This window comes from Pocillopora damicornis, chromosome 5, assembly GCF_964200805.1.
Source record: "Pocillopora damicornis chromosome 5, jaPocDami1.2, whole genome shotgun sequence".
NCBI lineage: Eukaryota > Metazoa > Cnidaria > Anthozoa > Scleractinia > Pocilloporidae > Pocillopora > Pocillopora damicornis.
In genome coordinates, this window is record NC_142674.1 from 20,701,232 (window position 1) to 20,773,320 (window position 72,089).

The following is a 72,089-nucleotide window of genomic DNA, read 5'->3' on the forward strand; positions in this document are numbered from 1 at the left end:
CTTTCCCTCCCCCTACAGGGGGATAAAGGACGACCAGTCTCTTAGAGCCAATTTTTGTTTTTAAGAAGTCAAGAGAGTAAGTCAACAGTTTATATTCTCTTGAGAGGAGGAAATGCGTACGGGTCGTCGGCTGGTTCCACGAAAAAAATTTTTCTTTCTCCTTTCCCTTTCTTTTCTTTGATAATGTTTTCCAACCTTAAATCCAGCTTATTTATGGCTGTTTTTGCGAGATCGTACAGAACTCCCCCCTCCGTAGAAGCAATGACAAAGAAACCAACGAAATTTTCTTTTGTCTCACCATTGATAGCGTACCTGAGGCACAAGGATACCTCTTCGGTTCTACTGATGTCTGAAGTTTCATCCATGATGATTCCAAAGAAACCGCACTTCCTTACTTCTCTGGTGATTCTCTCAAGCACAAGGTCTGACACTATTGCAAGTAGCTCATTTTGGATGGTGGGTGATGTCCACTGCTGAGCATGCAACTGGAGCTGCGCCTGGAGTTTTGTCTGCAGCCATGGCAAGTCTTTGCATCCTAAATGGAGTAATTCGAGAAAGTTTCCTCTGTTTATATCTGACACTTCCCAGATATCGTTTCGACTTTCTTCATGGCCTCTGACAGCAATATTTTGCATAGCAGTGAAAATCAACCACTTGATTATTACTTGTTAATATTTCCTGTTAAATTTGACCTGCTCTTTATGTGCATTGCTTAGTTGCCGCAGAAAATTGCTATTCTTTCTTTCCATTGCTTTGAACTGCAGCCACTTAGTCATGCAACTTACATGATCCTCACTTAGCTGTGTTTTGTTAACTTTGATGGCTTCTTCCAATTCTTGAAAACAAAAGATGCATCCTTTCCAAACTCTATGCAGGCAAAACATACAGAAAAGTCTTTTTCGACATCGTAGCTAAGCCATGGATACTTTTTATACCAGTCAGGCTGGAATCGTCTAGTGAAAGACTCACTGCTTAGGGTTAGAGTTATGCTTAGGGTACTTTGAACTTGGTGCCCGGATATTCGGGTAAAACAGGTTGTTTTGGTACAATTGTCGTCAACGTAGGTGATGTGGAGGACTCTGGCTCTAATTCAGCAATCCCTCCGAGATCTGATTGAATGCCTTTATCTATCGGGGTACTGGGCTCGCTAGGTTCCTGGACGTCTCTCATTGATGCATCAGGCTTAAGTGAATCTTGGTCGATTGATTCAGGATCTGGCTGGATATTTGCAACAGATTCGTATGTTGATGAGAAAATACGTTGTTCACCCTCTGGACTACATCCAACAGGCGGTGCCTCCTGTATCTGACCTGGAGATTCGACTGCTGCACTGCTTTTAGAGAAGAAACCACTTAATTTCAGCTGTGACGATTCTACCACTGGCAGATATTTCACTTTTCGGCCGCTGCGAACAATTCGGGAATGAGCTCCTACATAGTCGGAATCGAATTCTTTCTCGCATTCTTCACATTTCACACGGTAACGATATGATCTTTCACGAGACTTCGACAAAGACATACTTCAATCCACCAGTTTCCACGCATATGCACTCGAGAACTGACATTAATCAACATGGCCGTCAACTCATACGCAGTTCCAGTCCCAGCGCGGTCTCGATTATCACTCCCAGTCCCTCGGCAGAACTCAATGTTCTAACTCCGAGTAATAACAGCCATCCCATGAAGTAGTACAGAGGTCACTTAGAGGATTAGGCGAGTTGTGGGATGAAAACAAATAAATCAAGATATTGAATAATAAAATATTTTTTACTGTGTCTTTGCCCGAACGGTACATCGGTTTTGCCCGAGTAATACTTACTCCCAGTCCCTCGGCAGAACTCAATGTTCTAACTCCGAGTAATAACAGCCATCCCTTGGAGTAGTACAGAGATCAGTTAGAAGATTAGGCGAGTTGTGAGATGAAAACAAATAAATCAAGATATTAAATAATAAAATATTTTTTACTGTGTCTTTGCCCGAACGGTACATCAGTTTTGCCCGAATAATACTTATTTTTTTCGGACATGGGGGGCTGCAGCCCCCCTCCTTCAGCCCCCCCGCCCCGTACGCTGATGCACACGTCTTGCATGACGTTTAAAACGAATATGGAAAACGAGCTCTTAGCCTCAAATGACACGGAACAACCTGTAGGTAACAGCACAAATTAGAACTGACATGATTTCGAGTGAAATTGGTGTTAAAAATCGAGTAAATTTATCAAAGACCAAATATTTCACGAGCCCGTAGCAAATTACGAGTGCAATTTGTAGTCTTTGGAAATTTTTCAAGTGCATTTTTACAAGAAATTGCACGAGAAATCACGATGTCACATAGAAATAATATACATGAAAAAGGTATCTCTCAAAGGCAAGGCCAACGAAATTTTGACAGCGTGCGCGCTATATGTAATTTGTATTCATGTTTCAGCTTTTCATTCATGTTACATGAGAAATGCATTTGGTTTCAGCCAATCAGAAGCGCGTAAATTTTTCGTGTATATTTTTAATATAGGTAACAACATGATTTCTCGTGCAATTTGGTGTTTGCAAGCACAAGTAAATTTTTCAAAGACAACAAAATTGCATTCGTGTTACAACTTTGCACTTGCATTGCATGAAAAATGGACTTGTTTTCAGCCATTCAGAAGTGCGTAGTTTTTTCAGGTATATTATAACACGCAGGTAAAGAGTGAAATTTTGGATCAAGTTACCGACGAATACACACCGACCCGACAAATAGCAAAAGGAAAGGCAAATGAGAGGTTTGTAAGCATGCCAAGCTCCAAAAAGAAAAGAAAGCACTCGACCACCTCTCGTGTTTCCCCCTTTGTGCTCCAGCTGCTTGCTGCTGCTTCACAACAAAACAAAGCTTCTTTAATTGTTAACGTCACTCATTTGATATCAAAAGGGGGCGATTCGCGCTTGAAATTATTGTCGTTTGAAATATTTGTTGTTCTCGGCCAAATAGAGGCTAATTTCCACTATTTCACATCTTATCTGCACTCAGCTGTAGTTTTGAGAAATGAATACATTAGATGACGAAGTAGAAAATATTCCGCTTTTGTTTTCAATTTCTGATTGGTCCATCCTTTTTTGGAACCAATGACTGGCGTCAAATTTATGTGCAGAAGGCGTCTGACAGAACATTCTAGAATGATAAATGTTTGCAGCCTTGAATGCGACGTAACTAAACATTATCTATTGTCCTAAGTAAATTTTGAGAGTTTATGGGAGCGAGGTGGTTTTATAAAACCCTTGTATAAATAATTCTTTTTGCCTAAAACGTTTTTGCTTAAAAATTTTCTCAAACAAGAAATTCAATGAAATTGTGGTTTTGAATCTTCGGCTGGTTCCTCTGCATCCTCACGATGGTTTTAAATAGATACATTGCCGTGGTGAAACCTTTGAAATACTTGACTTTTATGAAGCGCTGTGGAGTCATTCAAATGTTTTTTTCATTTTTGAGAATTCCTTCTCTTTTCTCTCTTACTTTTTCTTTATTGTCGATTGGACTCAATTCATACGAAAATGCGATGACCATCGTCGGCTATTTGTATTTGCTTTTCGAGATAAACTTGTGCGTAATGTTGATCTTTTTTCCTTGCACCCATCAGTTTTTTGTTCAATTTACAATCTGAACTCTAGGGATCGCACTGTAGCCAGGCAACTGAATTTTAATCATCGGATCGTTAAAGTTCAAACTCAGAACAAATCAGCTGTAAAATGGGTGGTTTTGGTAACGTGTGTGTTTCTATTGCGTTATGGAATATTCTTGCGTTGTAGTTTATAATTTTTAACTAGTCATAAATGTGGTAACGATTTTTATTATAAAATAAGTCTGCAAGTTATTAACTCCGGAATAAACCGTAAAGTTTACACTTTCTTCAAGAGAGATATAAAGCAAGAATGCAAAAAGCTTCTCTTCAAAAGGCGTCGTTATTTAACAACAGAGTAGTTCCGACGCAAGAAAAACATTAGCTGATGCATATACGTGAAACTTTCCTAGATTCCGAGGACTTCCGGTTCGGAACAAAAAGCTTCCAATGAAACAAAGACAAGTCTCCTGTTAAAGAGAAGTAGATTTGATAAGACCTCATATTGATTATTTTGAGGCCGTACTTTTCTGGAGAAAATGTTTTTTCTTAAATTAATCATGTAGGCTAGCATGTATCTTGGTCCTAGAAACGTCTGGTTCTTATAGCTGTGAGCTTGCGTTTTATATTTTAAAGATTCAGAGTAAAGAAAATATCATTGTTCTCCTCAATTTTGCTGTGTTTTTTACTGTATGTTCTCTTAAATGTTTTAGAGTATTAAGCTCTTGTTGATGAATTACGTGATAATTTTGAAACGATAAACACTGGAAAAAAAGTGCTGAATTGCCTGACTTTTCGTCAACGACAGTCGATTTGCATTCGTGCAACTTCCCCATCAGCTGTCACGGTTTAATTTCATGAGGAATTGACGATCACCTTAAACAGTCAATGTCCACCAAAGATTCATTGATATATATCCTTTTAATTTCCCTGTTTTCATTTGGAAATTTTTCACATTTGGTGGCACTTTTTATTCTATGAAAACTTATCTCGGAGATGCTCATTAAGGAAGACCTTCGCTCGACTAAAAATGAACTACTTAACAAATATTCAAGTTATGTAATCCATCGGTCGTATGTCAGGAGAGATTGTCAAAAGCGAACGCTTTTATGGAATTTTACAATTACGTTTTCTTGATAAGTCTTTGTGAAATGCTTTTAATTCCTGCTCGTGTGTTTAGCAAACAATTTTTCAAAGAAAAGTGACGCACTTGACCCACAAGTATTTCACATGATGACTTTTAAAACGAGTATGAAAAAGAGTTATTTGGTTGCAACTGATACAAAACAAGCTGTAGATAAATCTATTTTATTAGACGTTTTGGTGTGTAGCATCGCTGAGTATTTTTCCGCTTCCGAAGTGCTTTTCGACTGAACAGTGCTTAAAACGTTTTAAACTTAATAATAAAAGGGGGCGATTAACACTTAACACTAACCGGTAATTTTGAAATTATTGCTATTTGAAATATTTGTTGTTGGCTAAGTTTCATTAATTCGCATCTTATTTGCACTATCATGCTGTACCGATAGTCTAAAAAAAAGACTGCCCGAATTTTACTTTAATTAAAACACACTAGAAGATAAAGTCAAAAATGTCCCGCTTTTGTTATCAATTTCTGATTGCAATTGGTTTATTCTTCTTGAAAACCTATAAACAGACGTCAAACTCCGTACACGAAGCGTCCGACAAGAACGTTGTTAAGTGATGGATGTTTGCAGCCTTGAATATGACTTAATTAAACAGCATATAATTCCCTAATTAACTATTGGTTGGTTGGTTGGGGCCAGATGGTTGAATAAAAACTCTATGTAAACACAATTAAATTTCGTACCGTTAAAACCTTTCAAAACACTCTTGGCTTGACCGAAGAAGGCAACTGAAAAGTCATAGACAGCCATTTCGAAGAAATTCAATGGAAACGTGGTTTTGGGTTCTCGGCTGGTTCCTCAGCATTCTCACGATGGCTGTAAATGGATTTGACATCTTCCTCGTCTGCATTAAACGTCACCTTCGCACCAAAACCAACGCATTTGTCGTGTCTTTAGCAGTGGCTGATCTTGGTGTTGGAATGATTGCTGTTCCTTCACTTTTTTTCTGCAGCCTTGCAACCGAATGCACTCCACGCTCAAAAGAGGGATTAATTGTGACATATGTAAGGGTATTCATTCTTTACATCTCTGGAACAAATTTGTTTAGTTTGGTACTAGAACCTTATGTTGCTGTTGTGAACCCTTTAAAATATTTGACTTTTATGAAGCATCGCCGAGTCATTCAAATGGTTCTAACATCTTGGGGAATTCCTTTTCTTTTCTCTCTTCCTTTAGTGTCGATTAGACCTAGTGGAATCGATCTTGCCAGGACTATGCTCGGCTACTTGGGTTTGCTTTTCGAGATGATCTTATGCGTAATTCTAATTTTTTTTCTTGCATCCATGTTTCATGTTGTATACTCAAGAGATCGCATTTTAGCTAAACAATTACGGTTTAATCATATGGTGGCTAGAGCTAAAACTCAGAACAAGGCGTCAGCGGTAAAATGGGTGGCATTGGTAACGTGTGTGTTTCTATCGTGTTACGGAATAATGATGCGTTGTAGTTTATTATTTTTAACTGGTCAATCATGTAACTATTTTCATTACAAAATACCTCTACAAGTTATTAACTCTGGAATAAACCCTATAGCTTATGCTTTCTTCAAAAGAGATATACAACAAGAATGCAAAAGACTTCTCTTCGAAAAAGCGTCGTTAATAAACAACAGAACAGATCCCACGCAAGAAAAACAGAGTAGTTAAGGACAGCCATTAAAAAGAAATTCAATGGAAACGTGGTTTGGGGTTCTCGGCTGGTTCTTCTGCATCATCACGATGGTTGTAAATGGATTTGTCATCTTCCTTGTCTGCAATCAACGTCAGCTTTGCACCAAAACCAACACATTTGTCGTTTCTTAAGCGGTGGCTGATTCTGGTGTTGGGATGTTCGCTGTTCCTCCTCGCTTTTTCTGCAACCTTACAACTGAATGCACTCCACGCTTTGAAACCTTTGAAATATTTGACTTCAATTTGCAGCAAAATTTATTTTGTGGTATTTTTTTTTCTTTAAACCATTGAAGCTGACTTGTATTTTGATATAGGAAACATCTGGCTCTTAAAAATATGAGCTTGCCTTGCATAATAAAATAAAAAGAGTGAAAACATATCATATTCCTTGTCAATTGATGTGTCCGGTTTCGTAACAGATCGCTTGATCCACGCGTAGTTCAATCCGACGATACCATACAAAATATGGTTAGAATCTTAACGTTGACAAAGAGCTGTGTGCAACATTTCGTTGGCATAGTATCCGTCCATTCCTAGATAGAGGTCGTGCTTCGAGGACTTTCGACCTTTAACAGTCCACTTGAAGCCTTGACCTAAAGCAATTTCTTGCCTAGTTTTACTATTGATCTATGAACGAATATTTTGCAAGGAAGCCTTTCGCAACAATCTTCAAGTTTGTAGTATCGCTTATGACCGGTGTAGCATCTGCATCGTCCAATTTTCTCTCTCCCCCCCCCCCCCCTACAGGGGATAAATGAGACCAGTCCCATGGAGCCAAGTTTTGTTAAAGAGAAGTCAAGAGAGTAATTCAACAGTTGATATTCTCTTGAGAGGTTGAAAGAAATGATCCTCGTGAGGATAAGCGCGAGGTTGTTGGTTGATGTTCGACTGCACGTTTCTTTCTCCTTTCCTTTTCTTTTATCTTTGGCTTTCACCCTCTATTAGAAATTGGAAAAAATACACCTATTACTTCGACTGTAATTTTCTTAGTCGAGGCAGGTGTAGTTTGAAATAAAGGAGAGACCTCTATCGCGAAATTGCAATGGAATCGAAAAAAAAATGAGGCGATTCCAGGAAGATCGAGCACGCTGATAGTTAATAAAATGGAATGGAAATAAATTAGATTATTTGGAATTTAGCAGTGGCTCTTCGAAGGCTAGTGTTCGTGGGCTGTCTAATTTGAATCTGGACAACGATTTTAATAACCGGAGAGTTATCTACATGTAATAGTTGTGGTATTGCTATGGTTGCTGCGATATTTTTACCTCTTTATTAGGGTCTACTAAGTCTTAAAAATAGCCAAGTATTACTTACGATGGCAAAAAACTAACCGGAAAGCTTGTCGTTGGTATTCAGCCCGTTGTTCAAAGTCGGAAAATTCATTTGAGTTACAAATCATTTAAAAAATTAAAATTCATGAATTTACTATCATTCTTGCACGTGGAAAGAGCTTACAAGCTAAAAAAGAAATTCAGCGTCTTTTTCAGCCACTTTGTGGCCAAGAAAGAGGTCATTTCAACCTTATTAACTTGGATATCGTTAGTTCTGCGAAAAGCGGCGATTGTTCCTTTAAATCTGCAGATCAGAGTGTTGCAAATTTCGACGGCGCGAATTGATGGATGATACTCTGTTCCGACTTTTCCCAAGGTGAATAACTTATGTATTAATACACATTGGATTCAAGTACAGTGTTCTTGTTGTTGTTGTTACCGTTGAACATTAAATTACAGAGTGACATGTAGAAGGGGGAACTTATCAGACAGTACAGCACGTGCGCTGTAAGACAAACTTCTGTCTATTCGTAGCCGCCATGACAGTTTTTATTAAAACCAAGTGACTCCTGAGGCAGCAGCAAGAACTCTGTTCGTTCATTATTGCTGTATTGATCGCTTATTTACTTATTCAATTCCTATTTTAATTTTAAACGTATTTATACAATACACACATCGTGCTCAGAGTTTTAGTATTAAGGTAACTGAAGATGGTTTTGGTAATTTTAAGACACAAACCCACTTTTATCATGTTCCCCTGAAAATGGTATCAAAATATTATCAAATTATTCTTAACATTTAAAGGTTTTTTTTTTCATGACATAAATGGTTACCATAGTAAAACTACAGCCTCGCTTTTGCCTTTATTCGCTCGGTGACCCCTATTTTATGTATATAAATGCATAAGCATGCTACGATTCACCTTTCTGGGCGCTTTCTCGTCGGAAGAAAGGTGCTTAATCAAGGGGGTTCTTATTAACTAGCTATTAACCTGTTCTGATTTAGCTGTAGTTGAAGTTTAAAAAGATACAAATAAGTGTCAGTAGCAACAGGTTTTCCTTGTATCCCTGTTATCTAAGAAAGGAAGTGAGGCAAGAGGAGGGTGCTTATTCGACGTTGGAAGGGGGGTGGTTGTTTCATATGTTGGCCAAGGGAGCGGGTGCTTATCCGGGGGAGGGTGCTTATTAGAATGTGGACTCTTATTCGAGGAAATACGATACATGCAGTTCAGAGCCATCTTACTTTACTTCGATGATTTATTAAGGTGGCTCTGTTTTCAAGGAGACAAATGAAAAGTGTGGGAGCCAAGATCCGACAAAAAGAATAAGTGATTAAAAGTATCTATATTTGTTCGTCCATAGAAAATTTGCTCACCATGTTTGAGATTTTGATCAGGATAATAATGATTTGCATTCACAAATAAAGAGTTCTCACCAAACGATAGGCATGCGCACATTAAAAGTTTATTTTTCTTTAGAGGGGCGTCAAGCAAACACGAAAAAATTTGAAAGTAAAGAAGTGAAAGGAAAGAGAAGAAAAGCAAGATTCTTTCTCACCAGGTTAGTTACTTATTACCTTTGTGATAACGAATTAGCTATCCGTGCTTTTATGTTTGGTCTGCATTGAACGCTCGAACCTTGATTAAGTGAATGTGTGCAATTCAAAACTAAGCACAGTCGAAAACGAAAGAAAATCACAAACAAGAAAACAACTTCGATTTCTAGAATTGTTAATGTTTTGGATACCTATCAAAAGATTGTTTTTACAGTCTCCCGTAAGGCTATCTAATTTAGATGGATTTAACTGGAAGTTTAAAACACGGTTTCTGTTAATCAATTGATTCTAAGATTAACTTCAAGGACTATATGCTGGAAAAATCCTCAAAAATTCATTTGAAAGCAAATTTTCATCAATAGCTTGAATTGTAAAATTTTTGAACAGAAATAGGTTAAGAAGAATAAAGAACTCGGAGCCGAATGATAAATATTTTGGCTTTTGAGGAGAAAACCAAATTGAAATAGACCGGTCCCAATTTGATGCTTTTCAAGTTTTCCCTGGAGTCCATTTTTTCAAAAATGTACACACAAGCATAGGTCGGGGAGTGTGTTTATTTCCCCTCTCTTTTTAATTGTTTTGGTAAAAATAAGACCTTTTTGCCGTGCAGCCTGATTATCAACTGGTTAGCTCTTGAGGCTAAACTAAAGTCAAGAAGTATTTTTCAAACACTGGTCTTTCTCTAAGTCTTTTCAAAACTCGTTTCTGTATCCATTATAAGTCTTATACTCTGATGATGTACGTTTTCTAAATTCGAAAGTTTTTAGATAATTTCAACAACAGTCTTGAAGTCTGATTGCTTTTGTTCAGGTTTCTACTTTAGGTTTCCTAATTTATTTGTTATCTTATTTTATTTAAAAAGAAAAAAGCATTTTTTCTTTTGGAGCCTTATTGTCAAATGTATCAGCTTTTGACACAATAACCAAACTCGAAGAGTTTGCCTCAAAAATTGATTCTCTAGAAGTTTTTTTCCCCATAATTCATTTATATATTTTAAAATATGTGAGTTGATCCACTGATACATTTCATTTAAAAAAACGTTTGACGCCTAATTGTCAAGTGTTTTAGCTAACAAGGAGTAAGTCTGTTCCATAGTTCTTTTCTTAAATTCGATTCAGATTTCATTTGCTTTTCAATTTTCTTTTATTCAAAACTAGAACCTCTTTAAAACCCACGACACTTGATTATTTTAGCTTTTGTGATTAATTCAAAAGAAAACTTGGAGTCTAATTGATTTTAAAAATATTCAAACTATTGAGACTAAAACCAAACCCTAGGAGTTTACTCCAAATATTAGTATTCCCCAAATTATTTCACACTTAATATCTATATCTCTCCCCAACCAAATTCAACACACACCCATGAATTGAACTTTCCCTGATATTTACCCAGTGTCATGTTTTCTTTTGTTTTTTTCTCTGATAACAACTTTTCTAAAATAAACCTTTAAACTCCTGGGCCTAGTTTTATAAAGGTCAGAAAACGCCAACAAACAGATAAATTGCTATCCAACAGATAAGTGACAGCAAAAACGTACTGCACTATCCACCAGATAAAGATTTATCCACTGGATAGCGATATACCACCTTCGAACAACCGGTGACTAGGTGGAGAGGGACATTATTCGTTTATACTCTTAGGTGGAGAGGAACAGTATTTATTTATACTCTTGGGTGGAGAGGGACAGAATCCATTCATACCCTTGAGTGGAGAGGGACAGTATCGAATTATACTCTTGGGTGGAGAGGGATAGCATCCATTCATACTCTGGGGTGGAGAGGGACAGTATCCACTTATACTCCTCGGTGGAGAGGGACAGTATCCATTTATACTCCCGGGTAAAGAGGGACAGTATCTATTTATACTCATGGGTGAAGAGACGCAGTGTAAGAATTTTATTGTTTTGCCCAAGCACTCAACATAATGCCCCGGCCAGGCCTTGAACCCAACCCTTAGGATCAACCGCGTTTCCTGTAGAGAGGATGGAAGCTTGCCGTTAGGTTCTCTTTATTAGCGTCGCAGGACGCCCGTTTCTTAGCCCGCCGTAAGATTTGAGAGGAGTCGGGGAAAAGTTTGCCTTGGGCCTGGTTCTAATAATGAGGTCACAAGTGCCAGGCCCCTTTCAGACCTCTGGCAGGCTCGCGTTGCTTAAGGCCTTTTATTTCCCGGCGGCCAAAGAAAAGCCCGCGCCGAAGCGATAACAATGATGGCGTGCTCGCATAACTTTCTCCATTTTTGTTAGATATCCAGAGGTCGGCTGATTTTGTAGATTGAAGTGTCTCGCACTTTTTTACGATACCGTGGTCACGTCGTTTTTGTTTCCAATTTTGGGGCACGAAATGCAAACTTTAGGCATAATTTTAAAGGACACCTAGGTCTGTAAAACCAAACTCTTAACGTTACCTGGTCAGAGTTGCAAGAAGGACTTTTTAAAGTTGGTGGCCTGGGGATGATTTAGCTGCATTCACTTTAGAAAGTAAGTTGAATTATAGAGGTATTATGATTGGTAAAACGTTCGCCTTTTCACGGCGACTCATTTTCTTTTTTTCCAGGAAGGAGATTGCATAGTTTGGAACGTCAACCGCTGTTCACAGCAATTCTTGATTTTCTTTATCCGGGTAAAAGGCCTGGACGACTTACACAACCAACACACGTAGTATACCTCCGAAAAGCCATTTTCCGTTCTCTGCTCAGTTGAAAGGCAACGCCTGTAATCCATTATAAGTGACCTCGGCACGCTTATACTCAAACTGCGTGCGTTTCTTCTGTGCTCTGGCTGCTGCTTGTATTTGTTAACGTCACTCATTTTATATTAATTTCAACCGATTCCCGCTTGGAATTATTGTCATTTGAAACATGTGTTGTTCTTGGCCAAATAGAGGCTAATTGTCACTAAATAAACACGGAATAAACCGTAAAGTTTACGCTTTCTTCAAAAGAGATATATGGCAAGAATGCAAAAGGCTTCTCTTAAAAAAGTGTCGTTAATTAACGACTGAATAATTCCGACGCAAAAAAAACATTAGCTGATGCATATACTCAAAACTTTCCCAGATTCCGCGGACTTCCGGTTCAGAATCTATTCGTGATATATTAATTCTTATCTTTATTGCTGTTCAGTTAAAAAGCTTCCGATGAAACAAAGATAAGTCACTTTTTTAAGGGAAGTAGTGTTAATATTACATACGTCTCTAATATTTAAGACCACATATTAGTAGTAATAGGAAGTCAGTATAGCGCCAACCAATGAGAATCGAGTATATCGCCCATGTGACCAATATAGACCAATCAGGAAGCCGTGTTCAAAAATGACGTCACGAGCTGCCTACAAGCCCTGGTAACGAGTGAAAGGAGCGCGCGCGTGGGTGTGGGTGTGGGTTTGCAAGCGCGAGGAGATAGGAATCTGTGTACGCGTGGGTAAAAAAAGGATTTTTTTTTTAAAGTAAGTAAAAACGTGGCACAAAGAATTCTCTCAACTGTTTTTATTGATTATTAAAACACATGTTTCGGAAACCTCTGCATACAGCGGTATCCCAAGGCGAACGATAATAATCTTTCATAAAGTTAAGAATGGAGTTGAGATAATATTCTTTATCTGAGAGTTGAATAGTGAGCGTGGTTATTTTTTCTTGGTAATGTTTTTCGAGATGAAAGCGGTCATCTCGTAGTTTTTTGATCATTTTTTTTGTTTTTTTATAGTTTTTTCTTGGGTGACTCCTTGTCATGTTTTCACCTCCTTGTTGCCATTTCGGTCCACAATCTTCGGAAGGGGTATATGCCTGATGCGGGAATAGTTCCTTTGGGTTAAATGAGTTGAAATTTCTCGATTTCAGAGCGATGAAACCAAGGTTGTTGTGTCCAGCGTTTCACTGCATCGTCGATAGGCTGAACATTGGGAATGTAATGGATGTCGATGCTAGTATTGTTTTTATCTGTAGGTACGACGAGGAAATAAGTGTGTTGTAGTTCGTTGTTTGTACTGTAGAATTTACAGCGATAAAGTTCAAGATCAATACCAAGATCGTTATCTTCATCATCCGTTCCAACTATGATTGTGTTGTAGTGAAGTATAAACGAGTAGTGAAGTTGCATTTTATAGGTATAGGGAAAGATTGAAAGGTGTCACTCCTCCTCGACAGTTTGGGAGTACATGAATGATGGATAATGAACCTTTTCACCTTTTTTTTGCCACTTGGTCCATAATCTTTTGAAGGGATTTTTGTTTGATACGGGAAGACTGTGTTTGGGTTGAAGTAAATGATATTTTTCAATGATAGAGTGATGGTACCACGGTTGTTGTGTCCAGCGTTTCACTGCTTCATTGTTGAGTTGAACATCAAGATCGTAATGGACATGGATGGTTGTATTGTCTTTATCTGTAGGGACGATGAGGAAATGGGTATGTTTTACGTGAATGTTTTTGTCGTAGAATTTACAGGAGTAAAGTTCGAGGTCAAGTGCATCATCATCATCATGATCTGCGTCGTTCATGATTGTAATAAATTCGAATCGGTTACGAGGCGCATTTATAGCCATATGGGAAAGATCGAAAGGTGTCATGATCAATGACGCGCTTGTCAAACACGAGTTTGTACGTTTTGTCTTGGGGCACTGTTTTGATGGTTTTTGTAGCGGCGCATCTTGTGATCTTGTGAGGATTGTGAAGTGTTAGGGTGCGAGGTTCTTCTTCGTCTTCTTCGTATAAGATTTCGTCCAACACTAAGTCTTTCATACTGTTGAAATTGAGGATTTTTTGTCCACGTACATTTAAGGTGAATCCTCTCACTTTGCAACATTGGTTGTCTTTGAAGGTTTCGTAGGCGTAATTCTTAGGTCCAGCAGCAACGAATTCTGTAATATGATCTCCTTCGTCGAGTTCATTCGTGAATTCGCCGAGATAATTTCCGGTGGGAATGGACGATTCAGCGGGTTTTTTGGTATAGATCACGGAATCTGTGTCAAAATACAGTACTCTTTCTTTCAGGGTGTCAAGAGCATCGTATAGTTTTAGTCTTGCGTAGCTGGTTGTGAAACATGCAATAAAGATGTTGACGTTGGTTTGAATGGGTTTGCATTCATTTTCAAAGGTGTGGTACACTTCTACCATTTGTTCATTCGCTATTTCAATTCTGTGTACGACTTGTCGGTCGTCTGTGATGATGTTGAAGAATTCGGACGGTTTGACACACGTGGTCACTTGGGTTTGGTTAGGGCGTTGTCCGAATTTTCCCCAGAAAGAATTCAGCATTAGTTTAGCGAGGGAGCGTAGACCGGGATTCTTTTCGACTTTGGTGGGATCTAGTTCTATGCCTTGGTGCGCTTTGTAGTCATTGAGATAGGTTTGTCTTTTTTCCTCGGTGTCACATTCGGAAGGCCATCCAGAAGCCTGTTGTTTGAGTTTCATGAACGTTTTTATGTAGGGGGAAAAAAGTTCCTTGGAACGTTGTTGGAAGTTCCAAACTTCGTAAACGTACATGATGACGTACTTCTTTTCGATGGCTTTCTGTAGTTCCAAGGTTGTCCACGTACCTGTGAGGCATCGTTCCTGGGCAGAATGGGGGCACTTGTAGCTTCTTTCCAAGAGGGTTCGTTCTGTGTTTTGTTGCGCGCATGTTCTGCACAATGGGAAGAGGAGTTTTGAGTCGTACCTCCATGGTAGAACTGGATGGTAGAGTTCATAGGGTGGTAGAATTGTGCATTTTATCAATCCGTAGTATCGTGAGATGTCTGTGGTTCCTGGTTGGTCAATGAACTCGGGATGACAGGCGGGGTATTCGCATTCCAAATTTGCACACGGGTACAGTGATATGATGTCTCTGTATTCGATCTTTTCATTCTCGTTGTCGTCAACGGCGTGGTGTAGTTTTATGGCGTTGGTGCGACCGCCAAAGAAGGCGTCTCGTGGATGGAGAGGGGGTACGATGTCTAGGTTTTCGACGAACGCTTTTAGTTGAGGATCGGTTGTTTGCATTTCATTCCATTCGCACTCCCAGATTTCTTTGACGTGGTAACCTAAGGCGGTAAGTTCATTGATTTTAGTTCGTGTTTGTTGACGAACATCACGCATAGTTTTATTCTGATGAATGGGATGTCTCTTGTTACGATTTGGGAAGCAATCTACACAGCCGTGGTGAAAACAGCCTTGGAACTCGTAGACGGTATGTGTTTGCGCGTCGTAGCCGTCTACCAGGTAGGTTTTGGTGCCATTGACTATTCTTCGTTCGCCTTTGTTTCTGGCATGGGCAATGCGAGGCAGATGGTTGGTTTTGTGGAGTTTGGATTCTTCCCAGTAAAGCCATTTTAAAGCAGCATGAGATTGGGTGTGATTCGGTCTCCATCCACGTACGGGTTCGATGGCAATTTTGTTTTTGGGCATCCAATTTTTTCTGTAGGCCATATTACAGGCAGAGGCAATTGTGATGCAATGCACCATGGGGTTGAAACCGCAAATGTCGCGGAACTGGGACTGAAACTTTGTGCACCCCTGTTTCAACAATCTTACGTCGGATTGACAGTACGTCAACAGTTCGTGTTGGAAATTGAAAATGTATCTTTCGGATACTTTCTCGTTGTACCATTTGTGGAATTCTTCTTTTCTTTGAGGGGACATTCCATCGGGATCGTAGTAGGATTTGTCGGGCATGTACCCTTCGTAGATTTGGTTTTGTTGAGTGTTGAAGAAATGTGGGAAGAAGCCTTTCTTCAATTCATTGAGGCCGAATGTTTTAGGGAAGTTGGACAGTGCCATGGGGAAAAAGTTCATGGAGTCGATGAACTTGAGGTTGGGTAATTCCAGACTGAGGATCTTGGCACCACTGACGATTTGTTTTAGATTGGTAGTGTGCTGTTTGTAAAGTTCATCGAGGATGAAGTAACCGTCGTAGCCTTTGAAGTTATGTGCCACTACGATGACTTTCTCCACGTCGTGTTGGTTAGCCAAGGAATGAACCCATTGTATGAAATCAGATACACAGTCTTTACCTTCGAAGGTAAATTGTGTGTCGTTTTGGTCGGTTTCTGCGCACACAAGGTTAGCCACATGATTGCCTGTGTCTTGTTGCGCTTCGATATCGAAGTAAACGAAGATGGTGCGTTTTTTGTTCTTCTTCTTCTTTTCGTGCGTGACGGGTTGCAGGTAACACTTGTGTTGAAGAATGTTGACTTCCTTTCCACAGCTCGGACAGCGCTGTAATCCGCAATGTTTCATGTGTTCTTCTGCATTGGATGTGAAGATGTGGGAACAGATGGAACATTTTCTGTGGGAACGACACACATTCTTTTCTCCGGGTGCTACAGTTTTTCCATTGGCCTTTTGAGTCAGATGATTCGTTTGGCAGGTAACACCATAGAAACGACGGTTACAGTGTTTGCACGGTAGTTCGGGTTTTTCAGTGTGTCTGAGAAGCTCGTAGTCGCGACAATGGTACTGAAAGCAGGCGTGACATTTGGTTCTATGGCATGAGTGATGACTGTAGTCTTCAACCGTGTAAGCTTTTTCGCATCGAAGGCAGTAATAGGTAGTGCCGAAGAATCCGGGAAGTTTGGTGACGACGTCGAAATGCCCATCGTGCATCAGCAGCATGATCTTTTTTGGAGCTTCAGGTCCTTTGTGAACGATAGAATGGCCATGTTCGGCAGATATGACGACGAACTGGTAGTCGCACAATACGATTTCGAAGAGGTTTATTTGATCTAATCCACAAGGACCTAGTGGAACGCGTGATTCTTCTTGTAATTGCTGCGCCAGTTGTTTTTGTAACGGCTTCCGGGAATCTTTGATCGTTTTTACTTGCGGGTGGTCATCCGCGATGGCTTTTGCGACAACAATAGCTCGAGCACAACAAAGTTCATCATCATTCATGATTCGAATAACGGAACGTTTGGCTTTAAGAAAGTCACCGTAATTATCGGTGCCGAAGATATGGCGTTTGCGGTTTCCTTTGGGAAGACCGCTTCCGGGCGGTGGCATGGTGATGTGCGTGACATCTAACTGCAAGGTATCATCCATTTCAAAATTTTCATCGGAATTGAGGAGGTTTGAAATATTACTGAGTACCTGTCTTGATGCACCCATCGGATCGCGCCATTGTTCAACGGATACGTTGGCTGACGTGTGAGAATTACGGAGTCTGTTGCTTCCGATGTAAATTTGAATGCGATCATGATCGGGTAATCCATCGATTAATTCACGGATACTGTTGGCGAGTCCTTCTTCAAAGGCTCTTATGATGTTCTTTTGTCCAACGGGGAAGGTACTCTGGGGGTTTTCCAACTTGAGATGGTAAGACGTACGTTTGATGCCGTAACTCTTCGCCGCCTTCTCTCTGAACAAAACTCGTTTAAAATTGAAAAATCCTTCACTCCCGCCAACACTACCCCCGTGTTGTTGTTGTTGTTGTTGTTGTTGTTCGGTAGTTTCTACCGCTTGCAATAAATCTTCATCCGAGATATAATCTCTTTCTAAAACTTCATCTGGAACATACTCCATGTTTGATCTGAAGTGAACTACTTCGTCTGACAGTACAAAAATTATAGCAACGGTGAAAAAGCATAGCGTCAGTATTGCGCGCTTAGCATAACGCCAGATATTCCTCATTCAGTAATTTTCCGATCACGCGTACGGAAAAAAGCAAGCGCGCGCACTCTTTCGTAAGTACGAACGAAAAAAACAAGAGTTGGAAAAATGATGATTTTATTTCCTCCTTTTTCGTGTGGCAGCTCCTAGCTAGAGCTTTTTTAACACCAAAGGCTGCACCTCCTCCGAGAGCCCCTAATCCAGGGGCTTTTCCACCAGCAATCAGTGCAGGAAGAAGTGCTGCTAAGGGTAAAATTACTCCTTTTTGTCTAGGTCGTCTTCGTCTTCTTCGTCCTCTCCATCGGGTTTTTCTTCGAACCATAATATCTCTGATTTTTTTTGTTCGCGAGTATATCTTGAGTGAATAATAATGAGGAAGGTGGATGCGCGTTGTTTATATAGCGAATCGACACAGAGGCTTATTTACAATTTCAATTTTCTTTTAGCAGCGATAATATGTCTTGATACCTTTTCCAGGAGTGATTTTCTACCGGGAAGTGAATCGATGGCATTCACCATTTTTTGATCCGCTTTCCATTTGTCGCGTATGTTGCTGGCATTGGAATAATCTATATCGTGCTGTTTGGCAATTTGGTCCAAACGATTGATACCAGGATCACCGCGTGCGAGTCTTTTTTTGAGAAATGTTCCAGGGCCCAGGTATTGATATCTCGACCGTTTCGAGAGTGAAAAAGGATGGAATTCAAGTCCTAATTTTGCAATTTTTTTCTGTATGTCAAATGTCCTTCCTCTCTTTCTTCTTTTCGTCGATTCACGCAGATTGTATCGTTTTCTAACCATGATAAACGTGCGACTAATTGTCGAAACGAGAAAGGGTGTCGTTTATATACCGTTCAGGCATCAAGGTCAGCTATTCGTGGACGCGTTTAATGTATATATTTTATTGCTTTGTCAAACTCTTATTGGTACAAAAAGAAATCTTGATACGTTTTAAAAAACATTCGGCGTTACAAATAAGATGTTCAAGTTCCCTCATCACTTTCGCTATCATCAAACGATAATTGTTTGGCAGCGGAACCTAGTTCACGTTTCCGTTTTTTCTTCTTTTTCCCAGAAGGATCCCAACTTGTCCATCCTTCAGCAGGTTTTAACTGTTTCACTTCTCGGGGTGTTTTTTTTTTTTTATTTGTAGTGGTTATTTTTCGCATTTTTCTCAAACTTTTTTGGAGAATATTTTGTACATCTAGTTCAGGTTCGCTTTTAGCAAATGGCAATACATCCCACGGCACGCTTTTGCTCGGGGGTTGCTTCGTGGGTAACTTGAGGGGAATTCTCGGTGTTTTTAGACGAGGTGTTGTCACCGGTTCTCGTTTAGGTGCTCGTTTGGGGGTGACTTCACTCAAAATCCGTTTCAACAATTTCTGCTGTATGGGAGTCACCAAATCTCCTTCTTCGTCTTGTAAGGCTTCGGCCAACTTGTTAGGATCCGCACTGGCCGAAAATGCAGCGGGGAGTTGTCTCAATTTCTTCACGTAGAGTTCTATATCTGGATCGAGCTGCTTGATGCTCTGCTTTTTGAAAGCGGCACTCATATTAGGATTGTTTAAAATTTCCATTTTACGAGTCATAAGTTTAGCCGCTGTATCCAAAGTAGGATCGCTGGTCAATTGTCCTTTGAAAAGATTCACCAACGCCGGGTCTTCGGCAGGAACCATGTACATTTTCTGATACGCCATAGTTTTCTCTGTCTAGGGGCAACACGTCTTGACGACTGTGGTTAAACCATGCCACAATTTTCCGCCTTTCTGTTGAATCAAGGATTGTCTTCTCTTTTTAAGCGATACGGATCGATTTCCAATTTGTCTCAGGACGTGTTTATAAGGTCTCAATCGAGCCATGGTGACGGGTGAGACTGGTACGTTGTTTTTGAGTAAATTCAGCACGATCTCGCTGATGGCATTGATTTGATCTTTGTTGGCGTGTTTGATCAGATCTTTCCTTGCGTTTCTATGAGCCGCTGCCGTAATAGCTTTTAAAAACGGTTTCTGTCTACGTATTCTATCCATGGCTTTTCAATGTGTGGACGGTCTCTTCCTTGTCTTTTTTATATAGCTGTAGTTCGTTTCCTCTTCCGCCGCCTGCCACCGACGCCGCCGCCTATAGCCTTAGCTCGTTTCCTCTTCCGCCGCCTGCCACCGCCGCCGTCGCCGCCCGTCTGCACGCAGACGGATGGGGTGATACCACCTTTGCGATACACGGTCGTATATCCTTTGCCTTTCAAGAGATTGGATTTTAATCGATCCTCATCCGAAGAATTTGGGTGTAGATCAAACAGCAAATACCCGTAGGGTCTTTCTGTAGCATCTCTGTACACACCCATGACCTCTTTCAAATCTTGTGGAAAAGCTTGTTGCGTCAAATGTCGCACAGCCAATTGATCGCGAGGATTCTTGAAAGCTACAATGTAATGCGCATTTCTAGAAATGGTTTTGGCGTGTTTTCCTTTAGGAAACATGTCCTGAGTCATGTACACCACGTTGATACCTTTATGATGCGATTCTCGGGTAAAGAGATCCAAGACTCTAGGATCGTCTGATCCTTCGCGCATAAGATCGTCCAATATTAAAATTCCGCCCCTAGCATTCTTGTACCATGTGTCTAATAATGGGGTATCTGGAATGCCTTCGTGGAAACGGATGCCTTGTTCTTTTTTCATTCTTTCAAATGTCGTGGGTTGGTTAGCACCGTAACAATAGACGACCGGGTTATAAGGAGGTGAAAACAAATGACTACGTTCCTTCATGAGGTTTTCCACAAACACGGTTTTTCCACAACTGGAAGGTCCTACCACCATGATACTACAGGGACTTTGAAACTGGAACGGTGTACACCACATGATGACAAAATACTAGTGAAAAACATCGTTTTAATATTTATATACATAGTCATGTCACACAAAAGTTTTAAATATCCAAGTCACATCTTTTTACATTGTTTTGCGCTTTACGTTTCAGTGTATGGACTCGCCACCCTAACAAAGGTCGGATCATTTCACCTACCAAATGATCGTTGTAGACGTAATCCTTTTTTTTAAATACACTTAAGAAATCCTGCATGCTTTGACCCCTGGCTTTAGCTTTCAAATACATCAATGCATACTGGCCACATGACTGTGAGTTCATTTCTTGTAATGTTGTTGTGTTACTGTGCACGATTGCAAAGTTTTCGAAAATCCAGTTCACTACAGCAGAGGGTCTGTACCACCTTAAGGGTAATCCATAACTGTCCATGACTTCGCAAGTGTGTTTTTTGGTGAAAATAGCCAACCAATGAGATCCGGGTTTATCGCGGGGGTCAGTGTTGACGATGTAAGCTCTTCTTTTCCATAGTTCTGGTAATGACGGTAATGCATCGGCTGCAAAGACGCCTGCGAAAATAGGTGCTAGATAGGGATCTTGTTTGGCGAGATACGATAATTGTTCAGTAGTAAATGGAACGAATTCCATACCCTCTGTTCAACCCCGATTTCTTCCGGCCAGGGTCTGGCTGTAAATGTCGTACTGAGTACTTCCTGTGGGTTTTATTTGCATCATGTTTTCGAATTCCCCGTAGACGATGACAGTGACTAATGAATTGACAGCTCCCTTGGTCAAAGATATTTTGACACGTCCTTCTTGTTTGGGGTTCAATTGCACACTGTCTGCACAGCCAGAAGCTACGTTATCCCACATGTATAAGGTGCTATGGTGACCATCTCCCCAATGTTCTGGTTTGATCATACATCGTCCTCGAAAAGCCGAACAATTGGCACTGATAAGTCTGTGATAGCCTGCCATGTCTAGTTGTCCATTGTCTTCATTCAGTTCTAGGGCTTGATAGGGGTACTCTTCTCCTTCCACAATCTGTTTGATACTAGTGACTTCAAATTTGGGAAAATTGAAAGGGTTGTAGGCGTAAGTGCCAGAGAAAGCCTCTTGATATACCAATCCTACCACCACACGGTCTGGGACTCTTCCACTAAACACGTCTGTAGCTGTAAAGGTTGTGTGATTGTTTTGCAAGGTATAGGTCCTGACTTCCGATCGGACGGTGGGATAGAATACTTCTCTGTTGTTTTTGAGTCTGGCTACAGCGATTTCATTGTAGATGTCTGACCTGACTTTAACCATGCACGCATAGAATTTCATTTTCAAATCACCGGCTTGTAACCGGATGTCTGTGGCCACTGCAGTCAACCCGTTCATGAAAAATTTAGGATCGTTGAGTGTAAACCTCATTTTCAGATCGACTCCAGGTATCAACAATCGTCCTGTATTGAACAAATCCGCATGCGGCATGCCAAACAACTGGATGGTTTTTCCATCGAGGGTTTTGTCTTTCATGTCCAATAGCCCATCGACGGCTTTTTTTCGTTCTACTGTTAACTCCTTGTAGTCGTTATGTGTAATGTCGATTTGATTGGCCGTCAGATCGTGCCCTGGATGGTTTAGAGCTGAGTAATACCCTTGTGGTCTGAGAATCGTCTCTTCATCTTCTGTCCCATAATTGAGGATGGTTTCCAGATAGGCTTTGTAAGCATAAGTGTCTGTTTGCTCGTTGGTGAGAGTCCCGTTCACATAGATGGAAGGTTGTTTGATGATGGTGTGAAAGGCATTGGGAGCTAACCATCGTTGCGAAGCAGTTACCACATTACCTCCGTCGGTTTTTTTCAGAATTAAGTCCATACGGAAATAACTTCGGCTAAAATCAATGTATTCACGACTACCAGGTATGACAAATTCTATCGGGGTGATACTTTCACTGGTCAGGTTGATTTCCACCAGGCGGTATCCATTGTACGTGACGTTGGTAGGCGGCACTGTAAAAAGGTCCAAGGCACTGTCTTTGACTGCCACCGATTGGGCGTGGGCTCTGGTGGCCTCGTTTCCTCCAAACACGACGCTCATCTTTTATGAAATGATGAAGAAGCGTGCGTTAAAAAGCTTTTTATACGTCTCGGATGTGCCCAATGTGAAATCCTGTACAAAAGTAGCCGTTTCTGGTATCTTCACTGCCAAATATTTCCCCATTCCTCATCTACGGTGCTTTTTAATCCATGCATCCACTTTATACTTTTTCATCCAACCAGCAAGTTTGTGTCCCGTTTTCCGCCCATGTTTCCTAGCTGCAAGGAGAGCCAGAACACCACCTCTCTGATTTCTTCGACGCCGACGACGACGATAAGGTCTGGGCATATCGATTAATCTCAGTAGGTACCCTTGATTCTTAAAAGGATTAGAAGCTCTCTGAATAGGAAGTTCATCCATCTCTTGCGTTGTGTATCCCGTGAAACAAATTGTCAAGTCTTTTTATATCCGTTTAGTAGCTAAAAATATCACTCGACCTTTTTTTCCTTGTTTTTTTCCCTTTTGGGTTTGCTTTCTTTTTTTTACATTTTTCTCCTGTCAGAGCCCTTTTCACCATATTCTTAGCTTTCCTCTTTCCATAGTTCAAGAGAGGTTTGGCAATCAATGATTTGACAATTGGTCCCGCATCTCCACGTAGCTCTGCACTGGCCATTTTCCCCATTCCGCGTAATACACCACCCAAACCACGCCCGAGTTGTACTCCTGGTCTATAATATCGTAGTTTTCCTCCTTGCATGTTTTTTCTCGGTAAGGAAAAAATGATTACAAATGATTTCACCACACACATATTTATAGTCAAGAGGGTAAACATTTTATTTTCTTTACAAGAGAGCGGGTCGTTTTTTAAAACATAACGTAACCACGGTTTCATCGTTTGAATTTAAGAACTCGGTTTGAGTACCGTCGGTTTCACTGATACCTATTTCCAACGTATCAAATTTATTCTTACGAATAGGTATAAACTGTAAATGATGAGGTTCAAAAGTACTTTTGGATCCATTGTAGATGACTTCTCTCAGTAAATCCGTTTCTGATCCACCCATGATTTGCGTTTGCACCAGATCAGTGTACACATACAAGGGTCGTTCTTGATAGGACTGACTGGCCTTGACCTGACTTGTATGCTTTTGACACAATCTGTAGAGGAACCAATTGACGGAACACTCTAGACGTAAGAATTTGGATTCGCTAGGATTCCCTTCAGGTTTAAATTGACCCGTTTTGGCATCCACAATTTCCCAGACTTGTTGTACATTGCCGTGATAATTGACTTCACTGATAGGATTTCTAAAATGTTCAAAAGTCAATAGACTGGTCAACTCGTATCCGTTTTGATGCGCCGGTACTCCTTGTTTGGGAACGACCAATTTGAAGGCTTTCGCCACATCCAAATGAATATAGAAGTCGTTTTCAATTCCGGCTATGTAACTTCCCCCAATGCCACCATTGTCTATGCACATCCTGTAGGAACCACACCCGACATCCTCCCAGAAGAATACAGGCCATTTAGGACGTTTCTCCTGGAACGTTCTATCTTCGACGATATAATTCTTCATTTTAAGAGGTAATCGACTGTGCAGTCTGCGATTAAGCAGAGAAAGCATGCTATTCCAGAAATCACCTCCGTGTAGGGGTAGGGCATGTGAAAGTTCATATTTCAGAACGGATCCTCTCAACCAGTGAGACTGACTCCCAATTTCCAAATTGTTTTGGTTTCTCACACCGTCCATTTCGAGTTTCATACCACATAAGAAATCCACGTCTGCTAACTTTTGAAAATCGACATTCTTGTGAACTACCGTATCCGATGTAGACGGGAACGAAATGCTCGATAGAGCCACTTCCCATTCGCTTTCAGGTAGGTAGATTTCTTTGGCTAACTTGACTTTGAATTTACCGGAAGAGTTCTCCGGGTAGATGTGAGAACTAGCCGTACTCGGTAGAGACAGATAGAATATGTCGCTCATGTTTCTCTTCTGGAATCCAAGTGGTGTACACTCGCTTAAATGCGATTACAGAGTGGGTTCTGTGGATCCACGGCCGCTTCTTCTAAAATTGATGGTCAAGATCGTCTGTCCATCTTTGAAATTTACTTGTGATCCATTGGTTTCACTGATTCCCACTTCTACACTGCCAAAGACATTTTTACGCACAGGTAAATACTGTAAATGCAGCGGCTCGAATAAATATTTCCCTTTCTCATTATTGGTGAACGAGACTTCTCTCAATAAATCCGTTTCGGTACCACCCACGATCTGAGTCTGTGTTAAATCTGTGTAGACGAACAAGGTGCGTTTAGGATCGGCATAGGTGTGGTAGATTTTCTCATCCAAGCCCGAAAAATACCAGTTAACAAAAGAATAGAAGCGTACGTAACGCCCCACCACCACATCCCATTGAATATCCACCACTGACCACAGTGTGTCCGGAGATTTCCACATATCCAAATTGGGATCTCTAAAATGCTCTATTCGAACACTGCTGGACAAACACGTGACTTTTGTGCCATCGCTTTTTGTTTTTTCTTCTACCAAATGGAATTTTTTAGCCAACTCCAGTTCAATATCCACGTGAGTACTAGTTAACCATGACTTGGTTAATTCTTCTAACGTACGTTTATCTGCTGCTGGAGGGGGAAGTAGGTAATTAGGGTTGAAGACGTCCATGTAATTTACATGTTCGTTGTTGATCTTTAAATCGTATCTGTCTGCATTCTGTACCCATTCGAAATGAGGAAATTTGCCTTTTCCCGATGCATCTCTCCACCCCTCAAATCTCCTGCCTCTATTATGTAGATAGCCTGAGCCACGGTCATACCAATCCTTCATTTCTTGGTATAGTTGATTCATGACTAAAGTGATAAAACGCGACCAGATCTCATAACCGCTTCGTAAGGTGGTAGGAAATGGTGTACAATCAGTCTTTTGCAGGTCCACCACGGCGTTACAATTAGCATTATGCCAATATTGAGTACCTCCTTTCTTGTCTGTCACTATCTGCCATCTATTATTTATCCATCTTCTCACGGGTATGGGATCTCCTTTTTCGTCGGGCACCTTAGTGAATATGTTCGATCGAACAAGGATAGATACTCGGGCGTCTATGAAATCGTCCACACGTGGTACCATGTCCGGAAAGGATATACTAGCCAAGGCCACCTCCCAATCGTTTTCCGGTAGAAAAATGTTTCTGGGTAATTTGACCTTGTAGTGACCCGGTTTATTTTCTGGATAAAACTGGCTACTGGCATTGCTCGGTAAAGTCAAGTAAAAATTCATGACTGGTGAAACAGAGAATTAACTCTGAAGTGTAAATTAAAGTGCTATTTAAACCCATGAATAACCCACAGGACGTTAGCCCTAATAAAGGGAAACAGGGAACCACACGAGGCAAAGAAAAAATCTTTTGACCTCGGTGGGAATCGAACCCACGACCTCCGGATTAGATCTACCGTTACTCTGCCGACTGAGCTACGAGGTCGCACAGAGAAAGTCGGGGACGATTTAGGATGGTGAATCGCGGCGAAGAGAAAGTAAGGGTACATATGAATGTTGTGCCGCGTAGCACTGGGAACACAAATGGTGAAACAGAGAATTAACTCTGAAGTGTAAATTAAAGTGCTATTTAAACCCATGAATAACCCACAGGGCGTTAGCCCTAATAAAGGGAAACAGGGAACCACACTGTTTCACCATTTGTGTTCCCAGTGCTACGCGGCACAACATTCATATGTAAAAATTCATGACGACGAAGACACAATTAAAAAAGTATAGGTCAAACGGGATTTTATTTATAGTAGACGCTTTCTAAAACATAACGTGACTACCGTACTTTGATGCGAATTTCCTACAAACTCGGTCTGGGTACCATCCGCTTCGCTGATGCCTATTTCAATGGTATCAAAGACGTTTTTTCTAACAGGAATAAACTGTAAATTCTGAGGTTCGTAACTGTTCTTGAGGATATCCCCTTGCGCGGAACCGTCGTATTCCACTTCTCTCAATAAATCTGTTTCAGATCTCCCCATAATCTGCGTCTGCACCAGATCCGTGTACACGTACAACGGGCGTTTTTGATACATGGGACTATAGTAGGCATTCCCCAATTCGTAAAAGTACCAGTTGACGGAACATTCAAATTTCACAAATTTGGAAGAACTGCTATGTCCTTCCGGTTTAAATCCCGATTCTCCGGCATCGATGAGTTCCCATAATTTCGTAGCGTCACGCCACTTCAATGTTTTACTGATGGGATCACGGAAATATTCCACCGCGACATGACTCGTAAGTTCGTACCCTTGATAAAAAGAATCGTGTTTTCCATCTTGTCTGGGCATGATTAAATTAAAGGCTCTGGCAATATCCAGATGAAGGTAAAAGGCATTTTCACGGCCAGACCTGTAGGATCCATCGATCCCGGCATTGTCGATTTTCAAGCGATAGGTACCTCCTACATTTTCCCATGAAAATTCAGGCCACCTATAATGTTTTTTTTCTGTGAGCAAGGATTTATCGCTGGTGATGATACCAGTGGCTCTGATGGGTAATTTGCTGTGTAGCCTGTACGTGAGTGAAGCAATCATGCGATTCCAAAAAACAACTCCGTCTTGAGGAGCAGATAGACCTTTCTTCTTTCTATTCATTTCATATTTCATCTTACTACCACTGATCCAATATTGTTTCAGGTTAATGGGATTTCCCTGATCATCTTTGACATCCTTCAAGTTCAGATTCAATCCGCACATGAAATCTAAATCCACCAAACTTCTGTATTCGTTACCTGTTTTGGGCGTTAAGGTAGAGGGTAAGGATATGTTCGACAAGGCCACTTCCCATTCTTTGCCTGGTAAAGAGATGGTCTTGACAAGTTTAGCTTTGAAACGTCCGGGCGTGTTTTCTCTGTAGATGGTGTCGTACCCATTACTAGGAAGCGTGAGATAAAATGTGTCCTGGTTATCCTGCATGACTCATAAATCAACTATTTCCTTCGCGTCTACCCAGCTGTCGTATTTGGAAGGCCAGCCTTTCCATCTGACCAAAGCTTTCCCGTCTTTTCTCTTTAATACTTTTTCGATCCGAAAAAACGTCTCTTTACCACCCATATCGACCTTTTGCAACTCTTCCTCGTAAAACGTTCCTTTGACGGGTGTCTCATCATATTCTTTGATCTTGTAAGAGGGAACATAGGAATCTACGACTCTATCAACGATGAATATTTCTTCTGTCCAGCCTGGTAAATATCCCTTCTTAAAGGTGCGACGAACCTTGCTCAACATGACTTTATCTCCTACTTTAAAGGTGGGTTTTCTTCTTCTTCCTCTTCCTCTTTTACGAGATGAGCCGAACAATTTTTTACTGTACAATTTCTTCCACACTTTTCCGTCATTATACATGGTGACATCCTTAGGCGCCATACCCGTAGCATTGTGTACAGACGCATTATAACCTTTGACTAATTCGGGTAAAAAATCCACATACTTGAGAGTAGCGTTGGCTGATAATGCACGGTACAATCTCTGTTTGAGTGTCTTGTTAAATCTTTCTACCACAGAAGCTTTTGTATCACTTTTAGTATTAAAATGAGTGATCTTTTGCTGCGCGAGATAGTCTTGAAACGATTTGTTGTAAAATTCGCTCCCTTTATCCGTCTGTAGACGTAACGGTTTTCTTCCTTCTTTCAGAATAGACTCAAACGCACGTTTTTGTTCCGCACCCGTCTTGTTCTTCATAGGAACCACCCATGCGTATTTACTCAAGACATCCACCACCGTCAAGAGATATTTGACTCCTTTGTTGTATTTACTGAGAATTTTCATGTCGGCTAAATCGGCGGCCCATTGATGATCAATACTATTAGCCACCGTCGGATTTCTTGTATAACGTACTCGTACTGGTTTATGCAAAGAGTAAATCAAATTCTTCTGCATGATACTCTTGAGTTTTTTGACGGGTACACCTGTAGCTTTGTGTAACCTTTGCAAACCGCCATAACTACCAGGGTTTGAAAAGTCATAGTACGTCTTCAATACCATTCGTTCCAACCTTTTTTCTTTATTCAACTTTCTTTTCTTTCCCTTGTTCATTCTGACAGAAAAATTTTACCGCAACATCGCGCCACTACGACTAAAACCGCCTTCATTAACTCTTTGAATGACGGTACTTTATCAGGATGGGTATTAAATACCCAGTCTTTATGTTGTTCGTAATCTCGTCCTCTCAGTTGTTCTCTCATTCCCTCCATATGAGCAATGAATACGCCAAAATTCCATTGTCTCTCAGGGTTAGGATCACTGATCAAAAAAATAAATAATTCATCTGCGTTTTCTTTGGTTTGCACCTTTTCTAGTTCTTCTCGAGGAATAAGCGACACACGGCCATTCAATTCATTTTGATAAATACGTCGCCATAACCACTCTTTTCCTATCCGATCCATCTTGCAAACTGATTGAAAAAGATCGCGACAACGCTATTTATATATAAATTGAAACTGCATTCTCAAATTTTTTCATTCTTTCCCTATGTGCCATCCCGAAAACATGACCGTCAATACTGTAACCAAACAGACCGAGTCCTTTAAACGGGAACGGCAGAAATTCAAAGAAGAGATATCCAAGCATGACTGGAAAAAATTCTGGGTGATAGCCATCTTGAAAACCGTTCATAAAAAGAAAGGACTGGAACCATCTGTTCAACCCTTTTATTCTATTCAACGGTTGCAATATCTCGACGAAATGAGTTACAAACTCGAACGTGGCATGGACCAAGTCAAGTTTAATGACATCTATGATGAATGGACCAAAATCCTGAAAGAACGAGGTGTGTATCATCTTCTCTGGAATCAAGAAGACATGGAGTTTGTCACAAACACGATCTCCGGTGACACTGTAATAAGTAGGTTGTTATTGGAGGACATCCTGTCATTCCGAACAGAAGGATTGGCATTTTCGTACGAATGTGTGGGGTTCACGTATCAAGATGTCGACATCATTTTTGATTGGATGAGAATCACACCTGACGAACGGTTCATGACTGGATTGGACGAAGTGGATGATGTCGTGGTCGAAAAAACAACATAAAAGAAAAGACATTTCTTATCTTATTCCTTTGTTATTTAACATGGCCACTTGCATACTAGATTATTCACCCATCGACTCTTTACAAAAAATGGTAGATACTATACCTGTGAACAATGTCAAAAGCAGTGGAAGTGAGGAAAAAAAGAAAAAAAAGCCCAAAAAACAAAAGAAAAAACCTATAGCACCACCATCGCTGCCACCGCCTTCAACTTTTCCACAGTTACAAACGACTTCTGATTTCAGACCTAACGAATTGCTGAAAGAAATGGGGTTTGATATTTCTCCGACCAATTCTTCTCCTTCAGCCGTGTCACCCACCACGACCGCCATTATGGACGAGAAACAGTATGACCTCAACAGTTGTCTCTTTCATCCATGCAAGTTGGAATTATTTCAAGCCCTCTCTAACATGGAATGGTATGTCAAATGCCCTTTCTCTCGAGAGTGTGGAGTCTTTGCGCATAGAACCATGCAGAACGCTTACATGAGTGTACTTAATAGAAGAGTACACGATACCTACAGAAAAATGAACGGAACCCTCATGTGTGAATGCAATTGTCAGGCTTCATTGAAAGTAAGTGAATCAGGACTAAACCCAGGAAGACCCTTTTTTGCTTGCCGGAATAAGGATGGATGCCGATTCTTTCAATGGGCAGATGTGAGATTTACCAAGAGAAACGAAGAACTGCAAAAACTGTTCAAAGAATACGGCAAGTTTTAAAATGAAAGAACGTTCCATGGAATGAGTATATAATTTAACGCCCTCTCGAACGTGCCTGTAAGAATAGCACAATGGTGATTGCAGTAAACTTTCATGCGGTTGACCCGGGTTCGGAACCGGAACATTGTAAGTTTTTGTTTTGTCTTATTTTCAAACGGTTTCTTCCTTTTTTCCTTCGTTGTAAGGTTGTAATGTCCCCGAATTTGTATTTTATCAAATAAAACGTTTTTAACAGAATTTAAAGAAAACTTTGTTTGTACTCATATTTGTTGAGAAAATGGATTAAGTACGTCATTTAACACGGTTTCAAACGTGAGTGCATGAATGGTGTAGGCGTGCACATCATGGACGACCATGCAGATGACCCGGGTTCGGTTCTCGCATATATATTAACAATTATTTTTTTTTTATATTTTTTCCATTCCGTTTTTTGTTTCTTTTTTCCTTTTTTATGGGAAGGAGTCACTACGTTAATTCATTTTCAACATCTGAGCCACCCATAACCCTAATGCGGTAAACGACTACAGAGAAATGGAATACACGTAATTGCCTTTATTACACCCATTTTGTTTTAAAAAATTACAAGAAGAAAAAAAAGACCATTTTAAAAATCCAGTAAGTTTGCCAATTCAAAGCGAAGCCTTCGGATGGCTTCTCGCTTGGTCTGAGCCCAGAAACGCGATATTCTTCGATTTTCGTATCGGCGAATCGTGGTCAGATGTATTCCGTTAAAAACTTACCGCATGGTGTTTCGACGTCGGCCAATTGTATTTGTAACTCCGAATGCTTTTTACACCGTACCAATATTTCTTGTTGTAACTATAACTATTTGTCAACAACAATAAAATATTACATAATCACGTTCAGGATTAGATGTCATCCAAGACTAAACTGTATATAAACAACATCCTTTCTCGTTTCGACAATTAGTCACACTTTTATCATGGTCGGAAACGACACCCTTTCTCGTTTCGACAATTAGTCGCACGTTTATCATGGTTAGAAAACGATACGATCTGCGTGAATCGACGAAAAGAAGAAAGAGAGGAAGGACATTTGACATACAGAAAAAAATCGCAAAATTAGGACTTGAATTCCATCCTTTTTCACTCTCGAAACGGTCGAGATATCAATACCTGGGCCCTGGAACATTTCTCAAAAAAAGACTCGCACGCGGTGATCCTGGTATCAATCGTTTGGACCAAATTGCCAAACAGCACGATATAGATTATTCCAATGCCAACAACATACGCGAAAAATGGAAAGCGGATCAAAAAATGGTGAATGCCATTGATGCACTTCCCGGTAGAAAATCACTCCTGGAAAAGGTATCAAGACATATTATCGCTGCTAAAAGAAAATTGAAATTGTAAATAATCCTCTGCGCCGATTCGCTATATAAACAACGCGCATCCACCTTCCTCATTATTATTCACTCAAGATATACTCGCGAACAAAAAAATCAGACATATTATGGTTCGAAGAAAAACCCGATGGAGAGGAAGAAGAAGACGAAGACGAACTAGACAAAAAGGAGAACTTTTCCCCTTAGCAGCACTTCTTCCTGCACTGATTGCTGGTGGAAAAGCCCTTGGATTAGGGGCTCTCGGAGGAGGTGCAGCCTTTGGTGTTAAAAAAGCTCTAGGAGCTGCCACTCGAAAAAGGAAGAAATAAAATCATCATTTTTTCCAACTCTTGTTTTTTTCGTTCGTACTTACGAAAGAGTGCGCGCGCTTGCTTTTTTCCGTACGCGTGATCGAAAAATTACTGAATGAGGAATATCTGGCGTTATGCTAAGCGCGCAATACTGACGCTATGCTTTTTTACCGTTGCTATAATTTCTACACTCTCTGACGAAGTAGTTCACTTCAGATCAAACATGGAGTATGTTCCAGATGAAGTTTTAGAAAGAGATTATATCTCGGATGAAGATTTATTGCAAGCGGTAGAAACTACCGAACAGCAACAACAACAACAACAACAACAACGCGGGGGTGGTGCTGGCGGGAGTGAAGGATTTTTCAATTTTAAACGAGTTCCGTTTAGAGAGAAGACGGCGAAGAGTTACGGCATCAAACGTACGTCTTACCATCTCAAGTTGGAAAACCCCCAGAGTACCTTCCCCGTTGGACAAAAGAACATCATAAGAGCCTTTGAAGAAGGACTCGCCAACAGTATCCGTGAATTAATCGATGGATTACCCGATCATGATCGCATTCAAATTTACATCGGAAGCAACAGACTCCGTAATTCTCACACGTCAGCCAACGTATCCGTTGAACAATGGCGCGATCCGATGGGTGCATCAAGACAGGTACTCAGTAATATTTCAAACCTCCTCAATTCCGATGAAAATTTTGAAATGGATGATACCTTGCAGTTAGATGTCACGCACATCACCATGCCACCGCCCGGAAGCGGTCTTCCCAAAGGAAACCGCAAACGCCATATCTTCGGCACCGATAATTACGGTGACTTTCTTAAAGCCAAACGTTCCGTTATTCGAATCATGAATGATGATGAACTTTGTTGTGCTCGAGCTATTGTTGTCGCAAAAGCCATCGCGGATGACCACCCGCAAGTAAAAACGATCAAAGATTCCCGGAAGCCGTTACAAAAACAACTGGCGCAGCAATTACAAGAAGAATCACGCGTTCCACTAGGTCCTTGTGGATTAGATCAAATAAACCTCTTCGAAATCGTATTGTGCGACTACCAGTTCGTCGTCATATCTGCCGAACATGGCCATTCTATCGTTCACAAAGGACCTGAAGCTCCAAAAAAGATCATGCTGCTGATGCACGATGGGCATTTCGACGTCGTCACCAAACTTCCCGGATTCTTCGGCACTACCTATTACTGCCTTCGATGCGAAAAAGCTTACACGGTTGAAGACTACAGTCATCACTCATGCCATAGAACCAAATGTCACGCCTGCTTTCAGTACCATTGTCGCGACTACGAGCTTCTCAGACACACTGAAAAACCCGAACTACCGTGCAAACACTGTAACCGTCGTTTCTATGGTGTTACCTGCCAAACGAATCATCTGACTCAAAAGGCCAATGGAAAAACTGTAGCACCCGGAGAAAAGAATGTGTGTCGTTCCCACAGAAAATGTTCCATCTGTTCCCACATCTTCACATCCAATGCAGAAGAACACATGAAACATTGCGGATTACAGCGCTGTCCGAGCTGTGGAAAGGAAGTCAACATTCTTCAACACAAGTGTTACCTGCAACCCGTCACGCACGAAAAGAAGAAGAAGAACAAAAAACGCACCATCTTCGTTTACTTCGATATCGAAGCGCAACAAGACACAGGCAATCATGTGGCTAACCTTGTGTGCGCAGAAACCGACCAAAACGACACACAATTTACCTTCGAAGGTAAAGACTGTGTATCTGATTTCATACAATGGGTTCATTCCTTGGCTAACCAACACGACGTGGAGAAAGTCATCGTAGTGGCACATAACTTCAAAGGCTACGACGGTTACTTCATCCTCGATGAACTTTACAAACAGCACACTACCAATCTAAAACAAATCGTCAGTGGTGCCAAGATCCTCAGTCTGGAATTACCCAACCTCAAGTTCATCGACTCCATGAACTTTTTCCCCATGGCACTGTCCAACTTCCCTAAAACATTCGGCCTCAATGAATTGAAGAAAGGCTTCTTCCCACATTTCTTCAACACTCAACAAAACCAAATCTACGAAGGGTACATGCCCGACAAATCCTACTACGATCCCGATGGAATGTCCCCTCAAAGAAAAGAAGAATTCCACAAATGGTACAACGAGAAAGTATCCGAAAGATACATTTTCAATTTCCAACACGAACTGTTGACGTACTGTCAATCCGACGTAAGATTGTTGAAACAGGGGTGCACAAAGTTTCAGTCCCAGTTCCGCGACATTTGCGGTTTCAACCCCATGGTGCATTGCATCACAATTGCCTCTGCCTGTAATATGGCCTACAGAAAAAATTGGATGCCCAAAAACAAAATTGCCATCGAACCCGTACGTGGATGGAGACCGAATCACACCCAATCTCATGCTGCTTTAAAATGGCTTTACTGGGAAGAATCCAAACTCCACAAAACCAACCATCTGCCTCGCATTGCCCATGCCAGAAACAAAGGCGAACGAAGAATAGTCAATGGCACCAAAACCTACCTGGTAGACGGCTACGACGCGCAAACACATACCGTCTACGAGTTCCAAGGCTGTTTTCACCACGGCTGTGTAGATTGCTTCCCAAATCGTAACAAGAGACATCCCATTCATCAGAATAAAACTATGCGTGATGTTCGTCAACAAACACGAACTAAAATCAATGAACTTACCGCCTTAGGTTACCACGTCAAAGAAATCTGGGAGTGCGAATGGAATGAAATGCAAACAACCGATCCTCAACTAAAAGCGTTCGTCGAAAACCTAGACATCGTACCCCCTCTCCATCCACGAGACGCCTTCTTTGGCGGTCGCACCAACGCCATAAAACTACACCACGCCGTTGACGACAACGAGAATGAAAAGATCGAATACAGAGACATCATATCACTGTACCCGTGTGCAAATTTGGAATGCGAATACCCCGCCTGTCATCCCGAGTTCATTGACCAACCAGGAACCACAGACATCTCACGATACTACGGATTGATAAAATGCACAATTCTACCACCCTATGAACTCTACCATCCAGTTCTACCATGGAGGTACGACTCAAAACTCCTCTTCCCATTGTGCAGAACATGCGCGCAACAAAACACAGAACGAACCCTCTTGGAAAGAAGCTACAAGTGCCCCCATTCTGCCCAGGAACGATGCCTCACAGGTACGTGGACAACCTTGGAACTACAGAAAGCCATCGAAAAGAAGTACGTCATCATGTACGTTTACGAAGTTTGGAACTTCCAACAACGTTCCAAGGAACTTTTTTCCCCCTACATAAAAACGTTCATGAAACTCAAACAACAGGCTTCTGGATGGCCTTCCGAATGTGACACCGAGGAAAAAAGACAAACCTATCTCAATGACTACAAAGCGCACCAAGGCATAGAACTAGATCCCACCAAAGTCGAAAAGAATCCCGGTCTACGCTCCCTCGCTAAACTAATGCTGAATTCTTTCTGGGGAAAATTCGGACAACGCCCTAACCAAACCCAAGTGACCACGTGTGTCAAACCGTCCGAATTCTTCAACATCATCACAGACGACCGACAAGTCGTACACAGAATTGAAATAGCGAATGAACAAATGGTAGAAGTGTACCACACCTTTGAAAATGAATGCAAACCCATTCAAACCAACGTCAACATCTTTATTGCATGTTTCACAACCAGCTACGCAAGACTAAAACTATACGATGCTCTTGACACCCTGAAAGAAAGAGTACTGTATTTTGACACAGATTCCGTGATCTATACCAAAAAACCCGCTGAATCGTCCATTCCCACCGGAAATTATCTCGGCGAATTCACGAATGAACTCGACGAAGGAGATCATATTACAGAATTCGTTGCTGCTGGACCTAAGAATTACGCCTACGAAACCTTCAAAGACAACCAATGTTGCAAAGTGAGAGGATTCACCTTAAATGTACGTGGACAAAAAATCCTCAATTTCAACAGTATGAAAGACTTAGTGTTGGACGAAATCTTACACGAAGAAGACGAAGAAGAACCTCGCACCCTAACACTTCACAATCCTCACAAGATCACAAGATGCGCCGCTACAAAAACCATCAAAACAGTGCCCCAAGACAAAACGTACAAACTCGTGTTTGACAAGCGCGTCATTGATCATGACACCTTTCGATCTTTCCCATATGGCTATAAATGCGCCTCGTAACCGATTCGAATTTATTACAATCATGAACGACGCAGATCATGATGATGATGATGCACTTGACCTCGAACTTTACTCCTGTAAATTCTACGACAAAAACATTCACGTAAAACATACCCATTTCCTCATCGTCCCTACAGATAAAGACAATACAACCATCCATGTCCATTACGATCTTGATGTTCAACCCAACAATGAAGCAGTGAAACGCTGGACACAACAACCGTGGTACCATCACTCTATCATTGAAAAATATCATTTACTTCAACCCAAACACAGTCTTCCCGTATCAAACAAAAATCCCTTCAAAAGATTATGGACCAAGTGGCAAAAAAAAGGTGAAAAGGTTCATTATCCATCATTCATGTACTCCCAAACTGTCGAGGAGGAGTGACACCTTTCAATCTTTCCCTATACCTATAAATGCAACTTCACTACTCGTTTATACTTCACTACAACACAATCATGGTTGGAACGGATGATGAAGATAACGATCTTGGTATTGATCTTGAACTTTATCGCTGTAAATTCTACAGTACAAACAACGAACTACAACACACTTATTTCCTCGTCGTACCTACAGATAAAAACAATACTAGCATCGACATCCATTACATTCCCAATGTTCAGCCTATCGACGATGCAGTGAAACGCTGGACACAACAACCTTGGTTTCATCGCTCTGAAATCGAGAAATTTCAACTCATTTACCCCAAAGGAACTATTCCCGCATCAGGCATATACCCCTTCCGAAGATTGTGGACCGAAATGGCAACAAGGAGGTGAAAACATGACAAGGAGTCACCCAAGAAAAAACTATAAAAAAACAAAAAAAATGATCAAAAAACTACGAGATGACCGCTTTCATCTCGAAAAACATTACCAAGAAAAAATAACCACGCTCACTATTCAACTCTCAGATAAAGAATATTATCTCAACTCCATTCTTAACTTTATGAAAGATTATTATCGTTCGCCTTGGGATACCGCTGTATGCAGAGGTTTCCGAAACATGTGTTTTAATAATCAATAAAAACAGTTGAGAGAATTCTTTGTGCCACGTTTTTACTTACTTTAAAAAAAAATCCTTTTTTTACCCACGCGTACACAGATTCCTATCTCCTCGCGCTTGCAAACCCACACCCACACCCACGCGCGCGCTCCTTTCACTCGGTACCAGGGCTTGTAGGCAGCTCGTGACGTCATTTTTGAACACGGCTTCCTGATTGGTCTATATTGGTCACATGGGCGATATACTCGATTCTCATTGGTTGGCGCTATACTGACTTTCTATTACTACTCATATTGATTATTTTACAGGCCGTATTTTACTGGGGAAAATATTTTTCCTAAATTAATCATTTAGGCTGTCATATATTTTAGTCCTAAAAACATCTGGTTCTTATAACTAGATTAAAAAATATCATTTTCCTCCTCAATTTCGCTGTGTTTTTACAACAGTCTGCCAGTCCACTGTATGTTCCCTTCAATGTTTTGGAGTATTAAGCTCTTGTTGATGAATTACGTGATAACTTTGAAACGATAAAATGCTGGAAAACGAGAGCTGACTTGCCTGACTTTTCCTCAACGACAGTCGATTTGCATACGTGCAACTTCCCCATGAGCTGTGTTTAATTTAGCGGGGAATTGACCACCACCTTAAATAGTCAATACCGATATAAGAGTTTATTATCTTCAATTGATAATCAATTATGGAACGATTTTCGTTACAAAATACTTCTACAAATTATTAACTCTTATAAATATGAGCTTGCGTTTAATGATACATAGTAAAAAATATAATTTCCCTCCTCAATTTTGCTGTGTTTTTACAACAGTCCGTGATTCCGCTGTATGTTCATTTCGATATTTTAGAGCATTATGTTCTTGTCGAAAAAGTACATCAATAATAAATTTGAAACGATAAATCCTGAAAAACAAGAGCTGAATTGCCTGACTTCTCATCAACGACAGTCGATTTGTGTACGTGCAACTTCCCCATGAGCCGTCACGCATTATTTTAACGGGGAATTGCACCTTTGTTAGTCAAAGCCGATATTAAATTCACTGATACCAATACTTTTAATTTCCCGTTTTCATTTGGAAATTTTTTACATTTGGTAGCGTAGGTCACAATGATATAACATTTCCAACACTTTTTTTATTCATTGAAAAATAATTAACTCCTATAACTACAAGCTTGCGTTTAATGATACATAGTAAAAAACATAATTTTCCTCCTCAATTTTGCTGTGTTTTTACAACAGTCCGTGATTCCGCTGTATGTTCATTTCGATATTTTAGAGCATTATGTTCTTGTCGAAAAAGTACATCAATAATAAATTTGAAACGATAAATCCTGAAAAACAAGAGCTGAATTGCTTGACTTCTCATCAACGACAGTTGATTTGTGTACGTGCAACTTCCCCATGAGCTGTCACGCATTAATTTAACGGGAAATTGCACCTTTGTTAGTCAAAGCCGATATGAAATTCATTGATATCAATACTTTTAATTTCCCGTTTTCATTTGGAAATTTTTTACATTTGGTAGCGTAGGTCACAATGATATAACATTTCCAACACTTTTTTTATTCCATAAAAACTTTTCTTGGAGATTCTCGTCAAGGAAGACCTTCCTTCGACTAAAAATGAATTACTTGACAAGTATTTAAGTCATGCAATCCATCGGTTGTATGTCAAGAGAGACTGTTAAAGGCAAACGCTTTCAGGAAATTTTACAACGTTACGTTTTCTCGGTAAGTCTTTGTGAAATGCTTTTAATTTCTGCTGGTGTGTTTAGCAAACATTTTTCCAAAGAAAAGTAACGCACTTGATCCACAAGTCTTGCACACGATGACCTTTAAAACGAGTATGAAAACGAGTTATTTGGTTGCAACTGATGTGGAACAAGCTGTGGATAACTGCACAAATCACATGGAGATGGAAAATGACATTTTGGAAAGTAGCCGCCAAGAAGTAAGGAAAACATTCCACGACGTCTCGTGTTTTTCTCTCCATCACTTTCGCGCTCTGTCGCTTCCGAAGTGTTTTACGACAACACAGAGCTTAGAGGATTCGTTTATTTGTTAAAATGTCTTTAACTTGAGAGTAACGAGGGGCGAATTACGCTTAACGTTGACCGATTGATAATTTTGAAATTATTAGTATTTTAAAATATTTGGTGTTGGCTAAATTTCGTTTATTCCCGTATTTGAACTATCATGCTGCACTGATATTCTTAAAATAGGACTGCCGTAATTATCCTTTGAATTAAAACATATCAGAAGAAGAAGTCAAAAATGTTCCGTGTTTGTCATCAATTTCTGATTGGTTCATCCTTCTTGAAAGCCAATTAACGGGCGTTCAACTCCGTGCACAAAGCGTCTGACGAAAAACCTTAAAAGTGATGGATGTTTACATCCTTAAATATGACCTAAGTAAACAATAGATAGTAGCTCAATTAGCTTTTACGTAGGTTGGATGGGGCCAGATGGTTGAATAAAAAAAAAAATATATATATATATATATAAATATGCACGCTCACTAGTTTTTCTAGTTTGAGCACTCTGGCATGGCTTAGGTTATCCCACATGTGTGAGATCACTTGGGGTGGCTATATCGCCTTACCTCCATCCTAGCATCAGCACTGCACTGATGAGGCCCAGAAGGCCGAAACAGTACTGGCCTGCGTCTTAGTATCTACTCCGACTTTCGCCGGTTCGGATCGTAGCGGTGGATCTTCTCTTTGGAGGGGTGACTTGGCTCTCTTGGTTTTTTTTCCTTTTTTGGGCCGGAAACCGTAAGTAGTATTGTCGTGCTTTTCTTCACTGTAGTGAGTACCTGCCGGGAGGGAAAACTCAGTGTTTTTTCTCTTTTGGTCGCCCATCTCATCTGGGGTCAGTCTTTGGTGCAGGGCGTGGCTTTTTTTGGCCTTGCCTGTTCCGACTTTTCCCTTCAGGATGGGGATTCCTGGTTTCCTGCCTTCCATTGACGTCAAGGTTGGGGATTTCCCCGATGATGTCTCTAGTTTGGATATTGTGAAGGCTCTTTTAGAATTTTTTCAAGAAAAAGCCCAATTTAAAGTGGTGGCCGTCCAACAGTGCCCCGGTAAGATCGCTCGGGTGACTTTTGAGGAGGGGGGGGGAGGCGGCTAAGGACGATTTTGTGGATGAGCAGTTTTTCTTCATTAAGGGGGTAAAGTGTCAAATGATCCGCCCTGCCCTCCCGGGGGATAGGATTCTTGTATACCATTACCCCTATGAGAATGATGACAGCCAAGTGGAGTGGGCCCTGTCCCAGTTTGGTTTGGTGAAAGACGTTTCCTATCAGTCGTGGGTGGGTCTTAAGGGTGTTCACACTGGTACCAGGGTAGTCAGAATGGATCGCACTGCCCGCATTCCGCGGTCCATTATCATCAATGGATTTCGCTGTAAAATTTGGTACCGAGGTCAGCCGGTGACCTGTGATGCTTGTGGGGAAGACGGTCATGTTGCTGCTAAGTGCCCTAATAAGGGTACTTGCTTTAATTGTCGCAAACCGGGGCATATTTCCCGTGACTGCCCCAATAGATCTGATGGCAGAGGCGCTTGGGGCCAGCCGTCTAAGGGTGTCTCCTGGGTTTCTGAGCCAGGTGGGGCCGTTGATGGCGGGTCCCCTGCCGTTGAGGCTCATCGTGCTGGGTCTGTTTCTGTGTTGGGGGTTGACCCCTCAGGTCAGACCCCTTCTTCTTCTGCCCCCCCTTCATCTGATGGGGGTGCTTCTTCTGCCTCCTCTGAGGAGGGTGTCCCGGATTGCCGGGACTCTCCCTCCGTTGTCTCCGGTGTAGCGTCTTGCTCTAATGTGAGCAGCGTTGCTTCCGTCTGCAATAGTAATGTGCTAGATGATAATGGCTTATTAATTGATAAAGTCAGCAATGGAAATTCTACAAATGTAATGAATAGTGCTATTGGTAATGTAATTGGGGATTCCCCTATTAGTAATGTAAGCAACGTAGTAAGCAATACAGATAATACAAATTCTAGTGCTAGTGATGGCCCTGATAGTGGGGTGCCTCTTGTCGGCCTTACTGATGGTGTTCCATCAGTTTCCCCCCCCCCTCATCGGGGGACTCGGAGATGACGTCTCTTTCCGCGGTGCGTAAGCGTTCCGCGCCGAAGTCTCCCCCGGAGGACCCATCGGCTCCGCCTGGCCTAGTCCGGAGGCCGGTCGCTAAGGCTGGGAAGTCCAAGGTATCTAAGAAGAACCCGGGTGGTGATGGCCACCATATCCTTCCGGCGAGTGTCTCCCTTGCTGCTGAAAAGGCACCTAGCCGTGGCCGTCCCCCTCATTAGTTTAATGGCTGGATTTTTTTCCCTCATCATGGCCCTGTCTCTACTGACTCTGAATTGTAATGGGATCAGGGATCAGTCTAAAAGAGCTGGTTTGGTGCAGTGGTTGCGGTCTCTTCCTGTGGGTGCTGACATTGTCTGCCTCCAGGAGACTCATTGTTTGTCTTCTGCTGAGTGTTCGTCGTGGTTTTTTTCTTCTGGCTTCTCTGCTGTCGTTTCCCTTGGGTCTTCTCACTCGTGTGGTTGTATTGTCCTTTTTCGCCCCTCGTTGTCCTTGGTAAACTCTTGGAGTGATGTCTCGGGTCGGTATTTACAGGTTGAATTTTCTTTCTGTGGCAAGTCCTTTCGTGTTGTTTGTGTGTACGCTCCCAACCGCAACCCTGCCCGGGATTAGTTCTTTGTCGAGCTTCATTCCAGGATTGACCCTTCGATCCTTACGGTTCTTTGTGGGGACTTTAATGAAGTGTTTGACCGTTCTCTGGATCGTGCTGGGGGTGGCCTGTCCACCTCCTCATGTGACAGCTCCGCCTCGCTGAAATATCTTTTTGATGACTGTTGCGTCATCGATATCTGGAGGTATCTCCACCCTTCCTCTTCCGGTTTCACCTGGACCAGGTGGGATGGCAGTCTGGCGTCCCGTATTGATCTTTTTGGTGTGCCGTTTTCGTGGGTGTCTTCTGTCTCTTCGTGTAATATTGTTCCTTGTCCTTTTTCGGACCATTGTGGTGTGTGTCTCTCGCTCTTGATCCCCGATGTTGTTCCCCCTGGTCCAGGCTTTTGGAAGCTCAACACCTCTGTTCTAAATGACCCTGAGTATGTTGCCCTGATTTCGGATGCTTGGTCTTCATGGCGTCGCTCCGTCTCCCGCTTTCCCTCCCTTGTGAAGTGGTAGGATGCGGGGAAGAGTCTCGTGAAGGGTCTTACGATCCGCTTTTGCTGTCATAAATCCAGTGCTCGGTCGGGTCTCCGTGACCTTCTGGTCCGTCTAATCGACCACCTCAAGTCTAAGGTTGACCTGGGCTCCTCCTCGTGCCTTGGCCCTTACCACTCGGCCCTGGCTGAGTTGGCTGCCATGGATCTCCAGGCTGCCAGGGGGGCCCAGGTTCGCTCTCGTGCCAAGTGGGTGGAGGAGGGTGAGTCGTCCTCGGCATATTTCTTGAGTCTTGAGCGGAAACATGGTTCTGACAGATGGAACTCTGCGCTGAGAGATGGGGATGGCTCTATTGTTTCATCCCCTTCTGACCTCTGTTCCTCTTTGTCTTCCTTTTATTCCGATCTTTTTTCTGCATCTTCAGTTGATCCTCATGTTCAGGCTGACCTCCTAGAGAATTTGTCATCTTCTCTCTCTGGCGGTCAGTCCTCTTTGTGTGAGGGTCTCCTCACTGTTGATGAAGTTTTGTCTGCTCTCCGTGGGATGGCCAGACGTAAGGCCCCTGGTCTTGATGGCCTTCCCATGGAGTTTTATCTGAAGTTCTGGCCGGTCGTGGGCGCTGACCTTGTCTCTGTTCTTAACTCTTGCTTTGACTCTGGTTCTCTCTCTCTCTCTCAGCGCAGAGGTGTTATTTCCCTGTCTTTCAAGAAGGGTGATCGGTGGGATCCTCGCAATTGGCGGCCGATCACCCTCTTGAATGTGGATTACAAGCTTGCATCCCGGGCCATCGCGGGCCGGCTGCTAAAAGTCATTCATCTTCTGGTGGCTGAGGATCAGACTTGCGGGGTCCCCGGTCGTTTTATCGGGGAGAATGTGGCCCTTCTACGGGACGTGGTCTCCTTTGCGTCTTCTTCGAGGACCCCAGTGGCCATTCTCTCTCTCGACCAAGAGAAGGCCTTCGACCGCGTCGACTGGGGCTTCATGCGGTCCACCCTTGTGGCAATGGGCTTCGGCCCTTCTTTTGTCGCCTGGGTGGATCTGTTTTACCATCGGGTGCAATCCTGTGTAAATGTCAACGGCTACGTCTCAGCTTTTTTCAATCTGTCGCGGGGGGTGAGACAGGGTTGTCCCTTGTCCCCCCTTCTGTATGTCCTTGTATCGGAGGTTCTTGCGGCCAACATCCGCCGCAATTCCCGCATTTCTGGTCCGCTCATTCCCGGCTTTCCCCCTCTTTCGCCCATTTCGCAATATGCTGACGATACGTCCCTCATTGTTTCCTCGGATGACGCCATCAAAGCGGTTTTTGAGACCTATGCTCTTTTTGAAAGAGCCTCTGGGTCCAAGCTTAATCAGGCTAAATCCAAGGGTCTTTGGCTGGGAGGCTGGTGTGGTCGTTCTGACCCTCCAGTCGCACTCGAGTGGTCTTCTTCGAAAATCGAGGTTTTGGGTGTGTTTATTGGTCCGGGGGATTTGGATGTCGACAACTGGCGTCCCCGTATTGATGCGGTGGACCATGTTCTTAAATCGTGGCGCTCTCGTTCTTTGTCTTTCCGTGGCAAAGCCCTGGTGATTAACGCTCTTGCCCTCTCTCGGGTGTGGTATGTGGCCTCTTTGGTTCACATGCCCGCCTGGGTAGCAAAGGAGCTCGCTTCCTTAGCTTTCTCTTTCTTCTGGTCCGGCAAGCGGGAGCTCGTCTCTCGTTCTGTCGTGATTCAGTCCTCTCTTTTTGGTGGTTTCTCGGTTGTTAGTGTGCAGTACAAGGTGTGGGCCCTTCTCGGCCAGTGGGTGCGGAGGTTTGCCTCCTCTTCCGCTGGTTGGTCCTCACTCATGTCATTCTGGTTTGTGTCGTCCTTTGGTGTTTTGCCTTCTGTCGTCTTCTCCAGGCCGTTTTGTTTTGATCCCAGGGTTTTGCCACCCTTCTATTCCTCTCTTCTTTTGGCCTGGCGTGGCCTCAATGGTTCTTTCGCCACGGCCCGTAACTCTCTCGTTTTTGGGTCATCCTGCCCTCACTTCTGCTGCCCTGTGGCTGATATGTCTACAAAAAGCTGCTATTTGTACCTTCTTTCCGAGAACATGGTTCCGCCGCATTGTGTCGCTAAGTTTTCCCCGATGTACGGTTCGCTTGATTGGCCATCCACGTGGTGCTCGCTGACCTTTTTTGACCTCGACCGTCAAGTCACCGATCTATGTTGGAAGATTGCGCACGGCGTCTTGTACACCGCACAGCGTCTTGTTTCCTTTGGGTTGTCGGTTCCCCCCTCTTGTTTTTGTGGGTCTCCTGTTGAGTCGCTGGAGCATTTGTTCTTTTACTGTCCCCTTGCTCAGAGTGTTCTCTCCTGGCTCCAGTCACTGTTGTTCAGTTTTTCCTTCATGTGTCCCGCTCTTCTTTGTTGACATGTTCTCTTTGGCTTCAGCTCTGATGAGCTGGTTGTCACCCCCCGGGTCTTTGTGTATTTGTTGAACCTTTGTAAATATTTCATCTGGCATTCCCGGAATGACTTCCGTTTCCGTGCTGTTCGTCCTGGCGCTGCTGCGGTGATCGCTAGGGTAAAGTCTCGTTTGAGATTCCATCTGCCCATCTTTTTTAAGCGATTTCAGTCTGCTCGCCGTCGTCGCTTCTTCCACCGTCAGTGGGGCGCCCGTGGTGTCGTCGCCACTGTCTCTGATGGTCATCTTTCCCTTGTCCTTTAGCTGTTTCCCCGCGCGCTGCATGGCCCTAATCTGGGCATTGTATTTTGTCCGCTTGTGTTCTGTGTTGCATGGCCCTAATCTGGGCATTTCGCCTGTGTTTGTCCAGTGTCCTCCTGTGCTGGGTCTCCTTGATTGGTGTACTGCACGGAGGTTTCTGCTGCATGGCCCTAATCTGGGCATTGGGTTCGTTTTGTTCTTGTCCTGTGCCCTCTTGTGCTGGGTCTCCTTCATTGGTGTACTGCATGGGGACCTGTTAGTAGTGTGTGTTTGTTTTGTGTCTCTGTGTTCGTGAGAGAGTGTGTTCAATTTTTGGTGTGAGTGTGTTCAATGTTTGCGAGGTGGGGTTCGATTCCCCAACGAAGTTGGTGTCTGGTGGCCCTCGGTTTATGGTGGACCCAACCCTAAGGCATTGCACTTTCAGCCATGGGTTGGATTAGGTCTGTAGATCGGCAGGCATTGCACCGCCCTCACGGGAGCCTGGCCGTTCACCTTAAATATAAAAAAAAACAAAGCTTTGCTTTCATGTCCAAATTGAGCACTCTACTAGGATGAGTCATTGCTGCTAGCATTATGCACGCTCACTAGTTTTTCTAGTTTGAGCACTCTGGCATGGCTTAGGTGATCCCACATGTGTGAGATCACTTGGGGTGGCTATATCGCCTTACCTCCATCCTAACATCAGCACTGCACTGATAAGGCCCAGAAGGCCGAAACAGTACTAACAGTACTGTCTGCAGTTAGTTATATATATATATATATATATATATATATATATATATATATATATATATGACATTTGTATATATATATATATATATATATATATATATATATACGCAATTTTTCATCATTAAAACCTTTCAAAACACTCTTGGCTTGACCGAAGAAAACAATTGAAAAGTCCTAGACAGCCATTCAGAAGAAATTCTATGGAAACGTGGTTTTGGGTTCTCGGCTGGTTCCTCAGCATTCTCACGATGGTTGTAAATGGATTTGTCATCCTTCTCGTCTGCAGGAAACGTCACCTTCGCACCAAAACCAACACATTCATCGTGTCTTTAGCAGTGGCTGATTTTGGTGTCGGGATGCTTGCTGTTTCTTTTACGCTTTTTCTGCAACCTTGCAACCGAATGCACCCTACGCTCAAAAGAAAGATTAATTGTGACATTTGTAGAGATGATCATTATTTACACCTCTGGAATAAACTTGTTTAGTTTAGTACTGGAACGTTATGTTACTGTTGTGAAACCTTTGAAATATTTGACTTTTATGAAGCGCTGTCGAGTCATTCAGATGGTTCTAACATCTTGGGGAATTCCTTTTCTTTTCACTCTTACTTTAGTTTCGTTGATTAAACTTAGTGCAATCGATCTTGCCAGGACTATAGGCGGCTACTTGGGTTTGCTTGTTGAGGTAATCTTGTGCGTGATTCTTATCTTTCTTCTTGCATCCATGTTTCTTGTTGTTTACAATCTGAACTCTAGAGATCGAACTTTAGCTAAGCAATTGCGGTTTAATCAACTGGTCGCAAGAGCTAAAACTCAGAACACTTCAGCAGTAAAATGGGTGGCTTTGGTTTGTTTTTCTATCGTGTTATGTAATAATGATGCGTTGTAGTTTGTTACTTTTAACTGATAATCAATCATGTAACGATTCTTATTTCAAAATACCTCTACGAGTTATTAACTCTGGAATAAATCCTATAGCTTATGTTTTCTTTAAAAGAGATATAAAACGAGAATTTAAAACGCTTCTCTGCAGAAGGCGTCAGTTAATAAACAACAGAATAGCTGCTTAGGGTTAGAACAACAGAGTAGTTAAGGACAGCCATTCAAAAGAAATTCAATGGAAATGTGGTTTTGGGTTCTCTGCTGGTTCTTCTGCATTATCACGGTGGTTGTAAATGGATTGTCATCTTCCTCGTCTGCCGTCAACGTCAGCTTCGCACCAAAACCAACACATAAAAAAATTGACCCTCGTGAGGATGAGTGCGAAGTTGTTAGTTGATGCTCGAGACTACATGTTTCTGTCTCCTTTCCCTTTCTTTTCTCTTTTCCTTTCATTCTTTATCGGAAATTGGAAAAATACACCCATTCCTTCAACCGTAATTTTCTTCGTCGAGACACATGTGGTTTGAAATAAAGGAGAGACCTCTATCTCTAGACCTGTTCTTGCGCTGTTTCCAAGTCTAATTTGAACCTGGACAACGATTTTAATAACTGAAGAGTTACCTACAAGCAATAGTTGTGGTATTGCTACGGTTGCAGCAATGTTTTTACTTCTTTATTAGGGTCTACTAAGCCTTACAAATAGCTAATTATTGCTTACGATTGCACAAAATTAATCGATTAATTGATTAATTAATTGATGATTAATCGGTCGTGGGAAAACTTATTTGAATCGTTTTCAAAATTAAAATTAATGAATTTGTTATCAGTCTTGCACGTGGAAAGAGCTTACAAACTACAAAAAAAGAAATTCAGCGTCTTTTTCCGCCAGTTTTCGGTTTCGACCTTATAAACTTGGATATGGTCAGTTTTGCCGAGAGCGGAGACTTTTTCTTTAAATCTGCAGATAAGAGTGTTGAAAATTAGAACTAAACACAATGCCCCGACCAGGCCTCGAACCCAACCCTTAAGATCAACCGCGTTTCCCGTAGAGAGGATGGAAGCTTGCGGTAAGGTTCTCTTTGTTAGCGTCGCAGGACGCGCGTGTCTCAGCCCGCCGTAAGATTTGAGAAGGGTCGGGGAGAAGTTTGCCTTGAGCCTGGTACTAATAGTGAGGTTACCAGTGCCATATCCCTTTCAGACTTCTGGCTGGCTCGCGTTGCTTAAGGCCTTTTACCTCTCGGCGGGCGAAGAAAAGCCTGCGCCGAAGCCATAATAACGATGGTGTGCTCGCATAACTTTCTCCATTTTAGTGTTAGATATACAGAGGTCGGCTGATTTTTTAGATTGAAGTGTCTCGCAGTGCAATCGATCTTGCCAGGACTTTCAGCAGCTACTTGGGTTTGCTTTTTGAGGTAATCTTGTGCGTAATTCTTATCTATCTTCTTGCATCCATGTTTCTTGTTGTTTACAATCTGAACTCTAGAGATCGCACTTTAGCCAAGCAATTGCGGTTTAATCAACTGGTCGTTAGAGCTAAAACTCAGAACACGTCAGCAGTAAAATGGGTGGCTTTGATAACGTGTGTGTTTCTAGCGTGTTACGGAATAATGATGCGTTGTAGTTTGTTACTTTTAACTGATAATCAATCATGTAACGATTCTTATTTCAAAATACCTCTACGAGTTATTAACTCTGGAATAAACCCTATAGCTTATGCTTTCTTCAAAAGAGATATAAAACGAGAATTTAAAAGGCTTCTCGATCTGCAGAAGGCGTCGTTAATAAACAATAGAATAGTTCCGACGCAAGAACAACAAAGTAGTTAAGGACAGCCATTAAAAAGAAATTCAATGGAAATGTGGTTTTGGGTTCTCGCTGGTTCTTCTGCATCATCACGATGATTGTAAAATGGATTTGTCATCTTCCTCGTCGGCAGTCAACGTCAGCTTCGCACCAAAACCAACACATCTGTCGTTTCTTAAGCGGTGGCTGATTTTGGTGTTGGGATGATCGCTGTTCCTAGCTTTTCCTACAACCCTACAACCGAATGCACTCTACGCTCTGAAACCTTTGAAATGCTTGACTTTAATCATGATTTGCTGCAAAATTTACTTTAGAGTAATGTTTTTTTTCTTTAAACCATTAAAGTTGACTTGTATTTTGATGTAAGAAACATCTGGTTCTTAAAAATATGAGCTTATCTTGCATAATGAAATAAAAAGAGTGAAAACATATCATATTCCATGTCAACTGATATGTCCGGTTCTATGATAGATCGCTTGATCAACGCGTAGTTTAATCCGACGATACCATACAAAATATGGTTAGAATCCTAATATTGAAAGAGAGCTGTGCATAACATTCCCACCAGGTCCTCGATAGATGTCGTGCATTGGGAACTTTCGACCCTCAACAATCCCTTTGAAAAGTTGTCCTAAAGCAATTTCTTTCCCAGTTTTATTATTGATCTATAAACGAAGGTTTTGCAAGGCAGCTTTTTGCGCGGCAATCTTCATGTTTGTAGCATCGCTTATGACCATTGTAGCCATCTGTTTCATCCAACCTCCTCTCCCTCCCCCCACAGGGGATAAATGACGACCAGTCTCATGGAGCCAAGTTTTGTTACAGAGAAGTCAAGAGAGTAAGTCAACATTTGATATTCTCTTGAAAGGTTGAAAAACGTACGGGGCGTCCGCTGGTACCCCGAGATAAATGACCCTCGTGAGGATGAGCGCGAGGTTGTTAGTTGATGCTCGACTGCACGTTTCTTTCTCCTTTCCCTTTCTTTTTTCTTTTTTCCTTTCACCTTCTATCGGAAATTGAAAAAAAAACCCATTCCTTCGACCGTAGTTTTCTTCGTCGAGACAGGTGTAGTTTGAATTAAAGGAGAGACCTCTATCTCGAAATTGCAAGGGAATCGAAAAAATATTATCATGATTCCAGGGAGTTCGAGCGAGCTTATAGTTAATGACATAAAAAAAAAAAGAAAGAAATGAGATAATTCGGATTTTAGCAGCGGCTCCTCGGAAGGCTACTGTCCGTGCGCTGTTTCTGAGTCTAATTTGAGTCTGGACAACTATGTTAATAACTGAAGAGTTATCTACGGTTTCCGCGATATTTTTGTTTCTTTATTAGAGTCTACTAACTCCTAAAAATTGCCAACTATTGCTTACGATCGCACAAAACGAACCGAAAAGATTGTTATTAGTATTCAGCCCGTCGTTTAAAATCGGAAAACTTATTTGAATTACAAATCATTTTCAAAGATTAAAATTTATGAATTTACTATCAATCTTGCACGTGGAAAGAGCTTACGAACTAAAAGAAAGAAATTTCAGTGTCTTTTTCAGCCAGTTTGCGGCCAAGAAAGAGGTCAGTTCGACCTTAGTAACTTGGATATCGTCGGTTCTACCGAGGTCTATCAAGAGCGGCAACTGTTTCTTTAAATGTGCAGATTAGAGTGCCAAAAATTCGACGTCGCGAATTGATGGACGACACTCTATCCCGACTTTTCCCAAGGTAAATAACTCATGTATTGATAGAAAGTGAATTGAAATACAGTGCCCTTCTTGTTGTTGTTACCGTTGAACATTAAATTATACAGTGACAAGTAGAAGGGGGCACTTATTAGACAGTAAAGCACGTGCACTGTAAGATGAACTCCTTCCCATTCGTAGCTGCCGTGACAATATTTATCGAACCAAGTGATTCCTGAGGTAGCAAGGAGAAATTTGTTCGTTTATTGTTCTTGTATTGATCGCTTAATTTACTTATTCAGTTCCTATTTTTATTTTTAAACTTATTTCAACAAGATACACAGTGTATCGTGGACGGTGTTATTCGAGGGGGAGGGGGAGGGGGTTGGGTGTTTAATATTTTAGCCTAAGAGTGAGCGCTTATCCAGGGGAAGGTGCTTATCAGAGTGTGGGCTCTTATTCGAGGAAATACGGTACATGCAGTTCAGAGCATGTAAGGTGGCTTTGTTTTCAAGGAAACAAGTAAAAAGTGTGGGAGCTACGATCCAACAAAGAATAAGTGATTAAAAGTATCTGTATTTATATGTCAATATAAAATGTGATCAGCATATTTTAGCTTTTGTTCAGAATAATAATGATTTGCATAGACAAATAAAAGAGTAGTCACCGAACGATAGGCATGCGCGTATTCACAATTTATTTTTCTTTAGAAGGGCGTCAAGTAGGCACGAAAAAGTCTGGAAGTAAAGAAATAAAGAGAAAGAGAAGAAAAGCAAGATTCTTTCTTACCAGGTTAGCTCCTTATTACTTTTTTGATAACGAATTAGTTATCCGCGCTTTTAAGTTTGGTCTGCATTGAAGGCTCGAACCTTGATTAAGTGAATGTGTGCGATTCAAAACTAATCGCAGCCGAAAACGGAAGAAAATCACAAAGAAGAAAAAAAGTTCGATTTCTAGAATAGTTGATGTTTTGAGTACCTATCAAGAGACTTTTTGCAATTTCCTGTAAGGCTATCTAATTTCACTGGAAGTTAAAACACGGCTTCTATTAATTAATCGATCCTAAGATTAACTTCGAGGACTAGATGCTGGAAAAATGCTCAAAAATTTATTTGAAAGAAAATTTTCATCAATAGCTGAAATTGTATAATTTTTGAACAGAAATCGGTAAAGAAGGAAAAAGAGCTTGGAGCCGAATTGATAAATATCTTAGCTTTTGAGGAGAAAAACAAATTGAAATAGAGCGGTCCTACGTTGCTGCTTTTCAAGTTTTCTCTAGAATTCATTTTCTTAAAAATGTACGTACGTGTATAGGTCGGGTAGTTTGTTCATTTTCTTTCTCTTATTTTTCGGTAAAAATAAGACTTTTTTGCCATGCGGTCTGATAATCATCTGTCTTAGCTCTTGAGGCTAAAAAACCCAAGAAGTATTTTTCAAACATTGGTCTCTCTCTAAATCGTTTCTATATCCATTATAAGTCTTATACTCTGATAATAGTCGTTTTCTAAATTCGAACGTTTTTAGATAATTTCAACAACACTCTTGAGGTCTGACTGCTGAAGTTCCAAGCCCTAAGACCAAACTCAAAATACCACCAAAATTGGCAGTATCTATTTGTACTCATGGGTGGAGGAACAGGAGAGGAACAGTATCTATTTATACTCCTGGGTGGAGAGGGACAGTATCCATTCATACCCTTGGGTGGAGAGGGACAGTATCTATTTATACTTTTGGGTGGAGAGGGACAGTATCCATTTATACTCTTGAGTGGAGGGGGACAGTATCCATTTATGCACCTGGATGGAGACGGATAGTACCCATTCATACTTCTGGGCAAGGAGGGACAGTATCTATTTTTACTCATGGGTGAAGACGCACTGTAAGAATTTAAGAGCTTTGCCCAAGAACTCAATACAATGCCCTAGCCAGGCCTTGAACCCAACCCTTAAGATCAACCGCGTTTACCGTAGAGAGGATGCGAGCTTGCGGTCAGGTTCTCTTGATTAGCGTCGCAGGACGCGCGTTTCTCAGTCCGCCGTAAGATTTGAGAATAGCTGTATTTGCAGGGCTAGTATCTCAACGTCGCAAAGATATGGTAGACGACTCTCACATTATTAACAACTGGCGACTTTGAGCAGTGTTACTTTTATGAGTAAAAGAGAGAAAAATACTTCTAGGAAAAGATATAGAGTGAGAGATGATCATGCGCACCTTTGATTTTTGTCTCAAGTTTTGTCATCTAACGCTATCTTCGCCTCACCCCCTCCCCCCAACCTATCTACTCACCGAACCGAACCGATGGGGGTTTATTTCAGTCTTCCCACTCGTTTGAAACTAGGTGTTTTGTTAAGGTCGTCTCAATAGGTTTACATAGACATGATCTACACAGCAGTGCTATCTCTTTTGAGCTTAGTTTCTCAGATTTGTTTGTTTTGTTGTTTTGTTTTCTAAATTATCCTTCGTCGGGAAGATAAAGAGATCCGATCGGGCGGACTGTAGTTTTCATATAAGTACTTATCTGTCTTGCAACACACAAGAAATGAACGAAATCTGTCTCTTGAGCGCTCTTACGAAGAAACGCGGGCGTTTTCAGGAAAGTTCAAAATAACGTTTTCGTGTAAAGTCTTCGTGATAAGTTTTGCTCGTGTTTTTAACACACAAATTTTCATTGAAAAGTGGCGCACTTGACCCACACGTCTTGCATGACGTTTAAAACGAATATGGAAACGAGCTCTTAGCCTCAAATGACACGGAACGACCTGTAGGTAACAGCACAAAGTAGTACTGACACAATTTCGAAAAAACAACAACAACAACAACAACAAAAACGACAAAAAATCGAGTAATTTTATCAAAGACCAAATATTTCACGAGCCCGTAGCAAATAACGAGTGCAATTTGTAGTTTTGAACATTTTTCAAGTGCCCATTTACAAGAAACTGCACGAGAAATCATGTTGTCACCTAGTAATAATATACATGAAAAAGGTATCTCTCAAAGGCAAAGCAAACGAAATTTTGACAGCGTGCGCGCTAGTTGTAATTTGTATTCATGTTTCAGCTTTGAACTCGTGTTACATGACAAATGCACTTGACTTCAGCCAATCAGAAGCGCGTAAATTTTTCGTGTATATTTTTAGTATAGGTAACAACATGGTTTCGAGTGCAATTTGGTGTTAGCAAGCACAAGTAAATTTTTTAAAGACAACAAATTGCATTCGTGTTACAACTTTGCACTCGCATTACATGAAAAATGGTCTTGTTTTCAGCCAATCAGACGTGCGTAATTTTTTCAGGTATATTATTACACGCTGGCAGAAAGTGAGATTTCGGATCAAGTTACCGACGAATAAACACCGACCCGACAAAAAGCAAAAGGAAAGGCAAATGAGAGGTTTGTAAGCATGCCAAGCGCCAAAAAGCAAAGAAAGCACTCGACTACGTCTCGTGTTTCCCCCTTTGTGCTCCAGCTGCTTGCTGCTGCTTTACAAGAAAACAAAGCTTCTTCATTTGTTAAAGTCACTCATTCACGCTTGGAATTATTGTCATTTGAAATATTTGTTGTTCTCGGCCAGATAGAGGCTAATTTCCACTATTTCACATTTTATCTGCACTCTGCTGTAGTTTTGAGAAATGAATACATCAGATGATAAAGTGGAAAATATTCCGCTTTTGTTTTCAATTTCTGATTGGTCCATTCTTTTTTGAAACCAATGACTGGCAGAGTAACAACAGAGTAGTTCCGACGCAAGAAAAACATTAGCTGATGCATATACTTAAAACTTTATTGGATCTCGAGGACTTCCGGTTCAGAATCTATTCGTGGCATATCAATTCTTATCTAAACTGCTGTTCAGTCAAAAACTTCCGAGGAAACAAAGATAAGTCACCTGTTTAAGAGAAGTAGTTTTGATATTACATGTCTCTAATATTTAAGACCACATATTGATTATTTTGAGGCCGTAGTTTACTGGAGAAATTGTTGTTCTTAAATTAATCATTTAGGCTGGCATGTATTTCAGTCCTAGAAAAATGTGCTTCTTATAACTATGAGCTTACATTTTATATTTTAATGATACAGAGTAAAAAAATATCATTTTCCTCCTCAGTTTTACTGTGTTTTTTACTGTATGTTCTCTTCAATGTTTTAGAGTATTAAGCTCTAGCTTGTTGATGAATTACGTGATAACTTTGAAACAATAAATGCTTGAAAAAAAGTGCTGAATTGCCTGACTTTTCGTCAACGACAGTCGATTTGCATACGTGCAACTTCCCCAAAAGCTGTGTTTAATTTAGCGGGGAATTGATCATCCCCTTTGTTAGTCAAAGCCGATATAAGATTCGTTGATATATATACTTTTAATTTCCCCGTTTTCATTTGGAAATTTTTCGCATTTGGTAGCGTAGGTCACAATGGTATAACATTTCCAACATTTTTTATTTATTTATTTATTTATTTATTTATTTAACAACTTTATTGGGTACGTCTACATGGATAGACATACGCCAAAAGGGTCAGTGCGAACGGGACATGGAGTCCCATGCGGGGCACTACCCTTAACACTAAAATCCACCCAACCCAACCCAGGGGAGGACATCCATCACACAGTAATCTCGTGCGTGGGAAATTAACGTCTCCTACCCCAAACCCTGCAGGAGACGGGACCTCCGGCTTAACGTCTTATCCGAGAAGACGAAGCAAGGTGAGTGAAGCGACTTGCTTAAGGCCACAACATAGTGCCCCATCCAGGACTCGAACCTGGGCCGTCCGACCCAGAGTCCAGCGCTCTGACCACTGGGCCACTCACGCCTCAAATTCTTTATTCCATGAAAACTTTTCTTGGAGATGCTCGTTGAGGAAGACCTTCGTTCGACTAAAAATGAGCTACTTGACAAATATTCAAGTCATGTAGTCCATCGGTCGTATGTCAAGAGAGATTGTCAAAGGCCAACGCTTTCATAAAATTTTACAACGTTACGTTTTCTTGATAAGTCTTCGTGAAATGCTTTTAATTTTTGCTTGTGTGTTTAGCAAAGAAGTTTTTAAAGAAAAGTGACGCACTTGACCCACAAGTCTTGCACATGATGAACTTTAAAACGAGCGTGAAAACGAGTTATTTGGTTGCAACGGATGCAGAACAAGTGGTGAATGAATACATCTCATTAAACTTTTTGGTGTGTAGTATCGCTGAGCATTTTTGCGAGTTGTGCCTTATTTTGACGAGCCCGTATGGCGAGTAAAAATACAAACAACGCTACTTCCGAAATGATTTACAGCAGAACTGTGCTTTGAGGCTTCTTTATTCGTTAAAAATGTCTTTAACTTGATAATAAAAGGGGGCGACTTACGCTTAACACTGACCGATTGATAGTAATTTTTTATTTGAAATATTTTTTGTTTGATGAGTTTCGTTAATTCGCATCTTATTTGCACTATCATGCTGTACTGATAGCCTCAAAAAAGGACTGCCGTACTTTTCTTTTAATTAAAACACATTAGAAGATGAAGTCAAAAAAGTTTCCGCGTTTGTTATCAATTTCTGAATGCAATTGGTTTATTCTTCTTGAAAGCCAACAAGCAGACGTAAAACTTCGTGCACGAAGCGTCTGACAAGAACGTTATTAAGTCATAGATGTTTGCAGTCCTGAATATGACTTGATTAAACAGCATATATATATAGCCCTAATTAACTTGTACGTGGGTTGGATGGGGCCAGATGGTTGAATAAGAACTCTATATAAACACAATTACATTTTTCATCCTCAAAACCATTTAAGAAAGCAATTGAAAAGTTCTAGACAGCCATTTAAAAGAAATTCAATGGAAAGGTGGTTTTGGGTTCTCGGCTGGTTCCTCAGCATTCTCACGATGGTTGTAAATGGATTTGTCATCTTCCTCGTCTGTGGTAAACGTCAGCTTCGCACCAAAACCAACACATTTGTCGTGTCTTTAGCAGTGGCTGATTTTGGTGTTGGGATGATTGTTGTTCCTTCACGCTTTTTCTGCAGCCTTGCAACCGAATGCACTCCACGCTCAAAAGAGGGATTCATTGTGATGTTTGTAAGGGTGTTCATTATTTACACCTCTGGAACAAACTTGGTTGGCTTAGTACTGGAACGTTATGTTGCTGTGGTGAAACCTTTGAAATACTTGACTTTTATGAAGCGCCGTCGAGTCATTCAAATGGTTCTAACATCTTGGGGAATTCCTTTTCTTTTCATTCTTACTATGATGTCGATTACACTTAGTGCAATCGATCGTGCCAGGACTATAGGCGGCTACTTATCTTTGCTTTTCGAGGTAATCTTGTGCGTATATCTAATCTTTTTTCTTGCATCCATGTTTTTCGTTATTTACTCTAGAGATCGCACGTTAGCTAAGAAATTACAGTTTAATCATGTGGTCGCTAGAGCTAAAACTCAGAAAAAGGCGTCAGCAGTAAAATGGGTGGCTTTGATAATGTGTGTGTTTCTATCGTGTTACGGAATAATGATGCGTTGTAGTTTGTTATTTTTAACTGGTCAATCATGTAACGATTATTCTTTCAAAATAACGCTACAAGTTATAAACTCTGGAATAAACCCTATAGCTTATGCTTTCTTCAAAAGAGATATACAACAAGAATGCGGAAGGCTTCTCTTCAAAAGGCGTACTTTATTTAACAACAGAGTAGTTCCGACGCAAGAAAAACATTAGCTATGCATATACTTAAAACTTTCCTAGATCTGAGGACTTTCGGTTCAGAATCTATCCGTGACATATTAATTCTTATCTTTATTGCTGTTCAGTTTAAAAGCTTCCGATGAAACAAAGATAAGTCACCTATTTAAGAGAAGTAGTGTTGATATTACATATGTCTAATATGTAAGACCATATATTGATTATTTTGAGGCCGTCCTTTGCTGGAGAAAATGGTTTTTTTTTTTAAATTAATCATTTAGGCTGGCATGTATTTTAGTCTTAGAAATATCTGATTCTTATAACTATGAGCTTGTGTTGTATATTTTAATGATATAGAGTGAAAAATGTCATTTTTTCCCCCTCAATTTTGCTGTGTTTTTACAACAGTCCGCCAATCCGTTTTAAGTTCCCTTCAATGTTTTATAGTATTATGTTCTTGTTGAAGAAGTACATCAACAATAACTTTGAAACGATAAATGCTGAAAAACAAGAGCTGAATTGCCTGAATTTCGTCTGCGACAGTCAATTTGTATGCGTGCAACTTCCCGATGAGCTGTCACGGTTTAATTTAGCGGGGAATTGCACCTTTTCAGTCAAAGCCGGAAAAATTTCACATTTGGTAGCGTAGGTAACAACATAACCTTTTTTATTCCATGAAAGCTTTTCTTGGAGATGCTCGTTAAAGAAGATCTTCCACACACACCCACAAGTCTCTCACATGATGACCCTTAAAACGAGTAGGAAAACGAGCTCTTTGGTCTAACTGATGAAGAACAAGCTGTCGATAGCAGCACAAATCACACGGAGATGGAAAGTGAAATTTCGGCAAAGTAACCGACGAAAACACCAAGCCGGCAAGTAGTAACAGGAAAGGCAACCAAAGGTCTGCAAACATGCCAAGCGCTAAGTAGGGAAAACACTCCACTACGTCTCGTATTTTTTTCTTACATCACTTTCGCGCTCTAGCCGCTTCCGAAGTGCTTTACGACAACACAGAGCTTTGAGGCTTCTTTATTCGTTAAAAAGTCTCTAACTTGATAGTAAAGGGGAGGGATTTAGGCTTAACACTGACCGATTGATAATTTTGAAATTATTGTTATTAAAAATATTTGATGTTGGCTGTTTCGTATATTGGCATATTTGAACTATCATGCTGTACTGATGGTCTCAAAAAAGGACTGCCGTAATTTCCTTTGAATTAAAAGACATTAGAAATTAGCATTCTCACGATGGCTGTAAATGGATTTGTCATCTTCCTCGTTTGCAGTCAACTTCAGCTTCGCACCGAAACCAACGCATTTGTCGTTTCTTTAGCGGTGGCTGATTTTGGTGTTGGTATGTTCGCTGTTCCCCCTTGCTTGTTCTGCAAGCTTACAACTGAATTCGCTCCACGATTTAAGAGAGTGTCTCTGTAAGAGCGGTCCGGTCGATTTTGCTTGAGACACGGCTTTCTCTCGTTTCTTGTGTGTTGTAAGACATTCATGTACCTATACTAAAACAACAATCAGCTTGATCGGATCTCTTTACTTTTCGGAGTTTTACGGAAATTAAATTTCATTCGAGCGAAGGCTTGTCGTGACACTTTTCAAGACTTTAATTTCATACAACTTTGGAGGACAATTTACAAAAAACTACGGAACTCAGAAAGAAACAAATACCACAGCCATGAATATTAACTTTATCTTATCTATCGAGGCGACTTTCGCAGACATCACGTTTCAATCAAGGAAACAGGAAGACTTGAATGACACCTTATCGGTTCGCCTAAATCACACACGCCAAAACCGATCAAATTCAAGGTAAATTTTTGAAAAAGTGAGACGTTCTTAACTGATCAAACTAAAATAGCTAGGAAGTAGTTGTCATAGAAAAGGTAACTACAGAAAAAAACTTTGCGGCCCGACCTTTACGAGAACTTTATAACTCCGTGAACTTACCTAATCTTCGGTAATCTACAAGTTTGGCCGCCATTTTGAGGGACTTGTCGACATGAAGCGTAACCGATATAAATCAAGCAGGTAGATTTAAAACCGTCAGAAATACATACGAAAGCAATTCAAATGAACTTTACTTTCAATTCAAGCGGCAAAATTTGAAACTGTTCGTTAAACTTACCATCCCCATAAGACCATTTCTTCCAACAATTCAAACACTACGACTAGTGTTCGAATTCCCCTCGTCGATTCCACCGTAAGAAATAACCTGTGCCACCCAAGCTTCGACTCGAATGTGAAGTACGAATCAAATAACACAACTGCTTCATCTTCGCGGCAATATCACGCTGGTATTTTGATTTTCCGATCGACAAGCACGGTGATCTGGAATCGATCGGTGTGTTTACCTCATAAACGTGACCGCTGACCAGCCGCTGAGTGAAAACAGTATAGCGCGTGGTGGGGTGGGTGGCGGGCTTATCGTCATAAGATATTCGAATACATGCTTAAAAAGCTTTAGGACTATCAGTCTAAACAATGAAGGCATGCTTTGTAGTACAGACAACTTTTATTTTATTTTCATGGTATTAAAAAATAGAGTTAACAATATATTTTAAACCGGGGTACCCATATAACCTTTTTGCCTGTCATCAGTGGTATAAAATAAAGTGTATTTTCCACCAGAACCTTTTATTTATGCTCCATTGCACGGAATGAACACTATACTTAGAATGTTTGTACTAAGTAATTTTTGCTGTTCCCAAGAATGTATGCAAAATGATAGAGATTTGATTCATTCCACTGACACGTTCTTAAGTTATAGCGCGTGCAGGTTTTTCGTATCAAAAGTCGCGCGTGCAACACACCGGAATTGAAAATTCGTTGTAAAATCGCACGAACCTTAGAATGAGTGTAGGCAACTTTGACTTCTGGCGATGATGAAGTGGATGGTTCAAAGGACCCACTGAGATTTTTTTCAGGACTATAACTGAGATTTGTTTATAACTATTATAATCGTCATCAATAGCGGACGGTGCTTTTTACCCATTGTTGTCATCATTATCGTTATCACGCCGGAAGAAGTATAAAGCCGGCATGTCGCCTTACCTAAATACACAGAAAATTGTTCTCTCTTTTGCTCCCCTTGGATCCTGGAAACTGTTACTATTAAGACGATCAACAAGGAAGCCTTTATAATTATTGAAATTTTTGATCAACAGAATGTAAGAAAAAATCGGTGGGGAGAGTTATTCACGTATCTTATAACCTGAACGATAGTTTTCAATGAAACAAATACCCCTTAACTCAATTACCTTAGTTGTCTCGTGTTTGAAAGTGGCGTTTCTGGGGACCGTAGATTCTTCTTTGATTCTTCTTGTCTCAGCCAAGACTCACTATCATCAACTTTTTTCTCGTGCCTCTTACGGCATGGGACACAGAAAGCTGAGGTAAGCGATTGTAAATTTCTCAGTTAAAGTAAAGCCCAGTAGCATCTATCAGGAAAACCGTGATGCACTGTTTACTTTTATTATTCTTAATCAAATAAGGGGTGTTTTAGTCTGCAAATTTAATCATACTGGTTAATGAGAATCATACAAACTGAGGAAAACTGACCGCAAATAATTGTGAACCGTACGCATGAATAAGTGTATTGCGTTGTCAGGTGATTTAACCTTCTACAAAAACATTATTGATTATCAACCAAGCAACATTGTACATATTTCCATCTGCAATTAAAAGCACTTACACATAGATCTATGTTTTTTCAATGTGATGTGTACTTAAGTACTCTTCATCTAATAAGGAATTTCTTCTCTTTTCGAGTAGATATGTCACGTGACAAAAATATATAACAGAAAATGTCACTGAAGACTACCTGATTCAACTGGAATAATAACTCCAAACAGCTTTTGAATGTCCTGAGACATATGCAAGGTAATTACATCTCTGCCTTGGATACGCTTCCTGACACCATCGTGATCAGGATACTGACATGTTACCTTTGCACTTCTCCAAAACTTCCCCAAAGTGTGGCGATACCTATGGCAAATCCACATTTTTTTGTTTATCCTCCTGAGCGAGGTAAAAAAAAACATGCCAAGATTAGTTCATTTTCACTTAAGACCTCTTTAGACAGGTGGCAGCTTATTAAATGATGTTTTACTTCGTCATTGCATTCAGACAGTCGTACCAAACCACTTAAGCCACGCGATCAACCAAAGTTTTTTCCATCTTTGCTATTCAAAAAGCAGTCCTCAGACATAATGAACGTCTCGCTAACGAACTACTTCTTCCTGTACTTGTAATTGTTGCCAACGCGATACAAATTCGGGACATCTAAAGGAACTCACTATAACTTTGTATACTCGACACGATTTCAATTTCCGCGTCAAAGGAGAGGCCTACTGTGGTCAGTGGTTACGCTCGTGAGGTAAAGAATGGGTTTGTGACTTTCTCACTCAATTGAAAGACTCGCGTCACTGTTATGAAATGGTTTAACGGAATACAGACTTCGAGCAGTCTCTTATTTTTCTTAAAGATAGTGAGGTCACGGGTATCCTGTGAGCATGGAGAAGCCGCGAGACGCGAGACTCGTGTCTCGCGTCTCTGCCGCTCCACGCTCTCAGAGTTGGGCGAAGACAAGACACGTTATTTCTGGTGCGATACAAGAGGTTCAATGGTTATCTCGATTATCTAAACACATTTATTTACGTGGTAAAGATTTGTTTGTCCTATATGGAACGAAATGTATTTGAAAGAAAAAAGGAATACTAAGTAAAACAAAAGTTGTCTGCAACACGAAGCATGCCTTTACATTAAGACTGACAGTCCTAATGTTTATCATGATACTTAAATGCATATGTTCGAATGTTCCCAAAAATCTTCTGATAATCTGCCCGCACCCACCCCTCACCACTGAACCGTACTGTTTTCACTCAGCGGCTGGTCAGCGATCACGTTTATCAAGTAAACATGGCGATCGCTACCTGATCACCGTTCTTGTCGATCCGAAAGTCAAAATACCAGCGTGATATTGCCTCGAAGATGAAGCGGTTATGTTATTTGATTTGTACTTCACATTCGAGTCGAAGCTTGGGTGGCACAGGTTATTTCTTACGGTGGAATCGACGAGAGGAATTCGAACACTAGTTGTAGTGTTTGAATTGTTGGAAGAAATGGTCTTATGGGGATGGTAAGTTTAACGAACAGTTTCAAATTTTGCCGCTTGAATTGAAAGTAAAGTTCATTTGAATTGCTTTCGTATGTAATTTTGACGATTTAAGATCTACCTGCTTGATTTATATCGGTTACGCTTCATGTTGACAAGTCCCTCAAAATGGCGGCCAAACTTGGAAATTACCGAAAATTAGGTAAGTTCACGGAGTTATTAAGTTCTCATAAAGGTCGGGCCGCAAAGTTTTTTTCCATAGTTACCTTTTCTATGGCGCCTACTTCTTAGCTATGTTAGTTTGATCAGTTTAGAACGCCTCACTTTTTCAAAAATTTACCTTGAATCTGATCGGTTTTGACGTCTGTGATTTAGGCGAACCGATAAGGTGTCATTCAAGTCTTCCTGTTTCCTTGATTGAAACGTGATGTCTGCGAAAGTCGCCTCGATAGATAAGATAAAGTTAATATTCATGGCTGTGGTATTTGTTTCTTTCTGAGTTCCGTAGTTTTTTGTAAATTGTCCTCCAAAGTTGTATGAAATTAAAGTCTTGAAAAGTGTCACGACAAGCCTTCGCTCGAGTGAAATTTAATTTCCGTAAACTCTGAAAAATAAAGAGATCCGATCAAACTGATTGTTGTCTTAGTATAGGTACATCAATGTCTTACAACACACAAGAAACGAGCGAAATCCGTGTCTCAAGCAAAATCGACCGGACCGCTCTTACAACCTTTGAAATACTTGACTTTAGTTTCCAGCCAAATTTATGTTGGAGTAATGTTTTCTTTGAGCCATTGAAGCTGACTTGTATTTGATGTAAGAAATATCTGTTTCTTAAAATTATGAGATTGCCTTGAAAAATAAAATAAAAAGAGTAAAAAAAATTAAATTCCTTGTTAATTGATGTACCCGGTTCTGTAACAGCCGAAGATACCATAAAAAATATAGAATCTTAACCTTGACAGGGAACTGTGCGTAACATTACGTCGGCATAGTATCCGTCAGTTCGTAGACAGAGGTCGTGCTTCGGGGTATTCAACAATCCTTTTGAAAACTTGACCTAGAGTAATTTCTTGCGTAGTTTTATTATTGATCTATGAACGAAGATTTTGCAAGGAAGCCTTTCGCGCGGTAATCTTCATGTTTGTAGCATCGCTTATGGCCATTGCAGTCATCTGTATCGTCCAACCTCCTCTTCCTCCCCCCACAAGGGATAAATGACGACCAGTCTCTTGGAGTCAATTTTTGTTCTAGAGAAGTCAAGAGAGTAGGTCAACAGTTGATATTCTCTTGAGAGGTCGAAAGAAATGATCTTCGTGAGGATGAGCGCGAGGTTGCTAGCTGATGCTCGACTGCACGTTTCTTTCTCCTTTCCCTTCCTTTTACTTTTTCCTTTCACCCTTTATCGGAATTCGAAATTGGAAAAAAATACACCCATTCCTTCCACCGTAATTTTCTACGTCGAGACAGGTGTAGTTTGAAATAAAGGAGAGGCCCCTATTGCGAGATTCCAAGGGAATCGAAAAAAATGAACGCGATTCCAGGAAGATCGAGTTAGTTAGTTAGTAAAATAAAATAGAAATAAATGAGATAATTTGGAATTTAGCGGTGGCTCTTCACAAGGCTAATGTTCGAGTGCTGTTTCCGAGTCTAATTTGAATCTGAACAACGATTCTACCAACTGAAGAGTTATCTACAAGCAATAGTTGAGGTATCGCTACGGTTGCAAAGATATTTTTACCTATTTATTACTAGTCTACTAAGCCTTAAAAATAGCCAATTATTGCTTAAGATTGCACAAAACTAATCGAAAAGGTTGTCTTTGGTAGTCAGACCGTTGTTCAAAGTCGGAAAACTCATTTCAATCACAAATTATTTAAAAATTAAAATTCATGAATTTGTTATCAGTCTTGCACGTGGAAAGAGCTTGCAAACTAAAAAAAGAAATTCAGCGTCTTTTTCAGCCAGTTAGCGACCAAGAAAGAGGTCATTTCGATCTTATTAACATGGATGTCGTCAGTTCTGCCTGGAGCGGCGACTGTTTCTTTAAATCTGCAGATTAGACTGTTAAAATTCCGACGGCGAGAATTGATGGATGACACTCTGTTCCGACTTTTCCCAAGGTAAATAACTTATGTATTAATACATATTGGATTGAAGTACAGTGTTCTTCTTGTCAGTTGTTACCGTTGAACATTAAATTATAGAGTGACTTGTGACTCCTTAATTTAAACTGAAGAGGAAAAATAAATTTTCAGACTGGTAGAGCAATTAAACCAGTCCATTTTTAAGATTTCCAAGCAATTTTAGGCACTAAGAAGAGATACTAGGAGCGGTAAGTTTTACCGGTTACCGCTTTACTATATCCTGAAAAACCACTTGATTTAAATTAACACTAATGTTTTTCTAATTTTTTTTTTTCAGTTGTTAGTAAACTTGTTCGCAGAGGTTATCAGTCACACAGGGCCGACTTTCTACTAAGAATCGACTTTAACAACTTCTACAATGTGGAATTCATTCGATACCACTTGACCTCGACGTCACAAACAAACATATTTTTATGACGTGTTATTTATTGTGTATTGTTTTAAGAGACATAACAACCACATAAAGCAGGGCTGTATTTGCAGGGCTAGTATCTCAACTTCGCAAAGATATGGTAGACGACTTTCAGACTATTAAAAACTGGCGACTTGAGCAATGTTATTTTTATGAATGAAAGAGATAAGTATATTTCCAGGTAAAGATATGGAGTGAGAGATGATCATGAGCACCTTTGATTTTTGTCATCTAACGCCCCCAACCTATCTACTCACCGAATCGAACCGATGAGGGTTCATTCAAGTCTTCCCACTTGTTTAAAACTAGGTGTTTCTGAAAGTCGTCTCGATGGATTAGGTAGACATGATATGCACGGCAGTGGTATCTCTTTTGAGCTTAGTTTCTCAGTTTTTTTCTTAATTGTCCTCAAAGTTATGTCAGATTAGGGTCTTGAAAATCGCCTTGAAGGGCGTTCGTTCAAGTACACTTTGACTTCTGAAAAAAATCGGGAAAGCAAATAGATTCGATCGGGCGGATTATGGATGTGTTACAACACACGAACGAAATATGACGAATGTGGAAACGAGCTCCTAGCCAAGAATGACACGGAAGAACCTGTAGGTAACAGCACATATTAGTACTGACATGATTTCAAGTGAAATTTGGTGTTAAAAATCGAGTAAATTTTTCAAAGACCAAATATTTCACGAGCCCGTACGGCGAGTGGAATTTGTAGTCTTCGAAAATTTTGAAGTGCTCCATTAAAAGAAATTGCAAGGGAAATCATGTAGTTTCTTAGTAATAATATACATGAAAAAGGAATCTCTTAAAGACAAGGCAAACGAAATTTTGACAACTTGCACGCTGTCAACATTTCAACGTGTTACATGACAGCCAATCAGACGTGAGTAAATTTTTCGTGTATATTTTTAGTATAGGTAACAACATGATTTCGAGTGCAATTTGGTGTTAATAAGCCCGAGTAAATTTCTCAGTACAACAAAATTGCACTTGTGTTACATGAAAAATGGACTCGTTTTCAGCCAATCAGACGCGTGTAATTTTTTCAGGTATATTATAACATAGAGAAATCATAGAAAGTGAAATTTCGGATCAAGTTACCGACGAATATACCGCGACCCGGCAAGTATCAATAGGAAAGGCAAATGAGAGGTTTGTAAACATGCCAAGCTCCAATAAGCAAAGATAAATGGGGTAACGATTTTTATTACAAATTAACTCTACAAGTTATTTTCTCCGGAATAAACCCTAAAGTTTAAGCTTTCTTCAAGAACCTCTTGATTGTTAAACAAATTCTCCTTGCCAGCACATTAGGAAATATATATAAAACAGTACAGAGAGCATGCATTCTGACATTGGGGTGTAAAGGGTAAAAGACATCGAGTAATCAGGTAGAGTACTACTTGAATATATGATTGCAGTAAGTACAAATGCCAAATAAACATCATTCTATGGTCTTCTACTCTTCCACCATGGAGGTTGCCTTGTGTAAAGAAAAAAAAAACCTTTTTAAAGACACCTCTACAATGGTAGGTACACATAACTGACATATATGAGTGAAGCATGTCAAGCAGCCTGATTGTCAACCTGACTGTCAATTTGCCTTTTATCACTTGCAAACAGCTTATTTCTATCAGTTTTAAAACTTCTGTATCCCCACTTTCAAAGAAAAGCATTTCCCATGAAAATTCAAGCATTAAAGACATAAGCTACCAGCAACAGGTTTTTCCATTACAAGTGTTTCATATCATCAGATTCTCATCACATTTTTTTGTTACATTTGAAAGCATAGAATATTTTAATCATTACAACATGATGACATCCCCTATTTTAACCCTTTAACTCCCATGAGTGACCAAGACAGAATTTCTCCTTACAGTATCAAAACAATATCAAGCAGACAAGTCACAAGAATAAAGAAAAATATCAGTTAGGGGATTATAAGATGATCCAATTCTAAATCCTTCAAACTAACATCACAAGAACTGTATGGCAGACTGTGAGGAGAATTACAAGTGAGATCTTGGGAGTTAAAAGGTCAAGTCCCACTGGTGACCTACACATAATTTCTCCTTACATCATTAGTATGATATAAAGCAGACAAGTAACGAGAATTAAGAAAAATATCAATAAGGGGATTATTGGTTGATCCAATTTCAAATTCTCCCAACTAACATCACATAAATTGTATGGCAGACAGTAAGGAGGATTACTCATGACATTTTGGGAGTTAAAGGGTTGAGACACATTAGATAATCAAATGTGCCAGAGAGACAGCAAATAAATATAACATTATACTCCAGTAAAGTTTTCTTACGTAGAATGAAGTTTCAAACTCATTGAAACTAAGTTGACTTCATAATTCATATTTAAGTTAAAGACATGTGCAACATCTCCTTACAAGGATGAAAAGGGAATGCCATTTATGAATTTTAAAATAGTAAGTGCCAAAAACATAAAGATCAACTATATCAAGTTCAGTACCTCCAGAGTCACAAGCCGGGCTTTTGAGGCTACAAAATAATATAATAATCAACGAGTTATGTCAGGTCTATTTATCGAGAGTTAATTAAGTATAGTTTCCTACAATCGTATAAAAGTTTAAAATGTGCTTCACTTGTGCTATATATACGGATTTGCCGTTCTTAATTACTAATGAAATCCCGAGGATGTGACTCAATTATTTCAAAATAGAATATCCAGGCAGGTTACAAAAATGATTCTCGAATTGTAAACTGTTAATGTGATGACAAAATTTCCCTAAAGATTTGTTAGAAAAAACCAGGAAGGTTACAGAAACAGACTTTCAAAAACTGCTCTTGAGTTCGAAAACTGTAAAAAACAATTATTTACGCTAACCATGTGCGTACCAGCGCGCTTGTGACGTCAAATTGCCAGAACCCCGTCTAATTGCACGATCACAGTTCGGACGCTTCTTGCAAAATGTTATGACTACCAATTTCAGAGATTAATTCTTCAGTTTCCAGCCGAAGGAAAAAAAATATCGTATCGCAAACATGTTCATCATAACGCCTCAAGATGTTGAGCGAAGAGAAAGTGGCTCTATGTTTTGTGAGACAAACCATTTTCTGAAGTTTGGACGAATCGGGTAGAAAGTATGAAAAAGTAGCGCTGAAAGTACGACAGCCAAACAATTAAATTCACTCATCTCGCTGTTGAACCAACTCCAATTTACCCGTGAGTTTGTTTGCACAACACAGGTGCGGTCCGTAATTTGATTCTCAGATATTTGACGGGTTCTCACATGACAACATCGTCAAAATCAAATTACCGCGTCAGACTTAACGTAAACATGAAGATCGCTGACTCAATCTCATTTTATTTCAATTTTGGGAAAGGCCATTACCCCTATCTCAGGGTAAAACAACACATCCTCGACAAAGCGCGAATTTTTCAAATGAATAGAGAAAATCCTACGATAATTAACTGAAGGGAAAAAAAAGTAGAAACTCGCGCTCGCCGTTCGCCATCATTTGAAAACTCTCTAGGCAAAACAAAATACGTAAGGTAACTTCCTTTCCCATAACACCACGACTGTATTAAACTTTCAAATGAAAGAACGAGAAATAACTTGAAGAATACGAACGCTATGAAATATTATTCGAGTGATGAACCGGCGTGAGGGTTTTTAGGCGATAAATGCCAGAGTCAATGTTCAACCGAAACGTGATCTGTGGAATTAAAAACTGAAGCTAGTATCAAAAGACGATTGGTAAAAAAGAAAATAAAAAGTTTGAGTTTTTTCCGGGTCTTAGCGTAAGAGAATACCCAGATAGGACACGACTTAGCCCCTCTTCTTTCGGGGATCACGCCGGGCTGGTGAGCGCTCTGAAGCGGAACAATCAGCGTCCACAAATATGGCGTTTGTGACCGTGTGGTTTTTAGAGAAGCCTGGAACTGAGTTAACGCATGTTGAAAACTGCCTCCGAGCGGTCCTGGAGTTAGTCCGAAGGCGCCAAAACTCAAATGTGCTGAAAGTACACAGTTTTCCCGTCATTTTGATACTAAATATGCCATGGTTTCTTCGATGTTCGCTTAGCAAGAGACATTAGAGGAAATAGTAGAAGAAGAGGTAAGGTTTATTTGTCGTTTCTATCGTATTTTTGGCTAGGATAGTTTTTTAAGTTTCTCTACTTATCCGAGAATTTGTGCTACGAACCGAAACTTCAAAGCCTTGACAAAAGCTCTATGATTTTTGTTTTCCTAATTTTGCCTTCTTTCCTTAGTTTTTTATGAGTTAATTTCTAGGATGCCGCACACAAAGAACACGCGTTTTAACTTGGCTCAATTCATGAAAGCTCGCAAGGTTGCAAGGGAGAAAGCTGTTGATGAAAATCGCAAGCTATCGGCAGAGTACAAAAAAGTCCAGCGAGCCCAAGAAAAGGTGAGATAAATTTGTCCAGTATTAATGTTTTGGGAATATTTTTATTTTCAATATCAGAGAATATTGTAACAAAGGATTATAGGAAAGTGGTGGAGGTCCATGTGTAGGGAGGCTTGAATTTCAATTTTGACAGGGTAAAAGCTTTTTATGTGTTTAAACTCTAAATGACACTTGAAATTAAACAATCAGTGCTTATGAAATCACTTGTATAATAATTGCTTTCAGTTGGCCACAGTCAGGGAACACTTCAAAGACATAACAAATGAACTAGAAAATATTCCTGTGAGTATACTCTTGATTCTTTATTGTGGTTGTTTTACCAGTACCAGTAAGTATGCAGCAAAAAACTGCTGGATGCAACCTCCAACTAAGTCTGTAGGTTTGCATTGATTAGTGGTTGGATGAGGTTTAATTTTATGCCAAATTTTATTAATAATGTGGACAGAAAAATATTCAATTTTGTAAAAATAAAAAAAAATATTTTGCAAGTTCAATTTCGGTGAACTAACCACTTAACACAGAGCCAGTGCCAGAATGACAGCCATGGTCAGGCTTCTATGCCGGTACCTATGCAAGAAACCTGAGCGAGTGCCTGTGTTCATTTGGTCAGTAAAGACTGTCATAAATGACAGTGTCTCTAAATTGTAAACATCAACATATTGAATGTAAGATTTGGCTAAATATCTATTTTGTTATCATCCAACCACATCTAATTTAAATAATTGTGTTACTACCCAGTGTCTAATTTAGCAATATTTTAGTCACAGGGACAGGTATCTCAGGCACGAACAAGAAGCCCTACTGCACTTGTCAATGGAGAATCAACACTGGGACCAAGGACCGCAAGAAAAAGGAGGCATGAAACCATTGAAGCTGCTGCCAAAATTCATGGGAGCTCAAATAAACATTCCTCAGCCTGTTTCGAGGGAATGTTTGACACTCTGCAAAAGAGATGCAAGTTAGATAAGTTAACAAAATATGTGACAAAGAACAAGCAGTTGACCAATAGAATAGTTTGTAAAGAGTATAAGAAGAGTGTGTTAGAATTTGAAAAGTCGGATGACAACATTGTTCGAAGTATTGCAACATATTATGCAAGTGGTGTAATGGGGAAATGAAAGTACAAAAGTGTAAGACTGGTGCTTTCAATGAAGTCAAATGAAGGCAAACCAGGGAAAAGAACAAGTATTTCAATTTGTAAAGGCTGTAAGGTTCCAAAGCTTCTAACTTATAGTAACCTTGTAGAACAGTTAAAAAAGATTGACATTGGGACTGTTCATGAAATTGACCCAGACTATCTAGAGGGCTTAGAAACTGAAAACCAAGTCAATGGTGCATATAGAGACTTGAGACAATACCCACCACTTGCTGTGTCCTCTTAATAAATGTGATGGTGAAAGGCGTTTCAGAAGTTATGGAAACTTTTGAAGTTCCTTTTCTTGTTCCTTTACTCTGCTTAATAAGGAATTCTCGGACTGAGTCTCTGCTTAGCTCAGATAACTGGGCAAAATCTCGAATCAGTCTGTTCTCTCTGTTATAGTAGATTATATCTGTGTGTTTTTCTTCGTTGTGCACAACACCATAAGCGGAACGGGCCTTTTTAACCATCTGTAAAATTAAGGGGAATATTTCAGAGGACATCGCCCTTTTAAACTCTACAGTCCAAGCGCTTCGAGCCTTCATTCTTGGACTGAGGCGCCTATGGAGCATCTTAAGCCACATCTTCACTTCTCCTTCCAGGAGTGCTGTCGCTGGAATTTGTGACATTTTAGCTCGTTTCAAAGAGCTTTGGCCCACACGGTTTTTTTCAAAAATTGAAGTGAGAGCTGTTTTTACTTCTTCTTCAAACAAAAAGAAATTATCGACTTCATCACGTAAAGGACGAAGAGCCACAATAGCATTCAAAATGCTATTTTCAGCCGCCATTTTGAAAACTGCTTTGTACTTTTATTCGCATTTCCGCTGTACAATCTCAAACAACAGCGGGCGACAAAGTTCCACTTCACGGCACGCGCCAGCCCGGCGTGGATCCTTTGTAGTTCGCTTCTCTTTGTTGATGACCTCTTTTCAGTCTGTTTTCCGGGAGCGACTTTGCATTTCCTTCACGCGTTGCTCTTCGCGAGATACTCGCCTTTTTACTTATGCCCTTTCTTGTTCTCTTTTGCGTTCCTCTCGCCGTCTTCTGCCTATTTTGGCGTCCTTTCTAACTCTCTTGCGCAATTTTCTGGGCTCGCTTTACGCTGTTTACTTGTTGCTTTCTTTTGTCGCTCTGTCTCTTTATATCCAGCCTATTTTCACTTAAAACTCTCTCTCTAGGAACTTGAATTATGACAATTTCCTCTGGTTGACAGAGCTTAAATTTTGCCGGTATTGTAGCCTTACGAGTTGATTAGAAATTGCAAAATACTGAGAATTACTATTCAACTACATTCTGACTAGTTTGATTTCCCGCTCAAAACGCGGGTGGCAAATTATTTGCTCACGCGGCTTCACATCTACTAGCCCACGTCAAGCCCTCGTTCAATGCCTAACCGTGTGCCCGCGGTACGCCGCACTGCAGCTCGACGCCCGAGTATGCGCACTTTATCGACGGCGTCTCCTGTCGCACACTAATGGGTATCCAAGTTACGCACGCAATCGTACCTATGCATTACTTTCTCCCTCGCCCTTCCATTACGTAATGGCTAAGATAGTGCCCGTGGTACAGTTGGCCGCGTATGGTAAAAGTAGCACCTTGTACGGTCGGTCTTACTGTCGTACAACCAAATTTTTTCGGCTTGATGGGTTACTACTATTTCGCATAATTATGAGGCTACGCTGCGTGCGCTTCGCACGCTGCGAGCTCCGCTATAATGAGAGTATGGGTGTTCTTTATTTGTGCTTCAGTAACAAACTTGTTCAGTTTAGTACTGGAACGCTACATTGTCGTAGTGAAACTTTTTAAGAGAGGATGTCAGCATCCATCGAACAAATTTGAAATATCGTGGCAAGTCGCCCAAAATTCGTTTTCTCTCCTACTTTCATAGTTTGTATC

The 72,089-nt window shown here is 40.7% G+C and overlaps 5 protein-coding genes and 1 long non-coding RNA gene across 6 annotated transcripts; 3 read left to right on the forward strand and 3 right to left on the reverse strand.

The window, feature by feature from the left end:
* Positions 1-13,747: 13,747 nt before the first annotated feature.
* Positions 13,748-17,722, reverse strand: LOC149045885 (uncharacterized). The gene has a single exon (XM_089205972.1). The coding sequence runs from the start codon at positions 17,720-17,722 to the stop codon at positions 13,748-13,750; it is 3,975 nt and encodes a 1,324-aa protein (XP_089062098.1).
* Positions 17,723-19,874: 2,152 nt separating this feature from the next.
* Positions 19,875-21,276, reverse strand: LOC149045886 (uncharacterized). Its single transcript, XM_089205973.1, has 2 exons — positions 20,830-21,276; positions 19,875-20,678 (listed from the first exon to the last, which is right to left on the reverse strand). The coding sequence occupies exons 1-2, from the start codon at positions 21,274-21,276 to the stop codon at positions 19,875-19,877; spliced, it is 1,251 nt and encodes a 416-aa protein (XP_089062099.1).
* Positions 21,277-32,352: 11,076 nt separating this feature from the next.
* LOC149045887 (uncharacterized) lies at positions 32,353-36,330 on the forward strand. Its single transcript, XM_089205974.1, has one exon. The coding sequence runs from the start codon at positions 32,353-32,355 to the stop codon at positions 36,328-36,330; it is 3,978 nt and encodes a 1,325-aa protein (XP_089062100.1).
* A 7,099-nt stretch (positions 36,331-43,429) lies between these two features.
* LOC113670210 (transposon TX1 uncharacterized 149 kDa protein) lies at positions 43,430-45,218 on the forward strand. The gene is given in 1 exon segment (XM_027186311.2): positions 43,430-45,218. A coding segment is annotated over 1 exon segment (1,710 nt). The 5' UTR covers positions 43,430-43,508.
* Positions 45,219-68,614: 23,396 nt separating this feature from the next.
* Positions 68,615-69,445, forward strand: LOC149045888 (uncharacterized). The gene is made up of 2 exons (XR_016186486.1): positions 68,615-69,055; positions 69,281-69,445. It is a non-coding gene; the product is annotated as an uncharacterized LOC149045888 (long non-coding RNA).
* LOC149045889 (uncharacterized) lies at positions 69,337-71,080 on the reverse strand. Its single transcript, XM_089206650.1, has 2 exons — positions 70,418-71,080; positions 69,337-69,996 (listed from the first exon to the last, which is right to left on the reverse strand). Exons 1-2 carry the CDS (start codon positions 70,979-70,981, stop codon positions 69,967-69,969), a joined length of 594 nt encoding a protein of 197 aa, XP_089062776.1. The 5' UTR covers positions 70,982-71,080; the 3' UTR covers positions 69,337-69,966.
* Between the last annotated feature and the right edge of the window lie 1,009 nt (positions 71,081-72,089).

Bases quoted from the DNA above. Each gene is read 5' to 3' on its own strand.
- LOC149045885 (XM_089205972.1), bottom strand. From the start codon at position 17,722: ATGGAGTATGTTCCAGATGAAGTTTTAGAAAGAGATTATATCTCGGAT.
- LOC149045886 (XM_089205973.1), bottom strand. From the start codon at position 21,276: ATGGAATTCGTTCCATTTACTACTGAACAATTATCGTATCTCGCCAAA. The intron at 20,679-20,829 runs GTAGGTGAAATG...GTTTTTCACTAG, and splicing joins ACGTCTACAACGATCATTTG to TATTTTGTCATCATGTGGTG.
- LOC149045887 (XM_089205974.1), top strand. From the start codon at position 32,353: ATGGAGTATGTTCCAGATGAAGTTTTAGAAAGAGATTATATCTCGGAT.
- LOC149045889 (XM_089206650.1), bottom strand. From the start codon at position 70,981: ATGGCGGCTGAAAATAGCATTTTGAATGCTATTGTGGCTCTTCGTCCT. The intron at 69,997-70,417 runs GTGGGTATTGTC...TCTCTTTTGCAG, and splicing joins TTAAGAGGACACAGCAAGTG to AGTGTCAAACATTCCCTCGA.